This window comes from Panthera uncia, chromosome D2 (assembly GCF_023721935.1).
Source record: "Panthera uncia isolate 11264 chromosome D2, Puncia_PCG_1.0, whole genome shotgun sequence".
Classification (NCBI taxonomy): Eukaryota; Metazoa; Chordata; class Mammalia; order Carnivora; family Felidae; genus Panthera; species Panthera uncia.
In genome coordinates, this window is record NC_064818.1 from 47,591,869 (window position 1) to 47,652,816 (window position 60,948).

Sequence of the window (60,948 nt, forward strand, 5' to 3'; positions counted from 1 at the left end):
ATCCCCCGCCTCCTGTTGAGTGTGGGCCTTAAGTTGCTGGTGGTGGTTGAAAACTGGGCCCCATTTAGGATGAGGGTGAAGACTGCTAAGTGTCTGTCTAGGGAGCACTAGGTCGCATCAACTCCAGGCCTAACTGCTTTCTCCCCTATTTCCATTCAATATGCCTACTTTCCCGAGACTCCTTAAGAGAATTTATGTAGATTTGTGAAAAAAGTAACTACAAGTCCTCCTTTACAGCCACCTTTTCCCACCAAAGCTTTGTCATCTACTTTCCTGGTGAGATCTGAAACTTGTCCTAATGTCCACAGCTGATCCTGCCCTCCACAGAACCAATAGACCCAGAGTGACTTCCAGGCGCCTGGTGCTGTTTATCAGCAGACGAAATGATTCCTGGTCCTGGGGTCTGGGAGGTGATGCACGCAGCCCTACTGGCACGGCCTTGGGAGAGAAGAAAGCAGAGACACTCATACAGCATCGCCCAATCAGACATTAGGTCTGGCTTTTGCTGTGTGCTTCCTGGGCTTTGAAAAAATAAGAGTATGTGGCTGCTCTACAAGGAAGAGACAGAGTAGGGATTGTGCCCCATCCCCTGGTGCAATACCCCTTTCTCTCCCTGACGCTGGAACGAGTGACAGGAGGCACCACAGGGAGCTCTGCAGTGGTGCTGAGGGGTCTTTCAGGAGTAGGAGACATCAGGGAAGTTTCCACTGCACACGCAGGGACCTCTCAGTGAGGCAACTGCTGGCCCAGGTTTTAAGGAAGGTAGTGTGTTTGTTTCTCAACTAGACTGTCAGCTCCCTTCATAGAAGGGAGTGCGTCTTCGCGTTTGTGTCCCCAACATCCATCGCAGTACCTGACACTTAAAACGGGCTCAGCATGTGCTCACGTCGGCAGCACATACACCAAAATGGGCCCGGCACACACAGATTCAATGAACTTAAGTAATGATGTATTACTGGTGATGGTAATGACTAATATTACTTAACACTTTGTATATACTCTGTGAAATTAATTTTTGGTTCTGTTTTGCTTAACAGGTAGGTGGCTTTGGGGTAAACGACAAGAACATAATAGCAAGAGGAGATGGGTCTCCAACTAGAAGCTCTGGAGGAGGGAGCCTGAAGAGAGGTACAAAGAGCAAGAGAGCTCCAGGAAGAAGGAAAGCAAAGGTGATTCCAAGAAAGAAAGAGCCCCAGGCAACAGCAGCCTCTGTCCTCAGGAACTTTGCAGCCATCCTTCCCTGTCCAAATCCCCTCTTGGGGAGGCCAGGATCCTATAAAAGTGCACTTGAAGGGGTCTTAGGGCATTTTTAGAGATCCTTTATCTCATAGATGCTTAAAAGCAATCTTGTCCCTTCGCAGTATCACACGACGGGACACTTCATGCCTGTATCTGAGTGGGCTCTGCACAGACGCCCCATAAAAAAAAGAGCTCTTGCTCCATGTGCTGGTTTTCAGGACTTAAAATTTCTCCACGTTTCAGTTAGGTCTCCAGTTAAGAAGAAAAATCTAATTTGTTACCCTACAACATACTGTTTTCTCTCCATAATTTCTACATGAGAAATTTCTCCATAATTCACAAGGTATATGAAGAATAACTTTTTCTGGGTTCACTCACATACCTGTCTTTGCTCTTACGGAACAGAATGGGGGTCGCCTGGCCTGGGCCCTGGCTCTCCCAAGAAACCCACCTGGCACCTGTCCGGTCACCTAACCATACCCCGGGCTCCCCACCAGGGTAGGAAGCCTATCCAGAGTCTGGTAGCTAATCAGTGGTGGAGCCGATATGCAAACTCAAGACAAGATTCTTACCAAAGAGATCTGAAGGGAATAGCTCTACACCTGACAGCAGTATCGACCTTCCAGCCCCTCGAAATTCTTCAGTTGTGACAAATTCTTCCCCGTAGTCTCTGCTTGAAAGATCTGCTCCTAGCTTCAGAGCTGTAACTACAGAAACTTAGTCTTCGCTCATGCAGAGGCTCAACTCATAACCCCTAAGCACCCAAGACTCTTCTCCCCCCCGCTCCCCCGCCCCCCGCCAAGACTTTGTTTCCTTCCACGAAGCCCTGCAAGAACCCCGGATTCCCGATTTCCTGGCCCAGCAGCCGGCTTCCCGAGGCTGCTATTCCAGGCCTCGCTAATCTGAGCCGCTGCGTCTGGGTCAGTGGACAGGGCGCCTCCTCCTTGAGGCCAAAGGGGATCCTCCTGAGGACCCCGCGCGGGTGGAGACCCTCCAGAGCCCGAGCGGCAGGGCGCGCCGCCGAACTACGTTTCCCACAGTGCTCCGAGAAACCGGGACGACCAAGGCCCGGGACCCGGCGGGCAGGCTCGCGCGGAGCCTCCTGGGAGTTGTAGTTCGGTCTGCTCGCGCCGGCGCTGCTGTGGGCTCCGCGCCGGCCTTTGTCTGTCTGCGGGCGCGCGCCGCTGCGGTGAGTGAGGCCGCCGGCCGGGTCGGTGAGCCCAGGCAAGGCGGAGCCGCGTGGGCGGGCCGCCGCCCCCTGGCCCTCCGAGGCCCCAGTGGCCTTGAGCAGGCCCGGCCGGCCTGAGCCCCGAGGGGGGCCGCCCGTGAGGGGAGAGGCGTGCGGCCCGCAGAGAAGGGTCCAGCTGGACCGGAGAGCGGGGTGCTGAGGTCCAGCACGCAGGGCGGGCCCGGGGTGGGGTGCTGAGGCGGGAGGGGAGTGTGTGCCCGGGGGAGCAGGGGCCCTTCCGACCGCCGCTCCGCAGGGCAGAGCATGGGTGAAGGCCCCGCACCCTGGAGACGCGGGAGGGGGAGGCCACAGGCAGGTGTGCCCAGGGGCCTGCAGCGAGGGTTTCACGACACGGTCCGGGAGGAAAAACGCAATCTCCAGGGAGGGGGAACGGGAGAGAGATCAGACTTGTCAGGGTGGAGAATGGGAGAAAGGACAAAATGGACTCAGATGTGTGGAGAAAAAGAATCACCCTCCTCTCATCTTCTAACCCTAAAACTATCACCCAAGAGGTTACCAAGACAGCAAAGTTTACCCCTTCTGCTGGGCCTCTCCTGAGGACTCTCAGCATCAGGCCTTCAGTCTGTAGGTTGTAGCAGAGATTTTGCACATTTGGTTCTTTCGTTCTCCCAAGATCGACGTGATATGACAGTGTCATTAACCCATTTAGTCAGTGAGAAGATAGAGCCGGGGCTGTTTGGTTACTTGCCTAAGGTTGTGTGGGGGTAATGGAGAAGACAAGGCAAGAATCCAAGTTTCTCATGGCCTAATTCTGAGTTTTTCAAAAGGATAAATAGCCTTTCTGATAGGAAAAGCAATTTTCTACTAATAAAGCTACTTCTTTAAAATCTTCTGGAAACCATTTTCTCAGATTTGTGACCTAGGGAGAAAAATAAGACAATGTCCTTCTTTTTAATCAAGAGACACAGCTGAGTTGTTACTTGTTGGAAGATCTCAGCATGCGCAGAGGTAGAGCTATAAATTCTACCCTCTTGTTCGGACCAGACTATTTGCTGGATGCCCCCGGGACAGAGTCCAACCCTGGGTAGCAGTTTTCATGCCTTTTCCACTGACTCTTGATGGATGTGCAGTAGTTGAGCAGTAACGCCTTGAACTAACAAATGAACACCCTGTAGCATCCTGGCACTCTCACAGAGGATTCCTTTGTAGCTTCTACTCCAAATTGGAAGCGAGGCCTCCAAATACCAAGTTTTTTTGGTTTTTTTGGTTTTTTCCAAATTCAAGTTTTAAATGCCTCTCCAGTCAAAACAACACGTAGCCAAGTGTACAGCTGTCAAGTGTAGCATTTGTTTACTTTAACAAAACGAAGCACTGTAGCATCACACTGCTATTGCATTAAATCAGGAGGCGAGCATTTTGATGAAATATAGTTGATGGAAATAAGGATTATACATTGAACCACTGCATAAAGTGTAAGAATTCGGTAATGAGGATCCTAAAGTAAGAAGGAAATACTCAAAAAAAAAGGGGGGGGGATAGATAATATGGAGCAAGAGGATTCCTAGGATCTTGAAGGTTAGTAAAATCTGGTCAAGCACTGTTACATTCGATTCCATTTTATAAAAATTCTCACCAGCTCTTTAGTGATTAGAGAACTGTCTACTGTAAGGGCATAGACTTTGGACCTCAAAAGTCTTTAATTTGATCCTTTGCCTATCGTTGACTCCTTATTGGCTCTGAGAATTGGAGCAGGTCACTTATCCTAGTTGGAGTACCTTGGCTTGGTTTTGGGAGTCTGGAGTAGGTCTTCCTTTTCCAGGAATTGACAAGTATTTACACATAGAATTGGTATTCTCATACCTTGAAGAATAGGAGAGGGCAGTCTGGATCCGAAACCTCCTAAATATTGCTAAAAGGTAAACATACGAGATCTCTTGTTCTGTCCTTATAACCCAGGGGGATCTGTAGGGGAGAGCTAGAGCCATTTGCATCCTAAAACCAATCATGACGGCTGAAATGTTGGGTTTTTTTAGATTCTGAATTCCTTTGGAGGCTTGAAGGATAAAAGAGAAGGTGGTTAGATGGGGAAAGGAAGTGGGAGATCCCAATCACATGCCAAGGCTAAAGTACAAACAGGAGTGACCATTATTTTGGGATTGGCAGGAAGAGATTTATGTTTACATGTTCTCTGCTTTCCCACCTCGTGTTTCCAGTTTGACTCATTTATGTGTGGTCATGGCACCTTTTGGCCAACTTTGCAGTCACATTATAGGTGACTTAAATTATATCAGTCCAGATTTCCTCCATTTACTCACCCCAAACTGGAGCTCATGTTGACTTTATCCTTCTCACTTATCAATTCTCCTGCCCTTTCCTGTTTGTTTTTGTTGTTGTTTTTTGTTTGTTTGCTTTTTCCTCCTCAGGTGTTCAAGAACAGCCCATGGAAGAATCATATGAAGAGGTGGTGATTAAGGTCATACGGCAGGCGTGGACATGTTTGGATTTCCAACAGCTACCCTGCTGGACTGTCACGGAAGATATGCTCAGAATGTAGCATTTTTCAGTGAGTGAGTCGGTTGATCGCTGAGATGCCCTCAGCTCACAACATTCAGTGTCCCTGTCCTCAAGCACTGGTCAGCAGACTGAGGAAGCAGAGGAGACATTTCTTTGGAGGAGTTCACTGTTCCTGGGGGTTACAAGGAAAGCTTGCAAGCTAAAATTAGAAATAATTAGAAAAGCATTGTTTCTTTTTTCCCTGTTCTTCCCACTCAGCGGTAGAAATCAAGGAAGAGAATGGTCTTGATATGGACGCAGTTTTGAGGTAGTCTCTGAGAAAATGAATGAGCAGCTTTACATCTCAGCACAGTCACTGAACAAGGGTAAGGCAGAAGAACGAGGAGAAAATCTTCCTAGGATGACTCCAAGAAAATTGTTAATAGTGATGAAGGGCCCAGTGCAGTAGGAGGCTCAGAGGCAGGGCAATACGGAAAACTCTGTCAGTCAGCATCTGCATAGGAAGTGTTTGAGAATAACTTCCAAACCAAAATTGGTCTCAGTTCCACCGTGGCTTAATAGACTGAAATAGCATGGATTTTAAAGGGGAAAGTTTCTTGGATCAGATTCTATAATTGTCCTAACGTGATCTATGGTATCAGATAAATTATTTAATTTCCTTGAGCTCCAGGCTCTTCATCTGTAAAATGGGACAATAAACTCTACCTTGCAGGGTTGCATGGATTAGATAATAGATGTAATGTACAAAACGATCTGATATGTATTTTTTTTGTTGTCACGGAGCTTACTCTACTGTCAGGAAAACAGATTGGTATACAGATGGATTTCTCATTTATTGATTTCTTCAGGGCCTGTACCAACTTTTATATTTTTTCTTACTGGAGTGCCTCCAAAATTTTAGAGCTTTAGGCCCTACGCAACCTGGATCCATAAACTTTTTTGGAGTCCGATAAAACTTGGGTATGGGGCTCTATTTGGTCCTATGTAGTTTTCATAATTTTTCTAAGCCTACGGCTAAATTAAACTAAATTTAGAGGCAATATACTACTGTGGAGCATGCCTGTGTTTGAATCCCAACTTTACACTTAGCTGCAAGGTCTTTGACAACCTCCCTATGCTCTCATTTCCTTATCTGTAGCAATCTCATAGTATTGTTCTCAGGATTAAATTATCTATGCAAAGTTCATAGTATAATGGCTGGCACCTAAGCACTCAAAGCATTGTTTCTTTTTTCCCTGTTCTTCCCACTCAGCATATTGGTGCATCTTACATGACTTCCCTCTCATTTTACCAGATGTGATGACAGAAGCCCACCACAAATATGACCACTCTGAGGCCACAGGATCCTCAAGCTGGGATTTCCAGAATTCTTTCAGAAGGGAGAAGCTGGAACAAAAATCCCCAGATTCTAAGACACTACAGGAAGATTCACCTGGAGTGAGACAGAGGGTCTATGAGTGTCAGGAATGTGGAAAATCCTTCAGGCAAAAAGGTAGTCTAACCTTGCATGAGAGAATCCACACCGGTCAAAAGCCCTTTGAGTGTACCCATTGTGGAAAAAGCTTCAGGGCCAAAGGCAATCTTGTTACACATCAGCGAATACACACAGGAGAGAAGCCCTATCAGTGCAAGGAGTGTGGGAAAAGCTTTAGTCAACGAGGTAGTCTGGCCGTGCACGAAAGACTCCACACTGGACAGAAACCGTATGAGTGTGCTATTTGTCAGAGAAGCTTCAGGAATCAAAGTAACCTTGCTGTTCATAGAAGAGTTCACAGTGGTGAAAAGCCCTATAGATGTGATCAGTGTGGAAAAGCCTTCAGTCAGAAAGGAAGCTTAATTGTTCACATCAGAGTCCACACAGGCCTGAAACCCTATGCCTGCACACAGTGCAGGAAGAGTTTCCACACCAGGGGGAATTGTATCCTGCATGGCAAAATCCACACAGGAGAGACACCCTATCTGTGTGGCCAGTGTGGGAAAAGCTTTACTCAGAGGGGGAGTCTGGCCGTGCACCAGCGAAGCTGCTCACAAAGACTCACCCTTTGACCACTCTCTTCAAATGAAGTTCTCTTTATGAATTAAAAGTACAAAATCCTCAGATCGAGCAACCTATCCAATTCTATGGAATGAATGCAGACTCTTTCAGAAAGACCATCATTGGGTAGGGCATACTGACTTTTTTCCTTTCCCCCAAATGAATATGAAAAATAAATGTCTTGTTTATTATCATTATCACATATGTTTCATAATTTCTGTCAGTTTATTTGGACCTGATTTCCCAAAGTAACTCCATTAATCTCACGCATACTGGGAGATTGTTCTGTGTATAACAGATAGAGATTTTAAATCTGTAGTTGACATCAGTCTTTTTTAAAAAATCAGCCCCTTATGAATGCCAAGATCTTTACATGTTCAAATCAATCTTGTATTGGATTCAAAACCACTGGTAAGAATTCATCCCAAAAAGCTTGATAGCAAATCCTTATGATCTAAAGAGGTAAATTATATCAAAGGTCTCTGGACACAGAAATGTTTTAGAAATACTATGGGTTTGATCAGTGATGCAGTATTGCTCCCAAAGATACCCTGATACCAGTTGAAAAAGTATAGAAGAATGTTCATATCATCCCAATTCATAATAGTCATAAACTGGATAAAACCCAACAATAGGTAAAGTTATAATATATTGGGGTATGTTCATATAATGAAATATAACTCAACAATAAAAAAATAACACAGCTGATAAAATAATATGGAAGAATCTCAAAGCTTTATATTGAGTGAAAGAACACAAATACACACACACCAAGAAAAACTACTCTATGGTAATAGAAGTCAGATAGTGGCTAACTATAGGGGGAGGGGACTGGGTAAGGACTGACTTGAAAAGGGCACAAGGCAACCTTATAGAGTGAAAACAAGCGCCATAGGTTATTTCAGGTTTCATATGGTGGATGCCTGGGTCTATAGAATTGTCAAAGTGTACTGAACTCAACATTAGAGTCTATGCGTTTTCTCACGTGTAAAGTATACTTCAGTAACAATGAGATATTTTAAAAACACTGCACACAAGTCCCTTAACACTAATCTCATGAAGAGATGGGGGTCTGTCCCTTCCACTTGAGTCTGGGTAGGCTTGTGACTGCTTCAAACAAAAAAACAAAACTGATGCTACATGATAGCGAAGAATAGGTCTGAAGAGCTCTTTAAAGGTGTGAAAAATTTCTACATAATTCTCTTGAGACACTTACTCTGGAGAAAACTAGCTGCTGTGTGAAAAGCCTAACTTAAGACCACTATGATGGACAAAGCTGCTCATAAGTGCTCCAGTGGACAGCTTCAGCTGAGGTCCCAACAGATAGCCAGCATCAACTACCAGCCACGTGAGTGAGTTATTGTAGATGTCCAGCCAAGTGTAACCTACAGATGACTGGAGCCCCAAGTGACATCTGACCAAAACTGTATGAGAGACCCCAGTAAGAACAGCCTTCCCAAATTCCTAACACAGAATCGTGAGAGAAATCAAAAGTGATGGTATAACCACTAAATATTTAGATTATTATACAGCAATAATAGAACATATTTTCTAAAAGGATAAGATACTATGAAAAGAAAAGGAAAAGTCTGGGAGAACAACTTGAGATTTACTTACTGATTAAACCAAAACAGGAAATCATGATTTAAGATTCACCGGAGAGCTTAAGATTTAAAAATAAACATTTATTTTGACAACATAGAAGGCAAGACATAGATTAGTTAACCCAGATACAAGTTAATATGAAGAAGTAAATGCTAGTCTCTAGCAGTCCTGCACTGTAAGAAATTTATTAGATAGATACTTCAGTAACGAGGCAGTTTAAAAACACTGCCCACAAATTCTCTAATCTCACGAAGGGATGGAAGTCTATTTCACCTCCACTTGAATCTGGATCGGCTTGTGACTGCTTCAAACACAAAAAAATAGCAGAACTGATGCTACATGACTTCCAAGAATAAGTCTGAAGAGCTCTTTAAAGGTGTGGAAAGTTTCTGCATGATAGGTAGAGATAAATACAGACACAGCTATATATAGATAGAATGCTAGTTCTGCAGAACTAGTAAATAAGGAGTAAATAGGTCAGAAAATATAAAGGGCCTTTAAAAATATTCTTTCTATTCTTGATACATGTATTATTAGATTTCTTCAAAGATTATTGGCTGCTTATATTACAGTAATAACAAAAGAGAGTTCCAGTTTAAGAGGACACTGTAAGAAGATCCTGGACTCCCCTCTTCCCACAGATACATTTAATCTACAGCCACATATGGAACCATGTCCTCTTTACAAAACTAAAAACTAGCTGAGTGACTCCTATATATAACACAAATTTAAATTTTTTTTTTAATGTTTATTTATTTTTGAGACAGAGAGAGACAGAGCATGAACGGGGGAGGGGCAGAGAGAGAGGGAGACACAGAATCGGAAACAGGCTCCAGGCTCCGAGCCATCAGCCCAGAGCCTGACGCGGGGCTCGAACTCACGAACCGCGAGATCGTGACCTGAGCCGAAGTCGGATGCTCAACCGACTGAGCCACCCAGGCGCCCCTATAACACAAATTTAAAAACCTCACATTGAAGCAGGTAGAAGAGGCTGAGACCCTTTTGCCATAAATCCTACCCCTAGTACAGCAAACCACAATCAGGAGGGAATACACAACCTGAGGAGCAAAGAGCTTAGCCCCACGTTGGTTATTCCAACTTTTAAGACTGAAGACAGGAGTCCCCAAAACATGTAGTTTTGAAAACCAATAGGACTCACATTCATGAGACCCACAAGACTAGAGTGAACTGAAAAACAGCTCTTAAAGGGCTCTCACACTTGGGGCGCCCGGGGGGCTCAGTCAGTTAAGCTCTCAGCTGGGGTCATGATCTCACGGTTCCTGAGACTGAGCCCCACGTCAGGCTCCACACTGACAATACAGAGCCTGCTCGGGATTCTCTCCCTCTCCTCTTCTCTCTCTTCCCTCCCCATTGTGCTCTCTCTCTCAAAATAAATAAATAAACTTTTAAGGGGGGGAAGGCAGGGGGACACTCACACTTGGACTCACCCCAGGGAAAAGCACAAGAGGCAGCCAGTTGAGAGGTGCCCAGACTTCATGTGAAAGAGGCGTATTTTCAGGGCACCTGGGTGGCTCAGTTCATTGAGCGTCCAACTCTTGATTTTGGCCCCAACGTTGTGGGGATCAAGCCCCACATCAGGCTCTGTGCTGAGCTTGGAGACTTCTTAGGATTCTTTCTCTCTCTCTCCCTGCCCCTCTCCCCTGCTCATGCTCACTTGCACTCTCTCTCCCTCTCTCTCTCTCTCAAAAAAAATTAAAAAGGAGTATTTTCTTATCTTAAAGTGATGGCCTGAGGCACAAGCCTCTAATTGAACGCACACCCTAGGGGCCTTGCATCTCCAGAGGTGGAAGATGGCTGGCACCATCTTTGCACTGTCCCTCTGCCTCACTACTCAGCTCACCCGTTATCTCCCAGGAGGGAGCTTATGCCCTCCTCTGGCACACCACTTCTTGCAGCTCTGGCCTAGGGGGACAACTCTAGGTCACCTGAACCTGGTGCCCAGTGGGGCTTATGCCCATGGGTCCACAGGACTGTAACCAAGGTAGAAATAAGCTCTTGACTGGCTACCACCCTCAGGGCACAACAAGAGACAACAGACCAAGGCACTCAGTGTTTCTGTGAAAGAAGCCTATTAGCTTATCTTCATAGCCGCTGCGCGAAGGGCAGGATTGTAATTGAACACACAGGTAAGGGCACACGGTAATTCTCTCCAGAGACCTCAGAGGACGTCATCTTCACATTCTCCCTCTGCCGTGCTCCACAGCACCAGTATTTCCCAGAAAGGTGCTCATGCGTGTGTCTCATGTTGTCTCATGCTCATGTTGATTTTTATGGCTCAACATCCACAAATCTATCAAGGTGACACACATTAACCAAATGAAGGGTAAAAATCCTGTGATCATCCCCATACAGTAAAAGCATATGACCAAATTCAACATCTGTTCCTGACAATAAAAACTCTCAGTAAAGTTGGTAAGAGGAAACACCGCTCAGCAAAATAAAGACCATATAGGACAGCTAACATCATACGCAGAGTAAAAAGCTAAAAGCTTTTCCTCTAAGATCAGAAACAAGATAAGGATACCCAGTCTCCTCACTTTTATTCAACATAGTAATTAAAACCCTAGCCAGAGCAGTTAGGCAAGACAAAGAAATAAAAGGCATTTTATTTCAAATTAGAAAGAAGCAAAACTGCCACTATTTGCAGATAACATGATCTTATATATAGAAAACCCTAAAGACATCGCACACACACACAAAAACGTTAAGACTAATAAATGAATTCAATAAAGTTGTATAAATAAATACACAGGGGCGCCTGGGTGGCTTAGTTGGTTGAGCATCTGACTCTTGATTTCAGCTCAGGTCATGATCTCACGGTTTGTGGGTTCAAGCCCTGCATCGGTCTCTGTGCTGACAGTGTGGAGCCTGCTTGGAATTCTCTCTCTGCCTCTCTCTCTGCCCCTCCCCCACTTCCCCTCTATTTCTCTCTCAAAATAAATAAAAATAAACTTTAAAAAAGAAATGAAATATACAAAATCTGTTGCTTTTCTGTACACTAATAACAAAATATCAGAAAGAGAAATTAAGAAAACAATCCCATTCGCAATTGCATCAAAAAGAATTAAATATCTAGAAATAAATTTAACAAAGGATGTGGAAGATCCATACACTGAAAACTCTAAGACATTGATGAAAGAAATCAAATAAGACAAATAAATGTCAAGATAGTCCATGCTCATGGATGGAAAAGTTATTATTGTTAAAATGTCCACACTACTCAAAGCAATCTACAGATTCAGTGAAATCCCTGCCAAAATTCCAATGGCATTTTTCACAGAAATAGAACAATCCCAAAATTTGTATAGAACCATAAAAGACCTGGAACAGCCAAGGCAATCTTGATAAGAACAAAGCTGGAGGCAACATGCTCCCTGATTTTAAACCATATTATAAAGCTATAGCAATCAAAACAGTATGGTACTGGCATTAAACAGACACACAGATCAACGGAATAGAGAAGAGAGCCCAGAAATAAATAAGCACATGGCAAATTAATCTATGATGATGAGGGGGGTTAGATGGGTGAAGGGAGTCAAAAGGTACAAACTTCCATTTATAAATAAGTCACCCTGCCAAGGCACTCCCTTCATGGAGTACCCTGGGAACCCCCAACCGATGACCCACCTCAGCTTCAGCCACCCTGCCAGGGCACCCCCTGCAAGCAGCACCCCCGGAACCCTAGACCCACGCCCTGCCTCTGCTCCAGCCACCCCCCTCCCCAGGGTGCCTCCTGTGCTGAGCACCCCAGGACACCCTGGCTTGTACTCACTTCAGCTTCAGCTATCCTGCCAGGGCACCCTCTGCATGGAGAGCCCCAGGACTGCCCCGGGCTGCACCTTCTTCAGCTTCAGCTGTCCTGCCAGGGTGCCCTCTGTACAGAAAGCCCTACCTGAGGTTCTAGCCTATAGCGTCTACCACCAAATTTGTCAGAAGGCATTCAGATCAGTATTGACCAATGGAAATGATGCGAACCCCAAATATGGGTTGCATATATAACTAAATTTTCTAGCAGACACATTAAAATCATTTTAAATAAATTTAATATTTAATTTAACCTATATATCCAAAATATCATTTTGATATATAACATAAAAATGACCGAGAGACTTTAGTTTCTGTTTGTCATGCTACATCTTCAAAACCCAATGTATGTGTTACACTTATAACACATCTCAACTCAGACTAACCTCTTTTTAACTGCTCAATAGCCACTTGTGGCTACTCTACTGTGTCACCCTTAAATGATTCAACCAGGCAACTGTTAAGTCAATGCCAGTCTTGAGTTTTCCCAGCTGAGACCGAAACTTCACACTGTTAGAAAGTCGTCCCTGCCATGCTCTTTCTGAATTCTTGATACTCACAAAGTCTGTGAGTATAACAAAATGATAACTACGTTTGGGTGGCTTGTTGTGTGCCAGCAGTAACTGGGATGCCAGTCTGAAAGTCTATAATTTATTTAAACGTTTTCCTAATTTAGGTGTTTTTCCCACTTCTCTTCAGGATTTTATTATAAACAATGCTATGATGAGTAATATAAGCTTTGTAAGCTAATCAAATTATTTCCTTGAGAGTGGATTTTCTGGGTCAATGGGAGCGTACATTTAGATTGACATTCATGTTGTCAAACTGCTATCCAAAGCTTAACCAGTTTTCACTAATAACACACATATGCCCAACGGTGCTACTAATTAATACTAACCATTTTTAGTTTCTTGAGTTGAATGTTTAGTTCCTTTCCCTTCTGTTCTATAAAATTCATAAATAATCTGGCTTTAGCTTATGTTTTAAACTACCACTGATATATTTGTATTATAAAAGATTGAAGTAATGCACAAACTATATAAAAGGGGCCCTACACCATTATATAATTTGGCTTTTTTCCCACTTAAAGTCTTGGTTATCTTTCCATGTCAGTTAAAAAACTAACCCATTAAGTGTTTATTGATTGAATGATTGCCTTATAATTGCTATGTATTAAATCAGTGCATGGTAGTCCAAAGAATGCATGTATCTTAATTTAACCATTGCCCTAGTGATAGATATTATGGTGACTCAAATTGTGCATTACTATAGTGCTCTAAAGACTGCCTTTACTCTTTATTGGATTTTAAGAAGTAGAAATGTTAAGTCAAAGAGTACAAGCTTTCTAAAAGTTGGCAGATACAATCAAATTATGCTTCTCATCACCAAACACTTCATTAATTCACAATTCCTTCAACAATACGTAAGTGTGCCTATTTTCTTGCACCCTCAAAAGTACAAAATATTTTCTATCTTATTAATTTTTGCCAAGAATGACAAAAAAAAATCTGATCGTTTTAATTCACATTTCTCTAAAGCTGGTTAATTCTTTTGGACTATTTATATTTCCTTTTTCTGACAACTGTACATTCATATTCCAAGCCATTTCTCCACTGGGATTTTTATATTATTCTTATGTACCTTTATGAACTCTTTAGATATTCTAAGTATTGTTTGTTACTTATGATGGTGATAATATTCTCTCCAAGTCTGGCTCTTTGTATTTTAACACCATGAAGCCTATGGTCATACAAAAGCTTTTACTTTTTATGTGGTTATTTATTTTATTTTTATGGCTTCTGAATTTTCTATTTAGAAAGACAACTAGGTTTAACTATGTTAAATTATACATTAATGTATATGCGATTAAATATTTCAAAAGAAAAGTCAAAGTAAAAATTTCATTTCATCATACCAATAAAAACATTCTTCTCAAAGATAAAAAACTTCTGGACTTTATTTTACTAGATCTTTTTGAATACATAGGATATACACATATAAACAAAATAGCTGCATTTCTTAAAATGTAAATTGGACCACAATATGTAGATTTTCTGCAACTTACTTTTTTTTAACTGGAACAAGGTATCATGGGGATATTTCTATGGCTCTCTATAGAGCTCTACTTCATTCTTTTCACTTGCTACATAGCGTTCTATAGTAACTATTTCCATATTGATAAACATTTAGGTTCTTCAAATATTTCACTAATACAAACCATACTACGGTGAACATCCTCACAAGTGAGACGTTCTCCAGGATAGAGGTACGCAGACTATTTTTGTTAAGTGTGTGATTTGTGGAATGTCTCCCCTTTGACGGTCAAAAAGAATAATTACTTTTGCCTGATTTACCACACTAATTACATTTGACGGCTCTTTCTTTGTTATGCATTTTCTTATGTTGCTTAAGGGCTGAACTCTGAGGAAAAGCCTTCCCACATGCATTACATTCATAAGGTTTTTCTCCGGTATGGATTCTCTGATGTTCCACAAGGCCAGAGCTATGTCTGAAGGATTTCCCACATTTCTTACAGTGATAGGGCTTTTCTCCAGTATGAATTCTCTGATGTCCAATAAGGGTTGAGCTCTTCATAAAGACTTTCCCACAGTCATTACATTGATAGGGTTTATTTCCACTATGAGTTTTCTGATGTCCAGCAAAGGATGAGCTATACCTGAAAGATTTTCCACACTTACTACAGTGATAGGGTTTCTCTCCGGTATGCATTCTTTGATGGCTAACAAGTGTTGAGCTCTTCCTAAAGGTTTTTCCACATTCATTACATTGATATGGTTTCTCCCCAGTATGGATTTTCAGATGTTCCAACACAGTTGAGTTATCCCTAAAAGCTTTCCCACATTCCTTACATGTAAAAGGCTTCTCTCCACTATGTATTCTCTCATGACGAGTAAGGGCTACATTCTGAGCAAAGGCTTTCCCACAGTCATTACATTTGTAGGGCTTCTGACCGGTATGAATTCTCTGATGACGTAAAAGGATAGAGTTCTTTCCAAAAGCTTTTCCACATTCATTACATTTATGAGGTTTCTCTCTAGAATGAATTTTCTGATGATTAACAAATGTTGAGTGCTTCTTAAGGAATTTCCCACATTCAATACATCTATAGGGTTGCTTGCCTGTGTGGATTTTACGATGATTTAAAAGGGATGAGCTGCTCATAAAGGCTATCCCACATTCATTACATTTATGGGGTTTCTCACCAGTATGATTTCTCTGGTGGCTAATAAAGGTGGAATTGTATTTGAAGACTTTCCCACATTCCTCACATTTATAATGTGTCTTCTCTGTGGAACTTCTGCCCTCCCAGTCCAGGCCTCTCTCCATCATGTCAATTTTTGTTTGTTCTCCCAGATCAGATCCTTCAAAGGTATTTTGCTTTAGGGTGGACATCTTTGTTTCAAACCAGTACTCCTGGACTGAAAAAAATTTTTTTAATTCAAACACTCTCTATGTTGAAATACTGAAAGTGTGAGCTGCACAGGATAAGAATAATGTTCTCTTCTACACAAGTAAGGGTTATGTAAAATTAATGCATCCCACTTGTGACTCTTGCTAAGAAAAGACGGCAAGACTAAAGATAAAAGTTAAGTAGGCGTCTAAAGAAATGGCAGGAAGTTATATTATAAACTTTGTATTTAAAGAACGCAAAGAGCATCTAAGAAGTTGGCAAGTTAGGAAGGTAACACAGAACCCGCCCCTCCAAAAATAGATGAGAATGTGAGAATACACACAAATTTGCAGAGAAAACCAAGTATCACAAAGCAAACCATGATTGCTAGCACAGAATCCTGTAGGGTAGTACATCTGAGAACATTTTAATGTCTCCAAGAACTTAAGGATAACATTTCATTGTGAGAATTTAACAGAGAACCAATATTCAATGTCTCAGAGAAAAACCAGACAAAACATTTAAGGAACCAAAACAGTTCTCAGGCCTAAAAGATTCTAGACTTTAATCTAAGTTTTTAACATACCTAAAAAAGAACATACCAAATTGTGACTTTTTTGTTGTTGTTGTTGTTACAAAGTACACACACAAGACCCAAGAGAAAATATGCAAGATGATGCTGACAAGTAGATGCCAGAAAACTAATGAAGCCATATTTGTGATAAATCAACAATCAATGATCAATTCTTTTACTGAATGAATTTTTCTTATATACAGATATAGATATATACACACATACACATATATTTATATTTTTATTATTTGTATTTATATTTATTATGATTCCATACATCAGATACTAGAGCTAAGATTTATTTTTTTAGGAAAATGCAAGAAATGAAGCCTAGTGAGTAACAGCCCAGATCCTTCAAATGGCCTTTAAAGGGATATACATTTAATGTATAATGGTTAAACTAGAGAAAATTTCAAGATACTGATTGTAAAGGTAGGTAGAGGCAAATTAGTCATGTGAAGAGAAATGCAAGTATATGGACATCTGTTTTATGACAAAGGTAGCTTGCAGAGCAGTGAGGAACCCTGGTACTTTTTTGGGAGAGTTAAACATGAACGCTACCTCTTACCATGCACAAAAAATCAGTTTCAAAAGTATGATAAATCTAAAAGGCAAACAATAAAGCTCCTAGAAGTTAACATAGAAGAATGTTTTCATGAACTTGGGGAAAGATTTATTAAAAAGAACACAAAAAGCACTGTCAAGAAAGGGCAAGATTGATAAACTAGAGATCATTAAAATTAAAACTTCTATTCATCAAAAGCCCATTAATAATGAAAAGCAGAGAGAAGGGTGATACTGCATATGTAATCAACAAAGGGCTCTCTGAATAGATATTTCATGAAAGATGATATATAATGGCCAATAAACATTTGCAAATGCCCTCAACCTCATTAGATATCAGGGATAAGGATATTAAAACCACATGAGATACACAACACACCCAAAGAATGCCTAACTTCAAAAGACTGACAATATCAAGCACTGGTAAGGATACGGAAAAATGAGTACTCTCACACACTGATGGTAGAAATATAAATGGTACAAACCTTTAAAAAACTATTTGGCATTATGTAGTAAAGTTGAATATATGCACATCCTGTAAAATAGAAAATCCACTCCTAAGTATGTGCCCAGAAGAAATGCATCTACATGTGAACCAAAAGATAACCCATAAAATTGTTCACAGCATCTCTAATATTAGTCAAAACCTGGAAATATCCCAAATATCCATCCAAATATATGCAATAAGCTATGGTATAGCAATACAATGAATGAAATACTCCATTTCATTTCATGTTTTCAAAGCATGGTCCCCAGTCTGGTAGCATTAGCATCAGCATCACCTGGGAACTTGGTAAAAATTTTCAGTTCACTCTAAACCAAGTAAATAAAAAACTCTGAGGGCTGGGCCTAGTAATTATACTTAAGCATGCATTCTGATGAATGCTAAATTTTTAAGAATCCTTGGTCTACACAAAGGACAATGAATGAAAATGGCCAAATAAACTTCAGTGTTAGTCTGGGTGGGGAGGGGTTAGGGCAGGGGAACATGGCTAATGATTGGGAGGGATCAGCATGTTATTTAGTAGTATTCCCAGGGTTCTTTTCCTTGACCTGAGTGTTGGTTACACAGTATTCGATTTAAAAATACTATACTAATTTAGGGGTGCTTGGGTGGCTCAGTCAGTTAAGCGTCCAACTCTAGATTTCGGCTCAGGTCATGATCTCATGGTCATGAGGTCGAGCTCTGCATCATAACCAAGAGGCATTTGATAAAATTCAACATCGTACTTATTTTAAAATAAATAATTTCTTAAAGAAAGAGGTGAATTAAATTTTTTTAATGTTTATTTTTTATTTTTTTGAGAGAAAGAGAGACAGAGACAGAGCACAAGTGGGGGAGGGGCGGAGAGAGAGGGAGACACAGAATCTGAAGTGAGATCCAGGTTCTGAGCTGTCAGCACAAGGGGCTCGAACCCACGAACTGTGAGATCGTGACCTGAGCTGAAGTCGCACGCTTAACTGACTGAGCCACCCAGGTGCCCCGAAAGAGGTGAATTAAATACTTACTACATAATAACATTCAGGTTTCCCAACACAATAACCAGCTAAATGGCAGAATCCTAGACACAATCCTGTTAGAGACACAAAAAGACTATCATATCCATCATTACCATTATTGTTGACAATACAAAAACAAGTCGATATAAAACAAACTTTAAAAAAACACATGCTCGACTACACTCCTGATAAGAGAAATGCAAACTAAAATTACAATAAAATTAAAGTTTTTAACTATCAGTTTGGCAATGATCAAAAAGTATAAGACATTGTTGTCAAGGTATGATCAGATTGGCATCCATACATTATCATTAGGAGTATAAATGTATATAATCTCTATGGATACTGGTAATATTCACTGAATTTAAAAATACACTTACCCTTTCACCTACAAATTCTTCTAGAATTTATCCTATAGATTTACTTGTACTTGAGAGAACTGATATGTATAAAGATAATCACTGCATCATTCATAGTTATTATGTCCATCAACAGGGAACTGATAACATAAGTTACAGTACATCCATAAAATGAAACACTGTACACCCATTAAGAATAAAACAGCACTCTAAATGATGTAGTTATGTGAAATGATTTCCAAGATATTACAAAAGCAAGATACACAATACTGTACTACCATGTGCTTTTAAAAAAAAGGAATACATGTATATTCTTGCAAAGCACACATTATATGTAGAAATTTCCACAAGAAATTTATATAAGAATGCCTCCAGGGAGAGGAACTGGATGATTAAGAAAGGTATGTGAAGGGAGTGCCTGGGTGGCTCAGTCGGTTAAGCATCTGACTCTTGATTTCGGCTCAGGTCATGATCCCAGGATCATAGGATCGAGCCTCACATTAGGCTCTGTGCTGACAGTGTGGAGCCTGCTTGGGATTCTCTCTCTCTTTCTCTCTCTCTCTCTCTCTCTCTCTCTCAAAAATAAATAAACTTAAAAAAATAAATAAACAAAGGTATGTGAAGAAGACTGCATACAATTTGAACCATCTGAATTTTGTACCATATGTATTTCTAAAAACTAAAAGAGTAGAATATGCAGAAAAGGAGGATGAACTGTGAAACATGGAATGGTTGTGAAATCTTTGTCTAAAGATTTATTAGTCTTCTAAATGGATGGAAGAAATATCAAAGGAAACATTGCTAGTTTTTACTACATCTAAATTCTAAACATCTTATTTCAAAAAATACCAAAATTAAAATAGAAAGAACAAAGAATAAGGAAGACTGAGTTACTACTACTACTGAATTACTCAATAAGGAATCTACACAAAAATTTAGAGGGAAAGGGGGTGCCTGGGTGGCTCAGTCGGTTAAGTGACTAACTTCAGCTCAGGTCATGATCTCCTGGTTTGTGAATTTGAGCCCCACATCAGGCTCCTTAATGATGGTGCAGAGCCTGCTTGGGATTCTCTCTCTCTCCCTCTCTCTCTGCCTTTCCCCCATTTGTGCTTTCTCTCTCTTTCAAAATAAATAAATAAAACTTTTCAAATTTTAGGAGAAAAAAAGTTAAACATAGTAAGAACAAAAGAATTACTGAAAAGCGTTAAAAAACAAAACAAAACAAAACAGGGGCACCTGGGTAGCTCAGTCAGCTAAGCACTCAACTCTTGATTTCGGCCCAGGTCATAATTTCACAGTTCATGAGATCAAGCCCTGAGTTGGGCTCTGCTCTGGCAGCATGGAGCCTGCTTGGAATTCTCTCTCTCCTTCTCTCTCTGCCCTTCTCCTGCTCACACACACATGTTCCCTCTTCCTCTCTCTCTCTCAAAATAAGTAAAAAAAACATAAAAAAAAAAAACCCAGGTTAAACAAATTATATATATCACTGGGATTTTCCATGAAATATAATTATAAAAGTTTCCCTGAAGATGATATAGGCAAAATGACAATTAGAGTTTTTAAAAAAGGAATGCTAGCAAGATAAATGTTGTAGGTGAGAGAAACATCATGTTTAAAGACTTTGAAATGAATTATGATGCAAAGAAAGCGACTTACAGAAATTTATGCAAAGTATACATAGAAAAAAGATGAGAGCCAAGAGCAAAGGATAACAGAGAAATTTTAAAAGGGGAGAAAATGCTTCCCCATCAACTTGTTTGCTAAAAATAGTAATTATCTGATAGTGAGGAAACTATGCTTACATTGGAATCTGCCACTGCCACTATATGATTAAAGATAATGGATATTAAAACCAGAAAAGGATATACAGTCATTTATTAAGCTAACCATGAGAGAATTTGAAAGGAATTGAAAATGGACAGAAGATAGAAACAAAGTACAGCCCGACAAGTGCCTGAAAACAGGGAGGGAGAAAAAAAAACACATGAAGAGACTGAGGATTTCAGGCGAGAAGTCATGGGCCTGAGGCCCTCGAGAAGGGAGCAGCTCTCCACAGGCACGGATAGAATGAGGAGAAAAACGGCAAGTCATCTGACGCAGCGATGACATTAAGAGGAGGAAAGCGGGGGCGCCTGGGTGGCGCAGTCGGTTAAGCGTCCGACTTCAGCCAGGTCACGATCTCGCGGTCCATGAGTTTGAGCCCCGCGTCAGGCTCTGGGCCGATGGCTCGGAGCCTGGAGCCTGTTTCCGATTCTGTGTCTCCCTCTCTCTCTGCCCCTCCCCCGTTCATGCTCTGTCTCTCTCTGTCCCAAAAATAAATAAAAAACGTTGAAAAAAAAAAAATTTAAAAAAAGAGGAGGAAAGCGGTGTCAAGTTCCCCCACGTGGCTGCACAGACACGCGCCCTCTGAGGTGAGCCTTGTGACCAACAAGTCCTCCTCACCACTCTGTGTGCTGAGCTGCTGCTTGAAATGGCCCCGCCTCACTCACCTGAACAAGTGCCTGATGGAACTTGCTGTACTTCCATCCATGGCTCGGACCCTTGCTCCAACTGGGTGATTAGTTTGGGTTTGGAAGAGAGAAGCCCTGTTCATAGAAAAACACAAAAGGAATGTGACTATGGTCATGAGCACAAGCAGTCATCCCAGACCTCAGTCTCAGGAAGGTTTCCACATCAGAGAGGCCTAGAGGGTGGTATGAGGATGTCCAAATCATGTCCAAATCATGCTAGTTATAGAAAGGTAGGAGGGAAGGTCAGTTAGAAAACCAGGCCTCCTTGAGAATGAGAACTCCTATTGTTGGTGGCAGACAAATCCTGAGATGGAAAATTTAGAAAACTGGGCTAGACAACACACATAGCTGCCATCTTAAACTCTGTATGGCTCTGACTTTCTGAGAGATGGGACTGTGCATAAACTCCAGCCTCTAAGTCCATGCTAAAAACAAACAAAACTTCCTATTTACGATTTAAATACCCCAAATCAGGGGCGCCTGGGTGGCTCAGTCGGTTGAGCATCCGACTTCGGCTCAGGTCATGATCCCGCGGCGTGTGAGTTCGAGCCCCACATCAGCCTCTGTGCTGACAGCTCGGAGCCTGGAGCCTGCTTCAGATTCTGTGTCTCCCTCTCTCTCTGCCCCTCCCCTGCTCATGCTCTGTCTCTCTCTGTCTCAAAAATAAATAAAAACATTTTTAAAAAATGTAAAAATAAATAAATAAAATAAAATAAAATAAAATAAAATAAATACCCCAAATCATTTACCCTGTGAAAACACACAGTTGCCCAGGAAATCAATTTTGAATTAAAAAGACATCCTTACCCACTGACACCAGATTCCCATAGTTTTCCAGCATCACATCCTTGTACAGGGCCCGCTGAGCAGCATCCAGGTGTTTCCATTCACTCTGGGTAAAGGCCACAGCCACGTCCCCAAATGTCAGTGATCCCTGCAAAGTCAAACCCAATTCTTCTCACCAAGGAATGTTTATACCCTGAAGCAGGGAACCAGGAAGTCCTCATCAGAAAAGGAGAGCAACACCTTCAAGGCCAGCTTCTGATACTTCAGCTTGTTTATGCAGAGGGAAGTGGAACACAGTTAACAAAAGGGCAAAGGAGGAAAGTAAATGACAAGCTCAGGAAGCAGACTTGCTACCCAGGAACAAAAAATCAAAAGAAGCTGGAAAATCCAGCCAGGAATAAGAGGAGGTCATGGCCCCTCATGTCAACCACACTGCCCTCCTCACGTTCTTCCAACACGCCTATCATGCTCCCTCCTCTTGGCCTGGCATTTGCTCATTCCTCACTTCATAGGTCTTTGCTTAAATGTCACCTCCTCAGAATGTTCTTCGCTTTTCTCCCATCCTCTACCACTCTCCATCCCATGTCCCACTTCACTCTCTTCACAGGATTTCTCACTACTTGGCAGGACTAGATTTATCATCTATAATGTGAGCTCCAGGAGCTTAGGGACCACTTGGGTCACTGTTGTCCCCCTCGCCTAAAATACTGCCTGGAACATAGAAGTGTTCAAGGATTCAACAGTCAGTCAACAAATAAATAGAAACTCCAAAAGGCATGCAAAATGATAGTGGATTTATCCTAGAATTTACTAGGAAATAATATATATTTGTCAATTGCCTCTCACAGCAATAGCAACTTAGTATGTACCACGCACAGTGCTAAGCCCCAAGATAAACACCATCTCTCTGCATTTCTGCCATGATGGTCTATAAAGTAAATCTATTTTATAGCTAAAGATACTAAGGCTCAGAGAGTTGAAAGAACTTGTTCAAAGTCACAGGGCTGGTTGACTACAGAATAAAAAGGAGCTTTAAAAAGTGATAGTGAGACTATGGAGCAAATAGGAAGATATTTCATAACATATTAATATGTCATAACATATTAAAACATATTAAAAGGAAAAAATGGATAAGCCTAAAAAATACTTATACAAAAGTGTTTCAAATGAAATAATTTGATTTGTTAGTGCAATAGGAATATGGATCATCTTTAATTTTTAAAATTTTCCTTTACTCTTTATTTGTATAATAGTCAAGTAGGTCTTACTTCCTTTCAAAATGCTAATTTACTTCCTGTCAACTTCTCAAAATTCTTCAAAACCCAGTTTTCTCCAGCATACAGGCAAACTCCAGCCTGGCATTCTAGATCCCAAATGTTTCCAAATTTCTCTGGAACCCGTGTTCATGGTTCAGATATAATGGCTTCACTCATGTTATAGCCTTCCCCTAGTCACCCCACCTTCTGCAATTATGCAAACTTAATTTAATCTTCAGGAAGAACTAAACACACCCTGAAGACTCCTCTGACCCCTGAACATCAAGAGAGCATTACCATCATTGTGTCATATCTATCAGCCTCTGTCCTTGTATGATGTGTCTGTCCTTCATCTTCTGCGAGGTGGCAAACTCACTTTGAGACAATGGCTATTCCTTACCTACAAAGTACTCTTCAGTTTCTAGCACTCTAGAAAGCATGGGTAGCAATCATCTATTTAGTGAATGACTCTGTAATGTGTAGAGAGGACATGAAGGGACAACGGTGGGGAGAGGGGTCCTTTCTCCGCAGCGCTGCACCTATCCAGGATTGGCTCAGGGAACCTAATTTGGTCCATACACAGGGCAGAGCACCTTCCAGACAAGCATAAACCCAACTTCATTTTGAAAGGGTGGCAATTCCTCAGGAAAAGTTAAAACCAAACTTGCCTGGATCTGGGCTCTTGGTAGCCTTGGGGCCATCTGTCTCCTGAACTGTTCTCCCAGGCAAGGGCAAAGAATCCTGAATAAGCCAATCTGGGAAAGAAGAAAGGAAATATGAGGAAGTCCCTCCATGTCCTAAACTAGCTAGAACTTGCTCTCTGCAAGCTGAACCGACCAGTCCTCCACCCTCCCTACTCCGCACAAAGGTGGGTAGACAGGTGAAGGTGGTTAAGATCAGGACTGGCTGCCTGGAGTCCGGCCGGGCAGCAAGCTCCAAGCCAAGCTCCGGCTGTCAGTCAGGCACCTTCGCCAAAACGGGTGGCAAGTCTCGTCGGTGACTCGATCTCTGGGCCTCAGGCCAAGCCTTTAAACTCTCAGGCGCCGGATTGGGGCGGCCATTCAACACAGTACGGCTCATCTGGGTGGGGCCCCGGCCACATCTGCCTGTCCCCTCGTAAACCGGCTCCTTTCTCGGCCCGCCCTGGGGAAAAGAGGGGCGCACCAGGTCTTAGTGCCTGCCTGGCGGCCGCCGTTCCAGGACGGCGCTGGGCGTGCTGGCCTACGAGGCTGCGCGCGCCGAAGAACTGCGACCACCCAAAGCGGTACTGGTCTCCCGAGACCCGCGAGCGGGCAGGAACCTCGCTCTACTCACACGGAGGCCGGCAGGGCCGGAAACGGAAGCGGCCGCGGAGCCCCTGGGAAATGTAGTCTCGGATGCAGTCAGATCTCAGGGTCTCCATCGTATGCCTATGTTGGCATCTTTGGAGAGCTTTGAAAAGTAATGGGGCCTTGGTCCCAGCTCCAGAGATTCCGGATTTATGCTCTAGGTATAGTCCTGGCACTGGGACTTTTAAAGTTCCCAAGTGATTCTGATGTGCAGCCAAGATTGGTACCCAATGCTAGAAACTAATGCAAATCTGTAAGGCATATTTTATGTTACTTTGGGGCAGCTATTTATGATTGATTTGTTCACCTATTGGTTTCAGAGTAATGCTGTTTTGATTTCAAGTTAAAAAAAAAAAAAAAGCATGTTAGAAAAGCAGAGCACCCAAAACACTAAGATTTTTCTATTTGCTAGCATAGAAGATGGAACAAGATTGGATCCGTTTTTTAAAACTGTGGTTTTTTGGGGGTGCCTGGGTGGCTCAGTCGGTTGAGCATCTGACTTCGGCTCAGGTCATGATCTCACGGCTGGAGAGTTCAAGCCCTGTGCCAGGCTCTGTGCTGACAGCTTAGAGCCTGGAGCCTGCTTCAGATTCTGTGTCTCCCTCTCTCTGCCCCTAACCCACTCACATTCTGTCTCTGTCTCTCTCAAAAATAAATAAACATTAAAAAAATTTTTTTTAATTTAAAAAATAATAAATAAAAAAGAAAACTTTTTTTCAGGGCACCTCGGTGGCTCAGCTAGTTGAGCGTGTGACTTTGGCTCAGGTCATGATCTCATGGTTCATGAGTTCAAACCCCACAATGATTTGGTGCTGTCAGCACAGAGCCTGCTTCCCATCCTCTGTCCCCTCTCTCTCTGCCTCTCCCCTGCTTGTGTGCTTTCTCTCAAAAATAAATAAAACACTAAAAAAATAAATGGATACAAATGTGTTATTTTCTAGAAAAAAAATCCTCCTTATACACTCCAGGAATTGGACAGATTAGGAAGGAAAAATGTATCTCTTTTGTCCAGTTAGGACTTCTTATTTGAAAGACTATTTCTCAGAATGGGGCAGTTATTCACTGAATTAATAGTGATTAACCAATGCCCTGCTAAGTGCCACTCACTAGTCTAGATGCTAAGGACAGAGCACTTGACAAGGCCTCCCTCCTTAACCAAACTTTGGTCAGGGTCTTCTCAATCCTCTTCTCAATAAAGCCTTGTCTTTGGCCTAATGAGCCCAATTTTAGCAAAGATCCCACTAAACCAGTTCATCAAGAATTCCCCCACCCTTGGATCCAATCAAGCTTCTTTTCCCCCATCCTTGATACCTAACCCAATTCTGCTCTGCCCTCCCCCCACCTTGATACCTAACTAATTTCTTCCTAGAAATTTTCCATTTACTCCCTCACCCTATCAGTTGGCTATAAAACCCCATTTGTCCCTGTTGTGTTGGGAGTTAAGTTCAAGCTCTCTCCCATATTGCGATGCAGTGAAATCTTAAATAAACCCTTCTTTTCAATTCAATAAGTGTCAGTATATTTTCTCTTTGATGCAGTAAACAAAATAAACAATGTCTCTCCCCTCAAAGATCTTACGTTTAGATGGGCATCAGGAAGAGAGAGATTCAACAAAATCAGGGTAAAGAGGTAGGAAGAGGATTCTTATTTAAAATAGAGCTGTAAGGATTGGCACCTTTGATAAGAGATCATATGTTCAGAAGTCTGAAGGAAATGAGGTAACAAGAAGGAGTGTACCTGTGGGAAGTCAGATAAAACAGCAGATGCAAAACCCCTACAGAATATGCTTCATTTATTTGAGGAACAGCAAAAGGCCAATGTGCTTAGAACACTAAAAACATAGGTAAAAGCTAGAACATGGGTGTGATGATTAATTATATGTGTCAACTTGGTTGGGCTAAAGGGCACACAGACAGCCAGTAAGACATTAATTCTTGGTGTGTCTGTGATAGCGTTTCCAGAAAAGATTAGCATTTGAATCAGCAGACTGAGTAAAGAAGAAGAAGATCCACCTTTACTAATATGGGCAAGCATCATCCCATCCTTTGAGAGCCCAGGTGAACAAAAAGGGAAAGGATGAATTCTCTCTTTCTTCTTGAGCTGAGGCATCCATCTTCTCTTGTCCTCAGACGTCAGAGCTTCTGGTTCTTAGACCTTCAGACCCTGGGACTTCCTCCAGCACACCACCCCCTCCCTTCTCAGGCCTTCAGCCATTGGTTCCACTGGTTCTTGGGCCTTCAGACATAGACTGAATTACAACGCCAGCTTTCCCAGTTCTCCAGCTTGCAAGTGGCAGATCATGGGACTTCTCAGCCTCTATAACCACATAAGCCAACTAGTTAATTAAATACACATACTATCATTCTATTTCTCTGGAAGACCCTGACTAATACAATGTTGGTCCATTTAGTCCACTGCAAGGATATTGGCTCTAATTTTGAATGATATAAGCCATCAGAATGTGGGGAAATGGGAAGCCTCATTGTTGGTAGGATCATAAAATGGTGTGGCCACTTTGGAAAACAGTTTGGCAGTTCCTCAAAACCTTAAATATGGAGTTACCATATCATTCAGTGATGCCATTCCTAGACACCTACCAGAGAAATGAAAATATACATCCACACAAAAACTTGTACACACGTGTTCACAGCAGTGTTATTCATAAGAGCCAAAAGTGGAAACAGCACAAATGTCCATCAACTGGCAAATGGATAAAAAGTGTGGTATATCCAAACAATGGAATGATATGTGGCAACAAAAAGGAATGAAGTAGTGATATATGCTACATAATTAATGAACTTTGAAAATAATACTAAGTTAAAAAAAAAAAAAAGATAGTCACAAAATACAATGCGATTCCATTTTTACAAAATGTCCAAAAAAAGGCAACTTCATAGAGACAGAAAATATATTAATAGTTGCCAGTGGATGGAGGGAAGGAGGTATGGGGAATGACTGTTAATGGGTATGAAGTGATGGGGGGTGATGTTTAAAATTAAATAGTAATTATATTAGTTTCCTAGGACTATCGTAACAAAGTACCACAAACTTAAGCAGTAGGAGTTCATTTTCTCAGCCTGAAGGCTAGAAGTTCATTATCAAGCGAGGCTGGTTCCTTCTGACACTTTGGGTAAAATCCTTCCTTGACTCTCCCTACCTTCCTGTGGTTGCTGTCAATCCTTGGCATTTCGTGGCTTGAATACTCCTGTGTGTCTCTGTCTTCATATGGTATTTCCTCTTATAAAGATAGCTAGTTATATGGGATTAGAGCCCACCCTAATGACCTCATCTTAACTTGATTATATCTACAAGAACCCTATTTCCAAATAAGGTTACATTCTGGAGTACTGGGCGTTAGGACTTCAAGTATGAAGGGTGTGGGGGAGGACACAATTCAACCCATAAAGCTTAGTTTTGTGTTTTATGCTTTGTTCCTTAATGGTTTGCCTTTAATACCTCTAATTTATTTTTAATAAAGTTCATATATTATAAGAGAAAGGATCTAAATTTGTCTCAAATGATTGCATAATCTTTTCAACACCTTTCATTGAAAAGTCTACTCTTGGGGCGCCTGGGTGGCTCAGTCAGTTAAGCATCTGACTTCGGCTCAGGTCATGATCTCACGGTCCTTGAGTTCAAGCCCCACGTCGGGCTCTGTGCTGACAGCTTGGAGCCTGGAGCCTGCTTCTGACTCTGTGTCTCCCTCTCTGTGACCCTCCCCCATTCATGCTCTGTCTCTCTCTGTCTCAAAAATAAATAAACATGAAAAAAAGAGAAAAGTCTACTCTTTCCTTCAGCAAATCAAATGTCATCATTATCTTATGCCACACTATAGTGTCTTCCAAACAAAAGTTTGGGGGATTTCTTAATCTGTGTTGTTTTTCAGAAGCACAGGGCTCAGATAAACTTCAACACTCTCACTATTAATAGGAAGCGGTTAAATAAGTTATAGTAAATCCAAATGAAAGATTACTAGGCAACCATTAAAAATTTCAATGTGGATATAAACATATGTTACATAAATATGCTGACAAAATTGGGGGGGGCCTGGGGTTTTTTTAATTGAAGTAAAGTTGACACACAATGTTACATTCATTTCAGGTGTACAACACAGTGATTCAACAAGTCTACACATTATGCCATGCTCACCACAAGTAACTACCATCTGTCACCATACAACTATTATAATACCATTGACTATATTCCCTGTGCTGGACCTTTTACCCTCATGATTTATGGATGAAATATTGTGAGTGAAAAAAAAATCAGTTTCTAAAACAGCCTATGTAGCATAATCCCATTTGAGTATCACATAACAATGACATAATGCCAGAAACATGCTCAGCAAGGGCCTACTGTAAGGTATGACTCAACTCATGCCAAGAACCATGCTAAACCTTCTACTTGAATCATTTCATGTAATACTCAAAGCAACCCTATGAGGTAGGTGCTATTAGTATTCTCAACAGAAAAAAACTTTTTGTTCTAGAAATTTCAAAATACGCACAACATGGGAATAATATAGCCTCCAAGTATCCATAACCCAGATTCACAAATATTGAGATCATGCCTGTTTTAGTTTATCTGTCAATCTCTCCTCGCCTTTTACTGAACTATTTAACCTATAAATAATCAAGTACACATCTTACCTAAGGGCATTTTAGTTTATTTTTTACATTGTATCATTATTACACTTAAAAAATAAATAATAATTTGAGAGATTGAATATACACATGGACAATAGAAAGACCATATATAAAAACAATCTGCAGCAACCAGCTCGGGAAACCAACCCATAATCTACGATAACTAGCCCAGGAAGCCAGTCTGCTTGTAGGCTGACTTGTAAGAAGTCAGAATATCATCTCTAGCAATCAGCCCGGGCAGCCAAACTATCAATCATCCCCAAACAGTCAGGCCTTGATTAATAACTGACAATATCCCTAAATTTTGTCCCCACTTCCAATTTAGGACCAGAGAAAGCCAAATATGCTCCCCTAACCAATCACATAGGATGCCCTCTTCCACTTAGCCACCTCCAGTTTCCCTGCAATCAGGGCATACCCAAAGCCTTCCTTTTTTCCACTCTAAAGCGTTATCACTCCACTGCCTTTGAATCACTGCCAAAATGCAAGGGATGGTAGCTGACCACCTTGCCATAGCATGCTTATTCTCACTTGGTTGGTCTTCACTTTTTCCACAAATTCTTTATAGCTAATATCCAGTCCAAATTCAAATCTCTGTAAGTGTCCCATAGATTTATTTTGTGTCTAGTTTGTTTGATTCAAACGGGCACCCTTCAAGTCAGGCCTGGGTCTTTACAACTTGATGGTAGTAGTCTTTGGAACTTTCTTGCTCTCTGGCAGACAAGTTGTTCCAGGCTTGGTCTATGCTTTGTCATGAACCAGCCGTTACTCCCAAGAGCCCTGGCTTGTTCAGCTTCCTGCAGTCTTTTGGAGTCACCTACAAACTGGAGCTTGTGAAAGAGCCTGTGGAACCTCAGGCCAGTTTCATTGGTATCCTCAGCTTCTTGCTGATGATTCCGCTCAGAGTGGAGCTCTCTTCTTGGGGGACTGTATTATTTGGTGGCATTTTCTGTGTTCTAGGTTCCAGAACTCTCACAATCTTGGAACAGCTGCTGAAGACTGATGGTGATTCGACCCCCCCTCTTCTAGGATCCGTGGGGATCCCCTGATCTTGGTTTTGTTGAAGATACTGTCCAACGGGATGTTTCTCCTGCTATCCTAGTGACTCAGTCCATTTTTGTAAGTGATTTGGGGAATTCAAAAACTGCGGCCAATAAGGATCTTGCCCTGCTCCTCGTTTAACAGATGAGAAATGTTTAGAGAAGCTAAATAATGTGGCCTCAGCGTGCTCATCTGCAAAAACGTTAATAATCTCTGCTCGCCTACCTCCCAGGACTGTTATGAGAATTAAATGATATAAAAGAAGTGAAAAGTCAGAAATTCAAGGAGAGGGATGCCACAGAGCACAAGGGCAGAAATTCCTGGAGCAGCGCCTCCACCTGAAGGGCATGTCTCTAGTGTCTGGGGCCACCTAAAGGTCAAAACTGAGAATAACAGTTACATTAACTTTTGCCGCCTGCATTGTGACGCACACCTTCCATGCCTTATTCCATGTAGTTCTCACAACAGCCTGAAGGGGACAGGTTTCCTGAGCCTCATTTTACAGAGGAGGAAATCCGGGCTTGGTGACATTGATAAACTTGCTTGTGATGTCAGTTTTCTGGTGGCAGAGCCTGTATTTACACCCAGGCTATCTGACTCCACAGCCCCTGCCTTTAGCTGCTCTGCTCTGGAGCCTGAAGGGGAGAAGGTGTGGGTTTTCACCAAAATGAGGGAAAGACAGAAGACAGAGGAGAAGGTGAGCCAGGTTATTGAGCTATTGAGAAGCCTGTGCAGCTATTCTCAATATCCTCTTTCACTGAGGTAGGTGACTAAGCTGAAAGCCAGGCTAGCACATTTTTGGGGGTAGCCTCCCAGATTGCAATTGCCCCCTTAGAGTCTTTCAAGGCATTCTTGGAAATATGCCACTCTTCTAGGGTTTCCAGATAAAATTCAGGATGCCCAGCAGCGTCTGAATTTCAGACAAACATTACAAAGAACACACATCTAAACAAAAAAATAAGGCCATTCATTGTGTATCTGAAATTCAAATTGAGCTGGGCATCCTGTATTTTCATTTGCTAAATCTGGCAACCCAACTCTGCCCACCCCACACAGATTTTTTTCTTTTACATTTCTATCATCCTAATACAACATCTAAAAAGCCACAATTTTTTGGTTTAAAGATTTTTAGACCTTTAGGGATACCCTGTGATACATTTAACCTTAGTTTGGGGGGGGACGCTCCTTAAGATGTTATCTACTCATTAGTATCCTTAGTTGGCAGTGGCCGACATCTTAGAGAAAGTCAACGGGTAGAATCTGAAGAAAGGTGAAAGCACAGCAACAACAATCAGGATGAAGAAGCTGATGGGGGAGGAGAGAGGACTCATAATGCTGAAAACCACTAAAACCCTCACCCCCAGTGCTGGTGGAGCCCTGTGGAGAAACAGCATTGTATGTGACAAGGTACACAGAATATACTCACTGAATGCTTTTGAATGAGTAAGCGCAGGAATGATGCTCAGGTGCATCTAGTAGCAGGAACACTATAATGATAAGTGTCTACCCCTGGATCCCTAGCAAGGCAGCACCAAGAGCCCTTCAGTACTGGGCAGGACTAACTTCCCTCCTCTCCCCTCCCTGCTTGTCTGAGGGCACTTGACCAATTCTCTTCTTTTCTCTGGGCCTCAATTCCCAGTCTGAAAAGTGAAGAAGGCTGGATGAGACCCTCCTTATCACCCTCTTCATTTGTATGGTTCACATTTGAGCACATTCCAGGGACAGTCTGGGAAACAGAACTGGACATATTCTTAGAACTTGTAGGAATCTGGAAGGAGGCAGCTCTGTGTTCCCCTGTTCTAGCCAGGAGCCAACCTGGCTGGGCTCAAATCCACACAGGAGCCCTGACCTCCCTTTTCCAGCTCCTACAGTGATTTCTGCAGCTTTCCTAGGAGTCCACTATGACTGGACCTGCATCTACCACCATTTCTATGTTGGGTTGATCCCTCAGCAGGCTGAACTGGGAGGCAGGGCCCAAGGGGTCCAACAGAAGTTCCTTTCCTCATCTCTATTCTGGCCTATTCCCTTTGTGATCCCCTGAAAAGATGAGGTGACAGACAAATGTGCTATAGTGAACGTGTGCCCAATTCAATATCCAAGGTGCTGAGTTTCAATCCCGGCTCTGCCATTTACCACCAGCAGGATCTTGGGCAAGTCACTGTCCCTTTCTCGCTCATCCTCTGTGCCTTCAATTTAAAAATAAGTGAGCAGGGGCACCTGAGTGGCTCAGTCAGTTGAGCATCCGACTTCGGCTCAGGTCATGATCTCACGGCTCATGAAATCGAGCCCTGCATCAGGCTCTGTGCTGACAGCTCAGAGCCTGGAGCCTGCTTCAGATTCTGTGTCTCCCTCTCTCCCTGCCTCTCCCCTGCTTGCACTGTGTGTCTGTCAAAAATAAATAAATATTAAAAATTTTTTTCTTAAATAATAAATAAAACAGGGTTGTTAACAGGCAATGATAAACATTGGGCCCTGAGCCCAGTGCAGGGCATCCAGGAGGAAATCAGTAAATGGAAGTCCCTCCACCTTTTTTTCTGTGTGTCTCCCAAGGGCTCTCCAGCTGAGGCCTACAGACTGATGTGCTCCCTGGCCAGTGCTCCTCCAGGTCCCAAGACCACAATAAGCAGAAGATGCAGACCCCAAATGAAGACCTCTCAAGTTTCTTCCCAGAGCATCTGGCCCTGGCCACATGGAGGACTTAGCTGGGCCTCAATGGCCTCAGGGGGCCATACCATAACTGCCCTTCTCTGGGGTCAGGGATGGAATCAACTAAGAAGAGATGGCAAAAGGGTACTGGATAGGGGTGGGGCAAGACTAAAGTAAGATTGAAAAAAAAAAAAACAAGTACCATTAGATACATCCACACAGCAGATCGTTTGACTTGGAAAACAGATACGAACATTCCTGTGAGCCTCAGCCACACTATTTAGGTAAAAAAAACTCCTTACTATATTGTGAGTCCCCTAAACAGGGCTCAAGAAGGACTTCTACTAACAAGTCTGCATTCATAAATGTGACAACTTGGAAGCACTGAACAAGCTCCCTGAAAACCACAAACTACAAAAACAAAAACAAAAAAATAAAATGATCTGAAGAGTCATGTGACTATTAAAGAAACTTAACTTGTAATTTAAAATAAAAGGAAATCTCCAGGCTTACGTTGTTTCACTGGAGAAGTCTATCAAACATTTAAAGAGGAATTAACATAAATTTTATGCAATCTCTTCCAAAAAATCAAACAAGAGGAACTATTATTTCCCAGCTCACTTTGTGAGGCCATTATTAGCCTGATAACCAAAACCAGACAGCATCAAAACAAAACAAAACAAAACAAGGGCACCTAGGCTCAGTCAGGTAAGCATCCAACTTCGGCTAGGTCATGATCTCATGGTTTGTGAGATGATCTCATGGTCAGCACAGAGCCTCCTTTGGATCCTCTGTGTCCCTTCCTCTTTTTGCCCCTCCCCCACTTGCACTCTCTCAAAAATAAACAAAGATTAAAAAAAAAAAAACTACCAACCAATATCTCATTAATGTAGATGTAAAAATACTCAACGAAATATTATCAAATCAAATCCAGCAAAATAAAAAGAGGATTACACACCTCAGCCAAGTGGAATTTATTCTACATATGTAAGATTGGTTCAATACTTGAAAACCCATTAGTATATAATCTACCATATCAATACTAAAGAAGAAAAATATTAAGATCATATCAATTGATATAAGAAAAAGCATTACACAAAATCCAACAACTACTCATGGTAACAATGCTAAGCAAACTATGAATAGAAAGGAATTTCCTCAAATTGATAAAGACCTAAAGTAACACCAAAGTTAATGTTAAAAGTTCAAATGCTTTCTCCCTGGGCGGGGGGGTGGGGGGGTGGGGGGGGTAACAAACAAGGATGTCTATTCTCATCAGCTTGTTCATCATAGCGCTGGAAATTCTAGTTCATGCAATAGGTCAGAAAAAACATAAAGGGAATATAGATTGGAAATAAAGAAGGTAAACGATCTCTAATTGTAGATGACATAATTCTCTATGTGAAAAATGTCAAAAAAGCATTTAAAAAAGAAAACCCTCTGGGGGCGCCTGGGTGGCTCAGTCGGTTGGGCCTCTGACTTCGGCTCAGGTCATGATCTCATGGTCCATGAGTTTGAGCCCCCTGTGGGGCTCTGTGTTGACAGCTCAGAGACTGGGGCCTGCTTGGGATTCTGTGTCTCCCTCTCTCTCTGCCCCTCCCCTGCTCACACTCTGTCTCTCTCTCTCAAAAATAAATAATGATTTAAAAAAAAAATTTTTTTAAAGAAAACCCTCTGATAACCACTAAGTTCAGCAGAGTCTTACACAAGACAGCACACAAAAATTAATCAATTTTCTATATACTAAACAATAAATATGTGAAATCTGAAATTAAAAACACAATATCACTTATAGTACAAGAAAATTAAATATTAAGGTATAAACTTAACAAAACACATACAGGATCTATATCCTGATAATTACAAAATTTATTTATGTAAGATGCTGCCATTAGGAGAAACTAGGCGAAGGACACGGGGACTTCCCTGTACATTTTTTCCAACTTCCTGTGAATCTATAATTATTTCAAAATAAAAATTTTAAAAATACGTGAACTGAAACAAATTGGGGAATAATAACGTGTTCTCGCACAGACAATAATGGGTGAGTGTGAGCACATGCTATGTATGAATGTGGTTGTGTGGGAACATGCTGTGAAGGGGTACAGATTGTGTGTATGTATATAGTGTGTGTGAATGAGTATGGGGTATATGTTTGTAGGCAGGCTGATCACTGTCAGCAGAATGCCGTTCAACACACATCCCAAGGTCCCAGCACCACCCTGGGAGGAAATTCTCCAGGGATCATTCTCCAGGGATTCTAAACTGCACAGAACACAAGGTGAAGGTCTTTGTCCCCCTAACAACCCCGCCTGAGGCCCCTCAACTCATCCCTACAAACACCTCCTGACATTTTCTAAGTATAATGCACGATAATTCGGTGATAGTTATCTTCAACCATCTAAAAGCCTGGAAAGCTTCTGAAACACTTTAACCCCCTTTGCCTTCCTGGGGGTTTCCTCGAAAAGGGCTGTGGTTACTGGGTCCCTTTCATAAATGAGAAAACCAAGTTTTCAAGGGGAAAATTATGTGGAAACACGGGGGAATAATAAAGGGAATCAAGTGTGAAGAACACGTGCTCTGGAATATACAGAAAAAAAATCTGGACTTGAATCCATACTTTACCCTTATGATGAGACACTGAGTATGCTTCTTGAAACTTTTAAAACGTAAAAGCTGCAAAATGGGGCTACACCACCTACCCTCGACAGTTCCTGGAACATCGTAGGCCCTCATGTTTGCCATACGAATGAACTTTGGAGCCAAGACGGTGAGGCCAAATAGCATATATTCATTTCAGAATATTTTTAAGGGTAAAGACAAAATTACAGGTGGTATCTTTACGTTCTTTTCACACCAGTAACACTTCAAAAACTAAGAACACTTCAATGGGTATTCCTAAAGTAACTGACACACTTATAATAAAAAAAAAAATAATAATAAGGGGTGCCTGGGTGGCTCAGTCGGTTAGGCCTCAACTCCAGCTCAGGTTACACTCTCATCCTTTGTGAGCTGGAGCCTACGTAGGGCTCTCTGTGCTGGCAGCTCCAACCTTGGAGCCAACTTCGGATTCTTCTCTCCCTCTCTCTGTCCCTTCCCCTCTCACGCTCTGTCTCTCTCTCTCTCAAAATAAATAAACATTAAAAAGTTTTTTTTAAATAATAAGATAACTTAAACAAACTAGTCTCTGACCTCAAAGGACAGCTACCCGCTGAACCCCCGCAGCCGGGAACTGGCCCCGACCTTCGCCGGAAGTGTGCGCCGGAAGTGGGTACAACCGGCCCGCAGCTTTCTGGGACTTGTAGTTGGGGGCCCTTAGGCGCGGGCGCGGGTCAGTCTCGGGAATACTGCGCTTGCAGGTGTAGGATTCCACGTGGGAGGTGAGACGCGCAGGACAGGCGACGCTGCGGGCAAGGAGGCATTCTGTGGTTGGGATGTGGGAGTGACGCGGTGGTGGTGCAGGACCGCTGAGACCCGAAAGCCTGGCGGGGCGGCTGTGAGAGGGCTCGCGACCAAGAGGAGGTGCGGCCCGGGACCGCACGTGTGGGGGGGGCGGGGGGGAGTGGAGGGGTGGATGGGGGGGTGGGAGTCGCGACCGCCCCTGTGTCCGCCTGGCCGGACCGCGATCACCTGACACTAAACGGCCCCCAGCGCAGAAGCGGCTGCGGCTCCGAGGGGCCCATCTCTCTCGCCCGGCTTAGCTCTGGCATTGGCCGGCCTGGAGGCTTCGAAGTTGGCCGTACCGGCCATTTCTGTGCCGGTGACTGGCCTTATTCCAGGGTTTGCGGTGGATGTTAGGCGACCGAGAGGGGCCCCTTAGAGAGACCTAGGTTTCTGTCCCCACAGCACTGTCCTCACACCCCAGAAATGAGGCAGGTCGGGGAAAGCGCCTCGGGGAGTGGAAATCCATTCCGAGGCAAAGCATCCAAGCTGAGAGCTCCTACTGCTCTTTCTAGAACTTCAGGACAGAAATCAGAATCCCTGAGGAAAGGGACACATCCTAGTGTTGCTGGGAGCAGCGGGATTTACTTACCTTCGTGGGTTTGGGGGAGAGGCTTGGCCTGTTCAATCCAAAGCCGTGTGGAGAGAGGTGAGGGAGGGGCAGCACGGAGAGACTAGAAAGAAAGCTCGGGAGATGGCGTGGGAAGGGCTACTGAAAAGGGGTTAGTAGCAGGAGCTCAGTAACTTTTTTCCTACAGTCTTGCTGGACTGGCTGGTCTGTATCCTGCAAGGTGGACTTGATTTTCATGGCTGTTTCTCTTTCCCTGACGCCACTTTTCCAGGACGGTGACCTTCCAGAGAGGAGGAAATGACCTAGTGCCAGGTAGGTGAGTTGGGGTTTCTTCTCTGTGAAAATGCCATCTCTCTGAGAATGGACAGAACCTTTCTAGCTTGGAACAAAGAAAGAACATTAGCATGAGTTGAGTGCTCATCTGGTGTCAGGTTCCTGTCTTTGTTCTGTACGATCTTTTTATTGTCAGACGTCGGTGTGAGACCTAAAATATTGTATACATATGGGTGTAAGAACATTAATATGCTAAGGGCATATAGCTACCAAATGATGTCGCCAGAGTCTGCACAGGTGGCCGCTTACTTTAAATTCCACATCAGTTTTCACTGAACCACCCTAGCTCCGTGAACTTGGCCCACTCCCCAGAGCACTGCGCTGTGCTCTCCCATTGAAAGAGTCCACACAGCGTCTTTGCCTGGTCCTCTCTCAAAGCCTCCCTTTTCCTGCCAAGGCATTTCACTCGCATTGAAAGTTATTCAGAGTTCTCACCTGTTCCAGCCAGTGCTAAGTGGGGTCAGGAGAACAAACAGAATTATAAATTGTGGTGCTTTTCTGCATGAGCACCTTCTGTGTGTGAAAGAATACACATCTTAATAATAACCATTTATTAAACATTAAAAAGTTTGCTAAATGCCAGCACAGTCATTACCAAATCACTCCCAGTAATACTTCTTAACCAAGCTGTTCATCAGAGTTACTGTGGTGGTTTTTAAGAATTCAGATTCATAGACACTACCCTCGCCCCAAACCTACTAAAAGGAGAGTTTCACTTTTTTTTTTCTTTAATCTTATTGGCCTCTGTACATCCAAAGATTTGTTGGATTTGTTGTGAGATATATCTCTATAAACTTAATGCGAGCGTCATTAAGGTAGGTAAGATGGGTTATTTATCTTTTATGCTCTCGTTGCTTTGTTCCCTTCACCAACATACCTACATGTTTAATTGGTCCAATAAATTGTTAAATTACTGAGTAGTACTTTTGTAAAAAACTGATTTCTCATTTGTCTCCATAAAACCATTCCTCAAAAGTTACCTCGAGGTTAACACTTAGAATCATAGAATGTTTGAAATGGAAGGGGTCCGCCAGCCCCCTCTCTGCCTTGGGACTGGCATTTTACAGAGAGCTCTAAATCTGAGGGAGCTGAAGGAAAGCACCATGTCCCCTGTTGCAGAAGCAGCAGAGGCAGAAGGAAACTCCGTGTCTTCTAACTCTATGCTCTTCCCTCTCCATAACTAAACAGGTGAATTATACCAGAAGTTACTTGAATAAAATATCAGGCTGGATTTTAAGGAAGAAGTTTTGCACCACCACCAGAAAGACCATCTTTTTGCTTGGCAAATACAGTTCTTAGATACATAGGAAGAGACCATGAGCTCTTATAAAGATCTGTTTAGAGGACAGTAAGCTGCCCTAAGGTCCTAAGAGCATGCCATCTCTGTGCCTTGAAAAGGAATTGAGGGCTTCAAGGGAAATTAATGTGAATGAAACCCTGTGCTCTATATATTTTCCTTCCTTTTCCTCTACCTAGGCCCTGATGAAGATTATTTATCATGAAGTTGGGGATTGCTAATATAGTGGAATTTTGAAATTCTGGTATATATTAATAACTTTTGAATTTAAAGAAAGACTTTATTCCACCAATACTTATTGAGTGTTCTCTTATGTACCAGACATTGTCCTTGAGTCTGAAAGGCAGGAGTCCCAATTTAACCCCTCCCTCTGTGACCTTGAGTAAGTCACTTCGCTATCATGAGCCTTGGTCTTCTCATCTGTAAAATTAGAGTGTTTACCTTGATGATCTCAAAGTTCACGTATACTTGTATCTTTTCATCATTCAAGTTGAATGTGAATTTGTAACTATCGTTTAGATCCCTAGTCAGTTGTGCTAGTTGCTGGGGATTTAAAGATTAGTTGAACATGGCCCCTATCCGTTAGAATCTTGTAGCCAATTTGGAAGACAGACTTTATAGCTATGGTAGAGATATGTGAAAAATACTATGAGATCTTGAAGGAAGAGGCATTTAACTTATCCTCACGCTTCAGAAAGGCAGTTGTTGATTGTCTTGAAACTGAAAGGAGTTGCAAGATGAATGGAAGAAATAAAAGTCAGGACAGAAGCAGCATGTAAAGGGCTATTCTAGATTACAGCGTGACATTTGGTTAACTGCAGGTAATCTAGTCTGACGACAGCACTTGTCTACCTCCTGACTTCTGCATTACTGTTTTCCTGCCTCTGAGTAAATTGTTGGATCCAGCAAGGATGGGCTCTGGAAAGGAAGTGGAAAGTTACATGATATAAATAGTTTTAAGGAGTTTGACATTTGTCAGGTGGGAACAGGAAACTGCTAGTCCCATGACCTTTCCCTTTGGTTAGCCTTCAGGATACTGAGTCTACCTTGGGTGTAATTCATTAGCTCCACTGATATCAGGGGAGACTGTTCATTATTCAGATTCCTTCCCCCAGCTTTGTCTTTGGCAGAACCACTATTTTCTTTACCTTTATCACACTGATACCTTTCATGTGGCCCACTGTCCTACCATTTCTTATCCCGGAATCTTTAGTCTGCTGCAGAGTTAGTAGTCCATCAACATATCCTTTCCATTCTTGGCATGGAATTCTCCCCACCACTTTATCTGTGGGATCTTAAAAAATTAGTAACTCAGTCTTTCAGTCTCTGGATTGAAAAATGACAAAACTGGTATTTTAAAGACTTGGTAAGGATTTATTGTGGTCTAGAATAAGAAACGGGGACCTTACCTACGACGGTGGCAGTGAAATAAAGAAGAGGTAACACTTTGAAGGGAGATTTAGGAGAGAAGAGTTCACAAGATCTGAAGTGGTTTGAAATTACTGAGGTAGGGCAGGAGTCTTAGACCATCCAGATGACTGAGTGGAAGGAAGATGGTTAAAAAATGAAAGGGGAAAAAAGATAATTGATGGACTTGAATTTCAAAAGGAAGAAGATTGAATCTAGAATGCAACGAGAGAGGTTAGCCTTATACATAAAGAAACCTTGTTCTCTGAGGTTGAGAAGAAAGTCTGGTTGAAAGGAGTGGCTAATCCTAATGCTTGACGTTCCCCTGGCCCCTGTCCTCACGGGTGTATGTATGGCACGCTGAGGCAGCAACCTCCACTTCTGCCGCTTTTCTTTCCCACCTTCACGCAGGAACTTGCAGGCTTCTTGAGCCCAATCTCATCTCTCTCTCCTCAGATACAGTGGAGACCTGAGAGCTTGGGAGGAAACTGCTGCCTTCCCTCATCATTACCTTCCACTGGTGACAAGTAGGGTAGTCCTATCATTCCCGCAAGCGGCCTGGTTGTCTTCAGTTTCCTGAGGCGCGAGTGGGTAGAGCCCCTTCAGCCTCAGGCCTGAGGTGTTGGAGTTCTGAAAGTTAGCAGGTTCTTCCCTGGCCCAGAGTTGAGCTGCTTCTGTGGCTTCACTTCGTTCTCATCTTATGTATATTCTGTCAGTCTGCTTTTTAGGTGTCGCCTGTAGGCTGGTGGCAGCCCACAGACGGCTTGTTACCAGTCTGCAAAGACACAAGGAGAGACACTGAGAGTGTTTAAAATAATTCAATATTTTAATAATAATTTAATAATTTAAAAATGGCTTCGGCATTTTCTATGTCTGGGTTTTTATTTTCTAGTAACTCTTTTTTATTGTATTTTACAAAAATGTGACAAGTCTGACATATTGGAAACTTTTTAAAAGAAAGTATTCCTTCGCCAGAGGTAATTTGAGAAGTGTTGCTCCATCCACAGAACTCTGGAAGGAACCAGAGTCACTGTGAAGTTAACTAAATAAATGTTTGGACGCCTGTTAAGTGACAGGCATTGCTTGAGGATGCAAGGATCAGACACCTCTCTGTTCTTCAGTAACATATATCTTAGTGGGGAGAGATGGTAAATAAGAAAGCAAATGAATAAATAAGAAAATGAGATAAGGCATAAGTAGTGCAAAGAAATGAAAACAAAGAGAAGTGATAGTTTCTGGATGCTACTGTGGATTAGACAGGAAATTAAGACAGGAAATGCTTCCCTGACAGCGGTAGTTCAGCTGAGGCCTGAATGAAAAGGAACCAGGTGTGTGTGGATGTGGGAAAAGAATGTTCTGGGCAGAGGGGACAGCCAGTTTAAAGGCCCTAAGTTGGGATAGGTTTGATGTTGTCAAGGACCTGCAAGGTCACTGCGGCCAAGTATGACACGTAGGGAGGAGTGACTTGAGTTGAGGTTGGAGAAGTGACAGGACCCCAGTCTGTTAAGCTTTGCAGACTAAGATGAAGGGTCTGGATTTTACTCGATGTCCGTTGCAAACCTTTGGAGGGTTTCCTGCCTGATGTGATGTTTTAAAAGATCACCCTGGCTACTATGTGGAAAATTCATTGTGTGCGGTAGCAAGTGTGGAAGCAGAGAGACAAATTGGGAGGTTGGTACAATTCAAACTTAATATGGCTGTGCTCATAATCATAATCTCCAAGGTGGAGAGAAGTGAGTAGATTCTGATGTGTTTTAGAGATAGAATCGATAGGACTTGGTATGGATAAAATGTGAGGAAGAGAGAGAATCAAAATGACTTCTAGGACTTTGACTTCAGCAACTGGGTGGGTTGTGTGGCCATTTACTAAAATGAGGACCCCTAGGCAAAAGCAGATATTGATGGAGATTTTTAGGAGCGAGAGTTCCACTGGGGCCTATTAAATTTTAAGTGCCTTCTAGACATCCAAGTGCAGATGTTAAGTGGGATTTGGAGTGTTGAGGTAAGGGGAAACATTGCTGGAGGTAAATATTTGGGAATACCTAAGGATAGTATTTTATGGTATGTGTATATGTGCTATTTTCTTTTTTCCAGGAACGTTCAACTACTTAGTTTAGAAGTAGAAAGAACATGATTGATAGGACTAGGGAAAGACTTGAAATCAGAAGTATACTTTGGGGGGAAAAAAAGAAGTATACTTTGGCTGGGAGGGAAAAAAAAGGAGTTAGCAGGTGGTGCTCTTGATAAAAGAGGTGTGATGGAAGAGAAAGAGCAGAAAGAACAGGAAGATGTTTTTAAAGAGTAGGATAGTAAGAGATTAATATTTCAAAAGCAGGGTGGTCCATATAGCAAAATGGCCCTGGTTATGGTTATTGAGTTTGAAGAAATGAGACAGAGATGATTAGCACTAAAGTAGTTAAGAAACGTGAAGTTAGAGTGTTTAGCAAATTGTTCTCTTGGGTGTTGAGATTATCAGGATAATGATAGGAATGGGTGGAAAAGACAACTCTGCAATGTCATGAGATGACAGTGACAAGGAAAGATTCAGTAACTGGACAGCTTAAGCTTGGGTGAGTTGTGGACAGGAAGGGAAGGATTTGGATAAAAATAGCAAAGTGGATGAGAAAAGAAAGTTGTTCCAACAAAATTTGACTTAAATGACTCATATCCCTGAACTATACTCTTCTGTACCCTTCTTACCTTGTCCAGTGCTACCAACCCCTCATTCCTTCCAAGGCATTTGTGCAAATGGTTGCCAGTTGAGGAGAAATGGGCTTAATGTTTCAGAAGCTAGTAACATTCAAGGATGTTTCTTGGGGCTTCACTGAGGAAGGGCAAGGCTGTCTGGACTCTGCTCAGAGGAAGCTGCACTGAGCTGTGATGCTGGAGAACCACAGTTGGTCTCCATAGGTAAGAACATGAGCCTGGACACCTGCCTATTAGAATCTTTGTTTCTTCAAATTTAAATAGTGATGGGGCCCCAGGGGTGTAGTTTAGGAATTGATGTTTCCTAATTTATTTATTTATTTATTTATTTATTTATTTATTTATTTTTTGGCACAAAGGATGTTTCTGATTATTCTATGCAGCCAAAGAATTTGGCTTGTTAAGAATTGGAGAATGTAGGGGCGCTTGGGTGCTTCAGTTGGTTAAGCATCTGAATCTTGGCTTCAGCTCAGGTCATGATCTCACAGTTCATGAATTCGAGTCCACATTGGGCTCTCGTCTGACAGTATGGAGCCTGCTTGGGATTCTCTCCCTCTCTGCCCCTCTTCTGCTGACATGCGTGCTCGCTCGTTCTCTCTCTCTCAAAATAAATATATACACTTTAAATTAAAAAAAAGAATTGGAGAATGTAGCTTTACTGAGTCATCTTAAAAACCATATCCCTTATAAAATCATCTCTTGGGACTGAATTTGCTTTCTGTACAGTTACCCGATCCTTCTTGTCTCCCAGTTGTGATCTCTCAGACCAAGGTGAAGATCATTATATAATGGAAAATAAACTCCAAAGGAATCCGTTAGGCATCATGGCAGATTATAAGCCCAGGCTAATTCATGAAAGAGGAGTCCCTTTTTTAATATTCCTGGAGTTCTCTCTGAAGTTCTCTGGTCTGTGGAGAAAGCTAAGGCCTCAAAGGATAGTCTCCACATACTGATCTCCCTTTTTCTAGTCACTTACTCCCCCCCCACTTCCTTTTCAGAAGTTTGTGGTCTTTCCCATTTACACTGACCTTCTTATCTGAACTCTTGTCTTTTCCCACGTTTTCCCCACATTGGCCTTGTACTACCTCTGCTTGACTTTATTTTCATTAAATATCCCCTACATACAATGTCTAGTTTCCATTTCTTCTTTTCTTACACATTCAGGGATTTATCCATCTCCCCTTCTGAATAGAAGAAAATACTTTTGATGAGACAAAATTTCATACCATAAAGAAAAATATGGATATAACTTACAGTTTTTCTCAAAAAACATTTTGACTGCTTAAATCAAAGAAGTTAAACATTTTTGATATAATAATTCATTGTTAGGTATCTACTGTAAGCAAATAATCAGTACTCCAACCGAAAATCATGGAGAATAAGTCATTATAGAATTATTTAAAATACTGAAGGGGCACCTGGGTGACTCAGTCAGTTAAGCATTCAACTCTTGATTTTGGCTCAGGTCATGATCTCACGGTTCATGAGTTCAAGCCCTGCATCAGTCTCTGTGCTGGCAGTGCAGAACCTGCTTGGGATTCTCTCTCTCCCTCTTTCTGTGACCCTCCCCCACTCTCTCTCTCAAAATAAATAAATAGATAGATAGATAGATAGATAGATAAAATGAAATAGTGAAAAAATTACTCACCAAACATATCAGAGGGTGTTGGTTATACAAATTATAGTGGAACATATAAGAGAAAAATGTGTACCCATTAAAAAATTCAATGATAAAAAATTTTTAGGGGCGCTTGGGTGGCTCAGTCAGTTGAGCATCTGACTCTTGATTTTGGTTCAGGTCATGGTCCTAGGGTCATGGAATTGAGTCCCATGTGGGGCTCCATGGAGCCTGCTTAGGCTTTTCTCTCCCTCTGTCCCTCTCTCCCACTTGTGTTCTGTCTCTAAAATAAAAAAATTTTGTTTTAAATAATTTTAAATGTTTGTTTATTTATTTTTAGAGAGAGAGAGTGAGCATGGTGAGGCAGAGAGAGGGAGAGAATCCCAAGCAGCCTCCACACTCAGCACTCGGTGTGGAGCCTGACACAAGGTTTGATCTCTTGAACTGCTAGATCATGACCTGAGCCAAAATCAAGAGTTGATGCTTAACTGACTGAACCACCAGGCGCCCCCACAAAAGGCTTTTTCACAGATGTAAGATACATATATACTTACTAGATTAAACCATGTGAAATTGCCATCCCGTAGTAAAAACATTGTACAAAACCACCAAAAAGAAATAGCCTGTAATAATGGCTATCAGGGTTTTTTTCCTGCCTCTGTCCACATGGTTCTCTTCCCTCAGTGACTGTGGCTCTTGAACCATTATTTTCAACTAAACCTGGGAGGTGAGGCAAGCACCACAGAGTGAAGAAGTCCCTGTAAGTAGTGAGAAGCCTGTGCTTTCATTTTCTTTATATAAACGTAATGCCTGTGCTCTATGCTTCCAGTTTCAGTCTCAATGCTAGGTTTTCATTTTTCATTGATAAAACATTGAATGTGGATGTCCAACATTTTTTAATGCAAGTAAGATATAAAAATCTCAAAAATTGGGGCACCTGGGTGGCTCAGTTAAGTGTCCAACTCTTGATCTCCGTTCAGGTCTTGATCTCAGGGCCCAAATTCAGGCTGCACATTGGGCTCCATGGAACCCCCCTAAAAAAAATTTCAAACTCCCTCTCTCTCTGCCCTTTCCTTCTTGCTCTCTGTTTCTCTCGCTCTCAAAAATAAATACACATTAAAAAAAAAAAAAAAGTGGGGCATCTGAGTGGCTCAGTCTGTTAAGTGTCCAACTTTGGCTCAGGTCATGGTGTCATGGTTCGTGGGTTCGAGCCCTGTGTCAGGCTCTGTGCTGACAGTTCAGAGCCTGGAGTCTGCTTCGGATTCTGTGTCTCCCTCTCTCTCTGCCCCTCCCTTGCTCACACTCTGTCTCTGTCTCTCAAAAATAAATAAATGTAAGAAAAAAATTCTTTAATAAATAAGTAAATAAATTATTAAAGCTATACTACAAAAATAAAAAGGTGCACAGTGTAAACCTTCCTTCATGTCCCTAACTCCCCTCTACCCAGGTTGTGGTCATTTGCTGTCACAAGCCATCTGCAGTGACTAAATCTCCTGCAGTTATCATTTCACAAGTCTACCTGGAAATCTGAAGAATGAAACTCCCAAGCCGAAATGTGGAGTGCGTACATTTGTGATTTTGATCATTGTCAAAATGTCCTTCTTGGGGGTGTTACAAATTTACACTCACAAGCAGTGTGTTTTCAGGCTTTTGGGTTTTGCCAGTGTAACAGGTGGAAAATGGTATCTCAGTATAGTTTTAATGTTGATTATAATATACTGCTAATTTTCAGTTTATCAGTATTTTATATTTTATATTGACTTATTTAAATTATAAATGAGGATTTAGCTCTTTTACATTATTTTCCCCAACATTCATCCACGATTAATGCTTACATTGCTTTGACTTCATAACACTTGTTCCCTGCAGGGTAAAGTAGTGTACTATAATTACAGTTCCTTTTTTTTTTTTCCTTTCCTAAAGCTAATGCTTGCTTTTTAAAGTATTTTATTTGGGGTGATTTTCCATGCTGTTTTATAGTGGTTTGGTTAATTATTATAGTTTTCTCTTATGTAACAACAGTCAATTCAACTTAACTGTCTATTTTATTGACTTCTTTGCTCACTGCGATTTCTTGTATTGTGTATCATCTTCTTCACAATCACTTTTCCTCCAAATGGAAGATAATGCTCAATTATTTCAGGCTTCCAGTATTGTTTATTGGTAGTTCGGTGTTAATATATTAATTCTCATTTATTTGCACACAACCTGCCATTTCTGTCTGGATGCTTTTGTGTTTTCTGGTATTTTTTTTTTTCCTTGAAGTCCTGAAGTTTCACATACAATTTTTAGCATTCAGTGAGCACTGAATTGTGAATTCTAAGAAATATTTTTATCTGTTACTGCTTTGATCATTTCTCTCCCTCCCTTCAGTCTTCACCATATTCACGGAACTACTACAAAATGGGCTTTTACTTTTATCTTTCCATCTGTCTCTTTTTTTTACTCTGCATCCTAGGAGAATCCCTCAATCTTCCGTCTTAGCCATGTGTTCATTTTGCTTCTTGACCCATTGAGATCGTAGACCTTAGGATCAGACAGCTTGACGGTAGCTGTGACATAAGTTACTTAACCTTTTCAACCTTGGGTTTCCTCATGTGTAGAATGGATGTCATAAGAGTTCCTCTTACATAAGATTGTGCAGCTAGTGCCTGAGTATTTCAAATGGGCATGACAGGGATAGTTGTAATCCTTTTCAGTCCTTTTATTAATTTGAAAGAATTCTGATTATTTTTCATAGCAATGTGTTTATATTTTATTAGATTATGTTGTTTTTCTAGATGCGATATCCTCTCAGATTTCTCTAGGATTTTAATTACGTACCTTTTAAATTCTGTTTCCTCTGGTCATTATTTCTTGAGTTTATGCCAGTCTTCATTTATGTTAGTTTTCTGCTTTTTTTTTTTTTTTGTCTGCTTATATTGTTTTTATTGTCTCATTTTTTTTTTCAAAAGGCTTATGTTCACAGTATGACACTGGAGTATGTATCCTCAGCTGATGCTTGGCCCTCTTTGGTGCATGCATGCTGTACTTATAGAGGACACCTCTGCTGATTGGGTTTGAGACAGATATAAGAATCCAGATGGTGGGTGGTTGTAAACCCCTTTTTTAAGGTTGCCTTTTCAGTGCAAAATTACCTAGGATGTGCCCTGCTTCTCAATCTCTAGCTCTGAGGTATCTCTCTTATCAGAAATCCCACTTCAAGGGTTACCTCGAGCCTTATTCTGGGCACATGTGGAGTCAGTTGCTTCTTTTTGTACTTTAATCAACCCTTTCATTGTGCAGGTTCAGTATTACCTCAACTTCTGCTTTTCTCTCCAGCCCAAATAATACTATTAGGAGTTTTTCTCTGGCAGACCATTTATTTTGTTCTTGAGGGTTTCTGTGGGGCCACTACCCTTAGCCACCCAATGTTTCATTTTTTTGTAGGGAAGAGGGTGCTTGGGAGAGTGGTGCTGCTAATGGCAACAACTTGTCCAGCCGTTAGAAATGCCTAACATTAGGGGCGCCTCGGTGGCTCAGTTGGTTAAGTGTCCGACTTCAGCTCAGGTCATGATCTCGCGGTCTGTGAGTTCGAGCCCCGCGTCAGGCTCTGTGCTGACATCTCAGAGCCTGGAGCCTGCTTCGGATTCTGTGTCTCCCTCTCTGGCCCTTCCCCTCTTGAACTCTGTCTCTCTCTCTCTCTCTCTCTCTCTCTGTCTCTCTCCAAAGTAGATAAACAAAACTAAAAAAAAAAAAGAAAAGAAAAGAAATGCCTAACATGAATTAATAAACATGTTTCCAGGGTAAACCTCTCTTTACAACTGTTGATTCTGAGTTTGGAATTTGAATTTCTAGGATTTGTTGAGATCTTAGTCTTTTGGAAGCCCTTTTCTCTGTATGTGATTTGAGCTGTGCATTTGGGTTTTGGGTTTTTTGTTTGTTTATTTGTTTTTGGTTTTTGTTTTGTTTTGCTTTGTTTTGTTTTTTGGTTTTTTTTTTGGATTCTCCATCAGTTCTCATTCATCTGCTCTTTATCATCTAGGAGCTTCTCAACATTTTTATTCTGCTAATTGTGGCCTATTTTTACAAGACTATTGTGGACTTCTTTTTTGTCACCTCAGTGTAATATTAAGATACTCACTCTAATTGTTTTGATGAACATACATACTAGTAAGTCTAAAATCTACATTCCTGGAACAGTTCTCTCTCAGGAGTTCCAGGCCCATATTACTGAACAGTACAAGAACAGCACCACAAATTAAACAAGGCAAAGTTTGTGTTTGTTATTGGTCCCCACTTTCCCATTCCAGCCTGTCTTACCAAGTACACCCCCATACCTGGTCAATTCAAGTAAGGAACTTAAGGATCCTGCTGGGTGCCTCCTTCCCCTCCTAAGTTTAGTCGGTCATCATGTGATTTACAATGAGTTTCTTCCTTTGTCTTGATAACCATCCTTATCACTTTGCTTCTGATTTGCTGCAGCAATTGTTTCTCTACCTAAAGTCTTGCTTATTTCTGATGGTGTTTAAAATCACAAAATCAGGTATTTTGCTCCCCATTGAAGTCCTTTAAATCCCTGAGGGTTGTAATCCTAAATCCTTATAGTACACGCCAAGCCCTTTGTTCTGTCTCCTGCCTTCCTCTTCAGAGCACACTTTTTACCCCTGTCACCTGTTTTATATCCTCCACAAGGAGTTGTGTATAGTTTTCTGGAGCATGTCATATTTTCTCTGCATTTTCACTTTTTTTCCCCCCCTTCCATTTGCTCCCAGAAATCTTCCCCAAGGTTTGGGTTGAATGCCTGTACTCTGTGCTCCCATGACTGGTTGTGCGTGCATCTGTTGTCATACTTACGGTTATCACTGTTGATACTGTCTTTCTTCCTAGTAGGCTCTAGCTTGTTAAGCAGAAGAATTTCTATTTTCTTCTTTGTATCCCCAGGACCTTTTAAAGTGGGTTACCAATTTAAATGCAAATTTAATTAAAGTACAATGAAGTAAAGTGAAATGAAATGTTATTTGTGACAAGGACACATTCATTGCCTATGCAAGGTTAGGGGAAGAACAGTTTTGTTTATTTGTTTGTTTAAAAGCTGAGACAAGATTTCTGCCTTGTGTAGCTAAGCCTTCTCTCCTTCTGACATTAACCCAAAGGACATGACTATAAGGACGAGACTGAACCTTTTCCTAGTTACTAAATCTTCAAGCATTAGGCATTCTAGTTCCAAAATCTTGAAATCTACTCTTTGTATGTTCTTATCACTGAATTCTCTTTGTTCCCTAGGAGATTTGAATGAAAATTCTATGGAGAATCTTCAAGAAAAAAGACTTAGGGATCTATTACTTAGGGGCTTTTCTGCTGGCTAATTTTAGAAGATATGGCCAGCACAATTACAGAGTCAGGATTGTATTGTGAATCTTCCAGGAGAAGGGTACAGGAATCCTGAACTAGATTTTTCCCTTTGTCAGAAGTAGGGAAAAGCATCTTCTGTATTTCTAGAAACAAGAGCAGTATGGTGACTCTTCAAAGTGATGATTATAAAAACATGGCAAGTGAAGAATATTTGTCTTTGAAAGTCCCAAGCCAAGTGGCCACAAAGGGCTCCTCAGTGACTTTCTGCAAAAATGAGCCCCAGGATCCTCAGAAAAGTAAAAGTCTGTTTATAACTGAAGAAGGCACTGAGAGAAAAGTCTTGGGAGGAGAAAGTCCTCCCATGGACCATTGTTCAGAGAACCTTCAAATTAAACTTTTGTCTGATGTAACAGAACTGGTCTCGCCATTGGTCAGTGGTGAGGCAACTTGCCAGAATGGCCAGTTGAGAGAATCTTTGGATCACTTTGACTGTAACTGCAAAGACATTTGTGGTTGGAAATCACAAGTGGTCGGTCGTAGTCATCGGAGAGCTCATACAGGGGACAAACCCTGTAACCATTACAACTGCAGGAAAAGACATAACAACAGCTCAGGCAGTAATCCGTGTGAGAAAATCCACACTGCAGAGAAGCTACACAGATGTAGTCAGTGTGGTAAGGACTTCAGCGAGCGCTCAGAGCTACTACTTCATCAAAGGCGCCACGCAGAAGAAAAGCCCTACAAATGTGAGCAGTGTGGGAAGGGCTTCACGAGGAGCTCCAGTCTCCTCATCCATCGAGCAGTCCACACGGATGAGAAACCCTATAAGTGTGACAAGTGCGGAAAAGGCTTCACAAGGAGTTCAAGTCTGCTCATTCATCACGCAGTCCATACAGGCGAGAAGCCTTATAAATGTGACAAGTGCGGGAAGGGCTTTAGTCAGAGCTCCAAACTGCACATTCATCAACGGGTGCACACTGGCGAGAAGCCCTATGAGTGTGGGGAGTGTGGTATGAGCTTCAGTCAGCGCTCCAACCTGCACATCCACCAGCGAGTCCACACTGGGGAGAGGCCCTACAAATGTGGGGAATGTGGGAAGGGCTTCAGTCAGAGTTCGAACCTTCACATTCACCGGTGCATACACACAGGTGAGAAGCCCTTCCAGTGCTACGAATGTGGGAAGGGCTTTAGCCAGAGCTCTGATCTCCGCATCCATCTCAGAGTCCACACTGGAGAGAAGCCCTACCACTGTGGCAAGTGTGGGAAGGGATTTAGCCAGAGCTCAAAACTCCTCATCCACCAGAGGGTGCATACTGGAGAGAAGCCCTATGAGTGCAGCAAGTGTGGGAAGGGCTTCAGCCAGAGCTCCAACCTCCACATCCACCAGCGGGTTCATAGGAAAGATCCTATTAAATAAGGTCTACAGTAAAGACTTAAACATTTTTAATATCGCTCTTCCCTTTATATTCTCAGGAGAGAGATCATAGGTTATTCAGATATGTTCCCTCACTGAAATTTATTCATTCATTTAAAGTATTTAAGTACCAAGCACTTTGTCATGCTATACAGAGAACCGATTGTTCTGGTTCCTCGGACGGGTAGAGTGAAATACCTGTACTTTGCAGTTCAGCCGGTGTTATTAGAACTGTATATCCTACCCCACATTTTTAAGTGCAAAAAACTTTATATTTGTGCAAGCAGAACATGTTTCCCTTTGTTCACATTCTGAGAAATTGAAACTCTGGTTTCTCTTCAAATCATGTGCCTTGTGTTTTTCCTATTTCCTTCCAGCCTTGATGAGCTCTCTCTGAACTGTGATTGCACGTGTTAGTTTTAGGTCAAGGGATGGTGGGAGATACTATGGGCATGAAATCTCTTGTGTTTATGAAAAAAATATACCAACAGGGTGTGGCCACGTGGCAGGTGGTAGAGAGGAGCTACTTGTGTGGTACACCCCATACACTGTTTTACAGAATATTGAACCCACCCCCCCTAAGGCAGCTGCCTAGGAACAGAAGTAGTTCTTTTTCCTGGGTGCGGCTGGTCTATTGGGGTTCTCCCAGATCTCACCACTTCAGATGACCCCCCGCCACCAAACTAAAGCCAAATAGGGTACATATACCATGTTGAAACATAGCAGAAATGAAATATATCTAAATGTATTTAATTCCTCACTACCTCATTTCCTTAATTTTCTTCAGCACTCATGTCTGTGCTAAGCAAAACAAAGGAGTCCAGAGAGAAAATTTCTAGTATTTTTCTCTTTGGGCTTATCTCTTGTTTTAATATTTGCTGTACCCCCCAAAAGCCATTTGTTTTCACAGAATCCCCAGCCTGTTTAGGTCTCGCTATAGATCTAGAAGTCTGATTTATAAAATTATTCTTATATTTGGCTGAAAGTACTTCACATAAAAATAGCTATATGGGGCACCTGGGTGGCTCAGTTGGTTAAGCCTCCGACTCCACTCAGGTCATGATCTCACATTTTGTGAGTTTGAACCCCATGAGAGGCTGTGTGCTGACTGCTCAGAGCCTGGAGCCTGTTTTCAGATTCTGTATCTCCCTCTCTCTCTGCCCCTCCCTGCTCACACTCTGTCTCTCTCAAAAATAAATAAATGTGAAAAAAAAAAAAAGCTATATAAAAACATTTAACCTATTTGGAGAGTATGTTTGGGATGACCAGGCTTAAAATATGCAATGTATCACATATAATTCACTTGCAGTGTGAAGCTAGGACACTTCAAAGAGACATTTGTCCCCTAGAAGTTGATACAAGAAGCGGAAGCAACAGGTGAAAGAAAAGTGATTATGTACATAACTAAATTGAAATTTACTATACAATGAGCAGCCCTCATTTTCTCACTAATGGTTAATGATTCCTCAAGCAGTTCTCAGGTGGTTACCTAGTGTTTCATATCCCAGTTTTTCACCAATAACTAGTATCCATATATGAAAAATATGGATGCTTACTTATTAGCTTGAGAACATGGGGTTATAACTAATATATCCTGACCAAGGTAAGCTGAAGTAGTTAACTGGACATAGATAACAGGAAAAGTATACATTAATTTTGGGGAAACAGCTCATCTCTATTAAGGAATAAAGAAGAGAGATTAAGACATTTGCCTTTAAGAGATAGTTCCAGAATATTTGACTCCACCCTTGAGTAAACGTTCCATATGCAATGATTAGGGTGATGATTAAGCATCTGCCCTTTAGCCATTCCATAATGTCTCACTTGTTTGGGTACTCTAAGGCAACATCACAAATGATGTGATTCTGTTTCACCAATCTCTAGAATAATGAATGAATGCCTCTCATTCCTTCTACCCTCATAGATCATACCTGAGTATCTATTCAGGATTTCACTCTTTGTCACATATGTCTTCTAACTCCCTGATATATGGGATCTAACTGGGGTTTGGAGCCAAATATGATCACAAGAACCTGTGTGCTTTGAGGATAGAGGGAGGTCGGAAGTCCAAATCTCAAATGGTTATAAAATAGCTTATTTTTCCAAATTTCCTTTTATACATAACTTATGATATCAATGTTTTTAACTATGTTTAGCTTTTACTGTTTTAAGCATCATCTTCCTTAATACAATTGAAATATGATCAGAGTCCTTGGGAAGCATTTCACGGATTATGGGAAAGAAAAGAGGGATTTACACATGAAAATACAGGGGGAACAACAGGGGATATGTCACATTTCATCAGATCTTAAGAAACCATTGATTGTGAAAAAAGCACTTTGCTAAGATACATCCCAATTTCATGAAAAAAATATATGTGTGCTTTAGGATTGTTGAAGAAGAGTTTTTTCAGAGTTCAAGGGTTGCCCTAGGCTTGATACTTGATTTGAACAAAGACCTTTGGCTATTCTCAGTAATCATCAGTTATATTCAATTGATAATTCTGTCTCTATATAGGTTACAGATTATTTGTTGAGTACTTGGAACACTTTTACAATTCTTTAAATTCTTACCTATTCATTGGGTGCTGTTCCTTCTGTATGGGTTGTTTAATATCTTAAAGTCAAAATACTAGTGAATATGTGATCACTACTTGTCACATTTCCAAATTATAATCTGTTTAACTTTTTTAAGATTTTATTTTTAAGTAATCTCTACAACAAACATGAGGCTCAAATTCCCAACCCCGAGATCAAGAGTTGCATGTTCTACCAACTGAGCCAGCCGGGCACCCCTGATATTTTAATTTTTCCTTCCCACCCCCCACCCTGACAGCCAGAGTTAGGGGATAGAACGAAATATGGAAATTCCCATGGCTTTCCCATTGTACTTTCATTGATGAGAAAGCATCATGACTGGTCATGGAGTACAAGACTATACCCTAGGTAATGAAAGCAAACAAAAGTTCAAAGCAACATGCCCAAAGAAGTTGCAAGAGTAAAACTGACACCAGATTGGTACCTGAAGGCAGGTAATAACAACAAGTAGGTTCAAGAGTTAGATCTGGGAAAAGCTAATATATAGGAACATGTGGCAAGGGCCACAGAAATGTCAGTGTATGGTCAACCCAAGCAAAATGACTAGCAGAGAAAAGGCTAGAAAGTGCACTTTTTGTTAAACATCTCTCTGGACAGCATTAAAATGCTAAAAAGAAATTTTTTACATTTATAAAACCACAGCAATAAAGAGAACAGGAGGAAGACCATAACAAACAAATCTCAACAAAAATTTGAAAGATGGAAGGGGGGTGGCTATTGTATCAGAGCAGAAACAGGCACCATTTAAACTGCTTGCATATGAAGATAAGGACAAAAAGTAACCAGTTTGGCTCCAGTCTCAGAAATGCTTAATACTGTGGAAGACAGGAGTGAGACATGAAGGGAAAGCAGTGAAATTAATGTCCAGGTGTATATGGAACATTCACTTAACCCCATACACCCATGCCCTCCTCTCCAACCCCTGTGCCCTTGCCAACCAGAGATTTACCCTCCAGCAAGAGGTGGGGAGTTCTTTGCAGAAATTGGCCTGGAGGGAGAGAGACCTGTATTCTGGCATTTGAGAATCCAACAGTAAAACAGTTATCTTCTCTCTCCAATACTTATAGCTTCAAAATGCATGAAATAAAAACTGATAAAATTGGGGCACGTGGGTGGCTCAGTCGGTTAAGTGTCTGACTTTGGCTCAGGTCATGATCTCACGACTCATGAGTTCAAGCCCCGCATTGGGCTCTATGCTGACAGCTCAGAGCTTGGAGCCTGTTTTGGATTCTGTAACTCCCTCTCTCTCTGCCGCCCCCCCCCCCCCCCCCCCCACACTCATGCTCTGTCTCTGTCTCTCAAAAATAAAATAAAAACATTGAAAAAAAATTTTTGAATGATAAAATTGAAGGGTGCGTGGCTGACTCAGCCAGTGGAGCATGCGACACTTGATCTCAGAGTTGTGAGTTTGAGCCCTGTGTTGAGCTCAGAACCTACTTAAAAAAAAAAAAAAATCTGATAAAATTGAAATAAATGTAGACAAGTATGGTTATTTCAAGTATTTCAACACTTAAGTGATACCACAAATAGAAAATCAGTTAAGGGTGCTTAACCGAGTTACCCAGGTGAAGGGCAATCCAGTTTTAAACAAAGACACGCTGAAACTCTGCAAAATGTTCTTATGTTAGCTACTTGACTATTAAGATGCCCTTAAAGTTTTAAACTGTCAAAAAAAAAAAAATCAGTTAAGGGTAAAAAAGACCATCAACTAATTTGATTAAATGACATACATAGAACACCACCCAACAACAGCATAATGTACATTCTTTTCAGGTGCAAATATTGTGAGCTATAAAACGAGTTTCAAATGATTTAAAAGAATGGAAACTATACAAGGTACGTATAACCAGAAAATAATTAAATTAAAAATCACTAACAGATATCTGAAGAACCCCAGATATTTGGAAATTAAATCACCCTCCTAAATGAGCCATGAAGAGGAGGTAAAAAGGAAAATTTGAAAATATTTTGAACTGAAAGTATATACCGAAATATTTGGATCTACTAAAGCAGTGTGGAATTTTAAACTTTATGCCAATAAATTCAACAACTTAGGTGAAATGTAAAAACTCCTTGACAAGCAAAAACTACCAAAACCCACTCAAGAAGAAAAGAAATGTGAGTAGCCCTAAAAGTTGAATTTGTAGCTGACAACCTTCCCCCACAAAAAAAGTGCAGACCCAGATGGCACAAATGAATTCTAAAAATATTTAAGGGAGACAGAGCAACAATTCTATACAAATTCTCTTCTAGGAAGAAACACTTAACAACCCATTTGTGAGCCAACATTACCCACGTACCAAAGCCAGGAAAAGACCTCACAAGAAAAGAAAATCATACATCAACATCTCTCATGAATACAGATGCAAAAAATTCTTTTAAAAAATAGCAAATTGAAACTACTATCTATAAAAGATGGTAATACCTCATGGAGTTTATCCTAGGAATGCAAGTTTGCTGTATCATTCAGAATCAATGTATTTCATCATACTGACATACGAAAAAGAAAAACCCTCTCTTATTTAAATGCAGAAAAAGTATTTGAAAAACATCAACATTCATGATTAAAAACTCTCAATTGGTAAGGAATTAAAGGGATCATCCCCAATCTAACAAAGAGTGTCTATGGAAGAACCAGCACCTGACATATTTAATGGTGAAATAAAACGCAGTTTCCTTCTAAAACTAGGAAGAAGGCAAAGATATCTACTCCCCTCTTCTAGTCAACATTGTCCCAGATGTAGCTGGTGCAACAAGGCAGTAAAGAGAAAAAGGAGGGGGGCCCACCATAAGTCTGAGCATGCACCGTATGCCAGGCTGCATTGGTTTGGGGACAATTGAGCTGGGCCTAAGTATTGGGACAGAGCACACCATTAAGGGCAGATAGAAAAGACACAGATGGGGGGGCAGCTGGGTGGCTCAGTTAAACGTCTGACTGCGGCTCAGGTCACGATCTCACGGTTCGTAAGTTCGAGCCCACGTCAGGCTCTGTGCTGACAGCTCAGAGCCTGGAGCCTGCTTCGGATTCTGTGTCTCCCTCTCTCTCTACCCATCCCCCACTCATGCTCTGTGTCTCTCAAAAATAAACATTAAAAAAAAAAAAAAAAGAGTCACAAAGACCCAGGCACATGAAGGGAGAATACCATATGACAGCAGAGACATTGGTGTACAGTTGCAAGCTAAAAAACACCGAGGACAGAGAGCCATTACCAGAAGCTAAGAGAAATGAGCAATGTAAACATAAACACTGTAAACATAAACACAAAACCCATAAAGTGCTATAAAGAGAGAAAGAAAAAAATTAGATATGGTTTCAAGGAAGCCATGAGATGAGATAGTAACAGAAGAATAGTCAATAGTATTGAATCTTGCCCAAAACTGAGGGGCAAGAGAATATATTAGATTACAGAGTAAGGGGTATTGATTGGGAGGAGGAAGCATGGTCATGCAATGTGTGAAAAAGCCATACAGATGCCTCTGATAGTCCTTTCCCTTCTTCTCCCCACCCCTCCAACGTTAATCTAGGCAAATCCTAAGCAAAACCCGTTGTTAGTGTTCCTTTTTTCTATTCCCTATGCGTTATATAGATATCACTATCAGGGTTCAAGTTCAAGATGGCAACAAAGAGGGATCCTGAACTCACCTCTTTTCATGGACATACCAAATCTATAGCTACATACAGAACAATTTCCTCTGAAAAACACCAAACAGGTAAATCACTTTATTTTGTTAAGGTGTTTTTCTGAGGTTTTATTTTGTGCTTTCATTTGGAACGTATTCCTCTGTTTTTCCATTTTCCTTCACTTTGTAATGGTTTAATGCATTGTATAAAACAACCACCTCTCCCAGTCTTAAAGGAGTGTCCTTATATAGGAGATATACCTTATTGTTCAACCCAAACCTTTGTGATTGTCTAAGCATCTACCTTATTTTTAGTGGCTCCCAGTAGTTCAGGATGTGACAAGATCTGTCAGTGTCCCAAAGAGGAGAATCCCAGTCAGCGTCTAAATTCAGACTGATTGAAACCCAGACCCTCAGGCAGCAGCTTTTAAAGTATGCAAATATATCTCTTCCAGAGAAAGACTAGGAAATCACTGTTTCTGTCTGCTCACTTTGCACTGGGCACTGGGGTGATAGCCAGTTAAGAACTGTTTCTTTCTTTGCTATCATCCCATAGAACCCATGAACACCAGCCCCACTGGCCACCACAGCCAGGCTATGAAGGATGTGTCCCCTGGGCAGCTAACACAAAATTGCAGGCACCAGACTTGCACACAGACTCCTCAGAGACACTGATGACCTGGGGCAGGGCAAAGAGATTGCATAAAGATGGTGCCCACTGACATCCCAAGTCTCTAGAAAGGATTGCAGTCCTTAGTACATCAGACTATATAGAGTTACATCTATTATGATGGTGACACAGCAGTGCAATGTCTTTTCAAACAAATAAAACCATGTCACTGTGATAACCATATGGTTAAAAAAAAGAATCACACTATTGAGTTGATGAATTGCAAGTCTAGATGTGAAAGTTTTTTAAGGTTTTAGTAGAAAACAGATGAATAACTTCATGAGCTAGGAACAGGCAAAAAAATAGGACACAGCACTAACCACAAAGGAAGAGAACTGGAACACATTAAACTTAAGATTTTCTGTGCAAAAAAAAACAAAAAACAAAAAACTATTAACTAAGTAAAAAGGCAAGCCATGGTGGATGAAGATACTGCAATTCTTACATAGGACATGACCAAGACTTTAATTCAAGAATATATAAATAAAACCTACAAATTAATAAGACAAAAGCTGGCAACACGATAGAAAAATGAACAAAAGACTTAAGCACTTCACAAAAAGACAGCTTATCCAAATAGCCAGTGAACACATGGAAAAAATATTCTACTTTATTAGCCATCAAGAAAATGTAATAAAAACCATAAGGCAGGTTTGCCTGGCTGGCTCAGTTGGTAAAGCATGCAACTCCTGATATTAGGGTCATGAGATCAAGCCCCATGTTGGGTGTAGAGCTTACTTTAAAAAAACAAAACCCACAAGGCAGAACTACACATCCACCATAATGGCTAAAATGAAAAGGCAGACAATACCTGCATTAGTGAGGATGTGAAGAAACTGCAACTCTCATACACCTGCTGTGAAAAACTAAATTGAAGCAACCAGTTTGGAAAGTGATGGCAGAATCGACTAAAGCTGACTATATACATATCAAATGACTTAGAATTTTACTTTTGGTGTATGTTGAACAGAAATGCGTTCATATATTCATCTAAAGTCACGCACTGAAATGTTAATAGCACTATTTGTCAGAGCCAAGAACTGAAAATTCTCCAGTGCTTGTAACAGAACAGGTAAAGTGTGGTATACTGACACAGGGGAATATTAGACTACATTACTAATCACCAGACCCAGGGCACCTGGGTGGCTCAGTCGGTTGAGTGTCCAACTTCGGCTCCGGTCATGATCTCACCATTCATGAGTTTGAGCCCTGTATCTCTCTCTCTCTCTGTCTCTCTGTCTCTCTCTCTCTCTCAAAAATAAACAACAATAAAAAAAAAGATTTAAAAACAATAATAATGAGCACACCACAATTACATGCAACTATAGGGATGAATCAAACAAAATGGTGAATGGAAAAAGTCACACATGAAAGATGTATATTGAGTGATTTTATTTATACCAAATGAGTAGAATTAGTTCAAGATTGAAAGTAAAAAATCATCTGTTGCTTATAATATCTATTATCTGCTAATAGGCATAAAGCCAGCTGCAAAGTTAATAGAAAATATTTCTCCCAAGTTCATGCTGCAGATGTAAAATGTCCTAATGACCCCCTTCTTCAAGTTACTGCTGCCTTTTTACTAATGATGCCTCAGTCCTAACTTGCTGTTCCCATCTGCTGAGCAAACATTACTGAGATACCTAATTGCTCAGCTGCCTTATGACAGCTACCATTTTAGAGCTGATCCCAACTTCCCCTAACTCCTCAGAGTTATTCGACCTAAGCCCAGTGTTTCCCTGCTCCCTCTTCTCACCAGACGCACTCAAGTTGCTGAGATGCCCTCTCTCATTGCAGCAAGCCAATAAGCCTACACCTGAACTAAACTACCTTGCTGTTCCCATCTGCTGAACAGACATTACTGAGATACCTAATTGCTAAGCTGCCTTATGACAGCTACCAATTTAGAGCTGATCCCAACTTCCCCTAACTCCTCAGAATTATTCGACCTAAGCCCAGCCTTTCCCTGCTCCCTCTTCTTACCAGATGCACTCAAGTTGCTGAGATGCCCTCTTATTGTACCAAGCCTATAAGCCTACACCTGAACTTAGTTGTTGTTCTTGGTGGTATTTAGCTGGTTGGGCATTAAAAATACATCAAAAGCAGGAAAAAATAATGCATGAGGTTAGAAGTGAGAATAATAGCTAATACTGGAGGGGTAGGGACTACGAGGGGGCACAAGAGTGACATCTGTAGTATTGATAATACTGAATTTCTTGAACCAACTGGTGGTTATGCAAGTGTGTTCACTTTATGAAGATGAGTTGAGCTGTATACTTATAATTTGGGCACTTTTCTCTATGTTATACTTCAATAAAAAGTTTATTTTTTAAAAGAGCAGTCTCCCCATTTCTGTGTCCATCAAGTCTGTTCATAGGCTGTCCACTCACAGTCTGCCCTTTACTTCCTTACACCTACTTTTCATCTAATTATAGTCAGCAGGGTGACTAAAGGCTTCATTTCCTATGATCTAGAGAGTCTAGTCTTTGCTGTATACGCCCCTCTTGGGACTTTTGGGACTATATTGTCTGAAAACACATGGTTGGACTTTTTTATACCTAGCATTGTGTGTCCATCTATGCTAACAGTTATTCCTGTTGTTGGCACAGTTCTTAATTTTTCTGGAAAAATTCAAGTTAGTTTCCAGTGCATATCCTTCTTGACTTGCACAAGTAGAAACTGATCTATAATTTTAAGCACTGCATTTCCTTCACAATTCCTTCACAATTTCAGAGATTGCTAGTGCGGCTACAAAGCCACAGCTGTGGCAGTGGGTGGAGATGCTCATGCATGGAGGTTTATGTATCTGGAGAGCAGTCTCCAAAAGGAGCACTAATTTAGGGACTATTGCTGAGGCAGCTGCGTCCCGTGCTCCAGGATCAGGGACTACTGAAGAATTGGCAGTCACCT

General features: G+C 41.4%; 4 protein-coding genes across 14 annotated transcripts; 3 read left to right on the top strand and 1 right to left on the bottom strand.

Moving 5' to 3' along the window:
* Positions 1-2,356: 2,356 nt before the first annotated feature.
* Positions 2,357-7,197, top strand: ZNF32 (zinc finger protein 32). Of its 4 annotated transcripts, XM_049646365.1 has the most exons (4): positions 2,357-2,428; positions 4,852-4,991; positions 5,201-5,307; positions 6,237-7,197. In XM_049646365.1, exons 3-4 carry the CDS (start codon positions 5,265-5,267, stop codon positions 6,986-6,988), a joined length of 795 nt encoding a protein of 264 aa, XP_049502322.1. In that variant the 5' UTR covers positions 2,357-2,428; positions 4,852-4,991; positions 5,201-5,264; the 3' UTR covers positions 6,989-7,197. The 4 variants fall into 4 exon arrangements, with proteins under 4 accessions (XP_049502322.1, XP_049502320.1, XP_049502321.1 ...); XM_049646363.1 differs by lacking the exon at positions 5,201-5,307 and having other exon boundaries at positions 6,195-7,197; XM_049646364.1 differs by lacking the exon at positions 5,201-5,307.
* A 6,794-nt stretch (positions 7,198-13,991) lies between these two features.
* On the bottom strand, positions 13,992-22,333 carry ZNF485 (zinc finger protein 485). The gene is made up of 4 exons (XM_049646002.1): positions 22,313-22,333; positions 22,134-22,260; positions 21,306-21,401; positions 13,992-15,847 (listed from the first exon to the last, which is right to left on the bottom strand). The coding sequence occupies exons 1-4, from the start codon at positions 22,331-22,333 to the stop codon at positions 14,766-14,768; spliced, it is 1,326 nt and encodes a 441-aa protein (XP_049501959.1). The 3' UTR covers positions 13,992-14,765.
* An 8,004-nt stretch (positions 22,334-30,337) lies between these two features.
* LOC125933359 (uncharacterized) lies at positions 30,338-33,272 on the top strand. Its single transcript, XM_049646370.1, has 2 exons — positions 30,338-31,080; positions 32,934-33,272. Exons 1-2 carry the CDS (start codon positions 30,676-30,678, stop codon positions 33,204-33,206), a joined length of 678 nt encoding a protein of 225 aa, XP_049502327.1. The 5' UTR covers positions 30,338-30,675; the 3' UTR covers positions 33,207-33,272.
* Positions 33,273-36,030: 2,758 nt separating this feature from the next.
* On the top strand, positions 36,031-60,373 carry ZNF239 (zinc finger protein 239). Of its 8 annotated transcripts, none has more exons than XM_049646338.1 (4): positions 36,031-36,409; positions 37,229-37,353; positions 45,850-45,962; positions 49,668-60,373. In XM_049646338.1, the coding sequence occupies exon 4, from the start codon at positions 49,897-49,899 to the stop codon at positions 51,151-51,153; it is 1,257 nt and encodes a 418-aa protein (XP_049502295.1). In that variant the 5' UTR covers positions 36,031-36,409; positions 37,229-37,353; positions 45,850-45,962; positions 49,668-49,896; the 3' UTR covers positions 51,154-60,373. The 8 variants fall into 8 exon arrangements, with proteins under 8 accessions (XP_049502295.1, XP_049502301.1, XP_049502294.1 ...); XM_049646344.1 differs by having other exon boundaries at positions 37,313-37,353; XM_049646340.1 differs by lacking the exon at positions 36,031-36,409 and adding an exon at positions 36,416-36,551 and having other exon boundaries at positions 37,313-37,353.
* The last annotated feature ends 575 nt before the right edge of the window (positions 60,374-60,948 follow it).

Coding starts and splice junctions, on each gene's coding strand:
- ZNF32 (XM_049646363.1), top strand. CDS start 4,922: ATGTTTGGATTTCCAACAGCTACCCTGCTGGACTGTCACGGAAGATAT. Junction 4,992..6,194: donor TCAGAATGTAGCATTTTTCA/GTGAGTGAGTCG, acceptor CTTCCCACTCAG/CATATTGGTGCATCTTACAT.
- ZNF485 (XM_049646002.1), bottom strand. CDS start 22,333: ATGAGGACTTCCTGGTTCCCT. Junction 22,261..22,312: donor TGAGGACTTCCTGGTTCCCT/GCTTCAGGGTAT, acceptor TTGACTTTGCAG/GGATCACTGACATTTGGGGA. Junction 15,848..21,305: donor TCCATCAGGCACTTGTTCAG/GTGAGTGAGGCG, acceptor AATTTTTTTCAG/TCCAGGAGTACTGGTTTGAA.
- LOC125933359 (XM_049646370.1), top strand. CDS start 30,676: ATGCCACAGAGCACAAGGGCAGAAATTCCTGGAGCAGCGCCTCCACCT. Junction 31,081..32,933: donor GACAGAAGACAGAGGAGAAG/GTGAGCCAGGTT, acceptor GTGTCTCCCAAG/GGCTCTCCAGCTGAGGCCTA.
- ZNF239 (XM_049646338.1), top strand. CDS start 49,897: ATGGTGACTCTTCAAAGTGATGATTATAAAAACATGGCAAGTGAAGAA.